The sequence below is a fragment of the Ammospiza nelsoni genome, chromosome 9 (assembly GCF_027579445.1).
Source record: "Ammospiza nelsoni isolate bAmmNel1 chromosome 9, bAmmNel1.pri, whole genome shotgun sequence".
In the NCBI taxonomy this organism is placed as follows: Eukaryota; Metazoa; Chordata; class Aves; order Passeriformes; family Passerellidae; genus Ammospiza; species Ammospiza nelsoni.
Window position 1 is genome coordinate 20,792,864 of NC_080641.1, and position 60,948 is coordinate 20,853,811.

At 42.7% G+C, this 60,948-nt stretch overlaps 1 protein-coding gene across 2 annotated transcripts; it reads right to left on the reverse strand.

Moving 5' to 3' along the window:
• Nucleotides 1-8,161: 8,161 nt before the first annotated feature.
• Nucleotides 8,162-60,236, reverse strand: LRRC8D (leucine rich repeat containing 8 VRAC subunit D). Of its 2 annotated transcripts, XM_059478071.1 has the most exons (3): nucleotides 60,005-60,236; nucleotides 48,690-48,814; nucleotides 8,162-13,808 (listed from the first exon to the last, which is right to left on the reverse strand). In XM_059478071.1, exon 3 carries the CDS (start codon nucleotides 13,804-13,806, stop codon nucleotides 11,245-11,247), a length of 2,562 nt encoding a protein of 853 aa, XP_059334054.1. In that variant the 5' UTR covers nucleotides 13,807-13,808; nucleotides 48,690-48,814; nucleotides 60,005-60,236; the 3' UTR covers nucleotides 8,162-11,244. The 2 variants fall into 2 exon arrangements, with proteins under 2 accessions (XP_059334054.1, XP_059334055.1); XM_059478072.1 differs by lacking the exon at nucleotides 48,690-48,814 and having other exon boundaries at nucleotides 60,005-60,121.
• Nucleotides 60,237-60,948: the final 712 nt, after the last annotated feature.

Genomic DNA, 60,948 nt, shown 5'->3' on the forward strand with positions numbered 1-60,948 from the left:
CTGTTCCAAATCAGCAGCAAAAAAAGAAGAAACCAAAATAAAACCCACAGGGAAGAGAAAAAACTGCAGATACTGTTGTCAAACTTTTAGCAGGTTGAAATCAGAGCTACCATGCACAATGGCTCAAGTCTGAAGTTTTCAAAAGAGTCATCTGGAAAAAAAACCAACTTCCAATTAATTTTGAATGTGAAGCTAAAGGAATTCAGAACAAACATTTTGGTAAAAGTTCTTTAAGAGGGGTTAGAGCAGGAACAGTTTACCTCTACCCCAGTTAGCGATGAAGCTCTGAGAAGCAACCCAGGTTTTTTAGGATTGTTTCACTGGAGTTCATTCAACCACATGCTTTGTATGACAGAGCTTCAGGAGGTGAGCAATGAAGAGGCAGAACAGCCTGGGAACAGTCAGCACACTGAACTGCAGGACTTCTTTGCTTTCTGTGATGTGTTAGGACCAGTTCCAAACTCCTCATAATCACTGCATTAATCTCACAAGCTGTGCCTCACTTCAACCCTGCAACATTAGAAACAGGAAATTTCCATCCCCCTGGCCTTTGACAGCCACTTTGCCACTGCCTTTGTGCAAAATCTCATAGAAGGAAACAAGAGCTGCATCTCCAAATGTGCCTGCTCCAGGAGACAGTAGGTCTCTGTCTGCTCAGTCTGAAAAAACCTTTGCATTTTTAAGTCAGCTCGAAAGAGCTCCGAAACTGTTGGCTCATTCTGCCCCAACATCAGCACACCCCTCAGCACCCCTCAGCATGCACGTGAGGTGGAGGAGCCCCATCTGGGCCCTTTTATGAATAGGGCTCTGCAGAGAGAAAATCAGCAAAAGCCAGACACCAGCCATCTATCCCTTCCTCTCCATGTGTCAGGCCAGAGGGACATGCCTGTCTTTAGCACAAATCAGGGACAATGGGAGTATCTGGCAGTCCCTTCTCCCCCTCTGTGACCAGGAGTAGAACTCAAATATCCTCTGCCATCCTTTGCAGTGACTGAAGTCCCATCCTTGTCTCCTGCACAGGAGCCCACACTGGAGCCAGTCCCAGAAGGCCACACAAGCTCAGAACACTCAGGAGCCAGCAAATGATGGAGCATCCTGCAAGCGGCAGGGAGGAGAGGGGTCCTGCCGGGTGTCCTGGGTTGACAAGGAAGTGACAAGTTTGCGCCATCGTTAAACCATGACACCAGGGAGGAGCCCCCAAACCGGGAGCACGTTTGGGTGCGTTTGTGTGACACAATCAAAGAAGTATCTATCAAAGGCTGTGGCTTACACCAAGGAGTAAAGCTTCTCCCCTCTGAGCAGATGGAGCCTGTGTGCCCAGATGACACCGCTGGCTGGTCTGGAAAAAGCAAAATAAGTACATGCTCTGAAGGATGGACAAAAACGAGACAGAGAAGGACAGGGAATTTAGCTTTCCTGTCACACAAAGTTATCCCAAGCAGCCTGTAATAAAGGTGTCACGATGGAGGAGTTGAAGCCATGCCTGAGGCTGGTGGCTATCCTGTGTGCCCTGCAGTGTGAGCACGTTGTAGTTGTGGTGCCTCCTGATGGGAAGATGCTCTGCACCACGACACTGTGGGAGAACCTCCCTTCCTGACAGGAGGTGCTGCAGATCATAGGGAAATCAGGGCACAAGCCAGGGCCTACCACAGCAGAGGTAGTTTCCATGTATTTGTTAATCTTCCCTTGAGTTCTCTCCCATGAATTTCCTTTGCATCCTCTTGAGACCAAGAAAACTCGTATCATCCCCAATATTCTGTTGCAAGGCATTTCACATTAAACCTCCTAAACAGCACCACAGCAAAATACTTTTGTACTAAAATGAGTTGTTTTTCTTCTCCAAAATGTGTTATTAACAGTTACTGACAGGAGGAGACACCCCTGCAGGCAGTGGGACTGCTGAGGGCCAATGATCTTGGGGCTCAGGGCATTTTTAACCCAAGTCCTTGTAAATGGCCCAGCCCCACTACACATCACAGCATGAGAAATCCATCCCAGGCACCCCACCTGCTCCACTCCCATACACAGAGGAGCAGCAGCTCACACTCAGGCCCATTTGCTGTTAAGCACTGGAAATGCTGTGGTCAGCAGGATAACAAATGGAGAACCAGCATCTACACACTTTTTTCCACATCACACAGGACTGACGTAGTTTTATAATATCCAATGCCTAGTCCAGTGTACATCTGTCCATCCTTTAAGCTTCTTTGAACTCAAGTCTTGCACAGAGCTAATCACACCATCGCCCCCATTTTGCTAATAATAGCAGCAGCCCTTCAGGCTGTCAGGAGCACTGACTGCTGCCTAACAAAACCACAGCAATGCTACATCTCTGAGGTCTCTTCCATTACCAGCCCCTTCTCACTCTGGTGAGGAGAGCAGCAGAATGTAAAGCTAAATTGTTATTTTTTGGACCCTCAGAGCCCCAACAAGGCTGTTCAGTGTTTCACAACCCATGCTGTCTGCTGCTAGCTCCTCTGGGGCACTCAGCACTTAGAAGCCCTGTTAAAGAATGTTAAAAACATTTAATTAAACAAATCTGTTCAGAGTTAAAGATGTTGCTGAGGCTGATCAATGCAAGAAGAAACACAAACAAAGCTCCACAGGCACAAGGACCTGTACATAGGGCAATAACCCTGCCTGCCTTCCTCTGAAATTACCTTTCACAGTGGGTGTAATTCTTCTGGGGGGCAACTCCTTTGGAGACAGCCTGGCTGGGAGCTGTTCTGGGATAGATGTGGCCAAGATTCACTTGAATTCCAGGCAGGGAGGAGAAAGGCAGGTTTCAAACTATGCTCTAGCTGCTGTCTACATGATTATTTTACATTTTTTTAATTACTTCAGAAAAATGTTTTAATTAAGCCCTCTTCTGCAGAGTTCTAGTTCAAAACTGCAGCCTGTCAGCTTTACTGGTCCTAAACTGAGAGGTCCCTGAGAGGGGAAGCTCCTATGTGCAATGCCTGTGTGGGCTCCTGGAGCTGACCTCTGCCTTGCAGACACTACACTGAATCCCTGGGGTTTCAGATCAGCAGCACCTGGGGAAAACACCACTGTGCTCTGGGTGAAGGCTGAAATCTGTGGTGAGAGGAACATGCACTCAGCCACAGACAGCTCTGAAGGTTTGAGGAACATTCCCAAGTATTCATCCACACGAGTGCTGACTCGCAGGGCCAGCGCCACCGCACACACACTCAACTCTAAAGCCAATTTACTTAACGAGATCTTAGTACAAAGACAGCTAGAAACCTATCTCATTCTCCTGGGTCAGATCATGCTGGCATTTTCATAGGTCTCAAATACACAAACTGATACTGACAGTGAGCAATTTACAACCCAGCCGGCCTTTGCTTTTTGTTAAGCACATTTTGCAGTTTCAGTAGCTTGAAACCTGAGGCCCTGCAAGGCACCTGGTTTCCAGCTCTGTTGTTCATTACAGCCCTACAGACTTGGATACACACTCTAGAGTCCCCACTTGCCAGCATTTTATATCCACAGGATATTCTTGCAGCTACAGTGTGGGAAGAGCTCCACAATAAAACTGTCATTACAGGTAATAGCCTGGAGGGCTTGGAGACCAACCACCACCTTCAGATGTATCCCTGGACCTCAGAGCAGCCAAACAGCAAACGAGGGCAGCAGACCCTGTGCAACATCCTGCCACTGCCCTGACCAGCCCCAGACCAAAGGCACCTTGAAAATGATCTCTGAATTCCCTTTCTGTGGAGGGCACCAGGAAGTCGTGGCCACATGGAGGGTGGGCAAACCAGACATTGGGTGACACTGTCACTCCTGGGGAGATTCCTTCTGGCTGTGTGTCCATCCTTAGGGTCAGGGCTCTACACTGGGAGGCCTCAGCCCGCGTCCCACATCCCAACACTGCTTTTATCAAACTTGGTAAACTGAGAGGATTGAGAGGAGAGAAACAGAAGTTACAAACTACTGAAGGAGGAGGTTTAACCCAGGGCAGAGAAAAATAAGGGTGGGGGAGAAGCACTCACTGCAGAACAGGCTGTGACAATCATCAGGTGTTCTCTGCATCCTCCCTGAACAGGGTTAGAAACACACAGCCCAATTTCCAACAGTGACATGGGAGGCTTTTGAGACACAAAACTGCAGGAGCCATGGGGATGGCTGTGGAAATGGCAATGTAAGGATGTCATGGCAGCCCCTTCCTTGGAGGGCAGCAAAAGAAGGTGGTTCTCCCGGCTGTGTGAGCTGGACACGGACAGAACCCCCTGCCCCAGCACTTCCATGGAGCAGCCCCGGGAGCTGGGGGAGGTTCCAGGCGGGCTTGCAGAGCTCTCCCCACCCGGTTCCGCCTGCCGGCCACAGGAGGACAATCCCTCTCGCGGGAAGCTGCAGCTCCCAGATTAGGCTCTGGCCCCGGCAGTGCCGGGGTTCCCTGCAGGGCAGGGCTGCAGCTCCGGGTAGGGCCCTGCTGGGAGAAGTGCCAGGATGGGCTTATCACGGACACTGGCACGGAGCAGGAGGGGACGGAGAGCATCTCAGCAGCCAGCTGCACAGGCACCCTGAGCCACTGCTCTGACAGCCAGAGGGGACAGATTCCAGGAAACAAAATAGAAAAAAATGGCAAAGTCATACAGCGCCATGAGAATTTGAACTTGGCTTTAGGCAGGAGCACTTGTAACTTACATTCCGGATTTTACACTTATCTTTCTGAAACTTCTGAAATTTCAAGCCAGAGGTGGGGGCTCTACCTCCTCTCAGGACCATTTATTCCCACTCATTCTGCATTTCCTCCTGTTATCACAGTCTTCATCTTTCAGAAACATTGCATGTTTCATTCAACAGTATTCCCTTTATTTTGTGGTTAAGGGCACACTCTTTCTTGTATGGCATCTCCCATAGATGTCTCAGGAGGAGTGAGGTAAATCTGGCTTCCCCAGAAGAGTGAACCCTCCATGGGGTGCTGGCAGCAGCCACAACACCCAGACCTTCTCCCACCTCAGCTCTGCCAGAGCACCTCCAGCAACACCCTCTGGGGTAAGCCTGCCTTCCCCAGGCCAACAAGGTTGGCTCCAGAGTTGCTGCAGCATGGTGTTAGGGAAAATGGTTTTAAAATCCATCTTCACAAACCACGTGAAGCAGCAGAAATACCCAGAACTGATTAGCAGAACAGCAACATGTCCATGCATTTTTCCTAATGGTCTACACAACCCAGCCCTAACTTGAAATTTTATTGTTTATGGGCACAGCATGTTCATTTTATGGGAACAGACCTGCTCTGTGCTGGAAGACTTCCTGCAAGCAACTGTGGTGTTAATTTAGAAGATGGCTTTCTTCCCAAATAGTCATCATTAAACCAATAACCCTGTGTTACCTCCAGCACCAAGGGGCAATGTGCTGTCGGAGGCAAGACAGAACAAAGGTCCCAGTGATAGTAATTGCAAAAGGGCTTAGGGGCTGTTCTCTTCAGGGAAGGGAGAGAGATGCAGCCTGGCCAAACTCCAGGGTGTGTGGTTTTAAAGATCCTCACTTGAGTTGTATTGTGTTGATGTGCAGCATTACAGAGCTGCCACTTCTGCACCCATGCCTGGCTCAGTTACAGGAACTATTTTTAGCATCTCAGCCAGAAATGACATCTCTCATGACTTTTGTCATGGAAAGAGTGCGTGTTTGCAATCAGCTTGGGAAATCTGTTTCTGAGCTTAATTCTACAGCCTCATCTTTGCTACAGAAACAACTGCACTCAGTGACACAGCCTACCCTCCTTTGAGCAGCAAGGGGAATGATTTGCTGTCCTGGGAAATTGGTAACAGCATGAACCCACAGGGTTTTGCAACCTCAGTGTTTGATGCCTTTGGTTTAAGTGCTGAACACGCTGTATAAGCACAAGCAGCCAGCCTGAACTGGGAACTCTGCTGTAGTGCTGAAATGCCAACCATTTGGGTAAATCATTAGTTTGTGCAGTAATTTCATCAATTCACAGAGGGAGGCAAGGGATTAGTGCCAGGGTCAAAATCACTACAGAACTAGTCTCAAATCTTTCAAATTTGGTAATCTTAAGGATCAATTTGCATGTTCCTACAGTAAACTTGCTCAATAAACTTTATTTAAACGCCTTCATAAAATGTCTTTCTGAAGAAACAAAGCACCCAGGCTTTGCAAGGGCAAGGATATCAGTTTCTAGGCTAAGACAAGGCAGACCAGTCATGGATGCACTGCATGGTGGTTGGCCCTGCTGTCACTGGAAAGCAGAACTGTTTGTGCTGTATTTGTAACTGAACTGATGCAAGCTGTCCCTCAGGGCTTTTCTCAAAGGAATCCTGAACTTCAGTCTGCCCAAACTGCTCAGGATGCAACATATCCACACAGCGTATCCACAGTCTGTTTGGCTGTACTTCTGCAAGCTAATAGGTCAATATATTTCTAACCATTTGGTTTGCCTTAATCAGAGCATTAGCAGTTCTCTTGCTGTGCTTCTTCAACACAGAGATGATTAAGTAAACAGCCTGCCTAGAGAAGGTGGAATTTCCATCACTGTCTAGCCCATTCTAATATTGACCAACATCTGGCAGTAATGAGTTAGGAAACCTTAGTTCTGCATGAGGCAGGGTGGCAGGCTTAAAGACATCCTGAGGTACCTTCTAGTCCTGCCCAGACTGATGGTGATTTGCTGTCTAAATCAAATTGTGCTGGGATCACACATTAGAAACATGTTGACATGGCTCTGCCATGCAGCTAACGATGAGACTGCCTCTCTGCCTCTTGAATCCTTCTACATGACGTAATTTCTGCATGATTTGTGTTTTTCATAATCATTCAGGCATTTTACCTCCTTTAACAAATCCACAGCTTACAGACAGGAAATGCTTAGCATCCCTCCTTGCTCTGGACTGAAAAGCAGTGCCATGGTCCATGATGGTTTGAGGCCAGCTGCTGCATAGAAAACAATACCATCACACTGGTGACAGCTGCCTAGATGAGCTCCCCTCAGCCCATTGTGCCACTGTGCCCATGGCTCTGCTGCCCTCAGCCCACTGTGCCACTGTGCCCATGGCTCTGCTGCCCTCAGCCCACTGTGCCCATGGCTCTGCTGCCCTCAGCCCACTGTGCCACTGTGCCCATGGCTCTGCTGCCCTCAGCCCAGTGCCACTGTGCCCATGGCTCTGCTGCCCTCAGCCCACTGTGCCCATGGCTCTGCTCCCCTCAGCCCACTGTGCCCATGGCTCTACTATCAATACTGAGATCCCTCAGCAAATCTGAGACTTCTGTTCTCATGTTTAGCACCCTTCACAGGGTCACAACCCAAAGACTCAACAGAAGCCCCATTCATTTGTCAAGTTCACAATAAGCTGCAGCAGTTACATGTGGGACTGTCAGGTTTCCTGCTCAACTCCCTGTCTTGTGAACTAAGAAGTCTGAAAGCCAGATCCTGTAAGAAATGACAATGACAGTCAACAGCACAGCTACAGAAGCACCTGCTTTGGTCAACCTAAGTAAAGGAATCACAATCTAATCCACTGCCTCCATGTAACCATACACCACTGATTTCTCTGCACATCCATGGAAACACAATATATGGCTATTTCTGTAAGATTTTTATTAAAAATGCAGCCCACAAATCAGAACCCCCATACTCAGACAAGATGTACAGCGCCTGGGCACCCTGCTTTGCTACCAGAGAGGGCAGCTCAGGACTGCAAAGCCATTTATGGCAGCAGCAGAGAGCCTTTCACGAGTGTCAGCATCTTCCCTTAAACCAAGAGGCTTGATGCCTGCACAGAAATGTCATTGTTCAGTTTGCATCACTGGAAGCAGTTTCCAAAAGGTCAATTGGAAAACTAAAGGGCCTTCACCAAAATGAGTTACAGTGGCAGAAGCAAACAGAATAGGCAATTTCCTACTTCCTCTCATTTGAACAAACACAGGTTTTTCTTCCAGGGCCATACACGTGTTCTGCAGAATTTGATTAGCCAAATAAAAACATTTAGGTCATTTAGATTGTGTACATGAAAAGAAAAAATCTGAAGTACTGCATTCTAGAGAGAAACATACCTACAGGATTTACTGGGAGCAGCAACTCATACCTCTTCATATTTCTTAGAGTACAGGCACCACAGAACAAGTTCAGAATGAGGTACTTGAAATCAGAGAGTTTACTATGCAAACACACTTTTCACCCATTGAAAAAAATAGATTAGAGGAAGATATAAACATCTTATTTATTAAATCAAATAGAAATGCAAAATATATTTCACATGCCTTACATGGAAAAGAGATGAACTTCCAAGACTTTAAAGCAAAACTGTGTCAGTTGACACGCAGGAAACAGGAACATTATAAACAGTCACAAAGAGGAGGAAGGACTGGGGGGAGGTGACATGAGGGTGCTGGGAAGGTCCTCCCCACTCTGAGAAAGATCTCTTAAAAACAAGAATGGAGCTTATGCTAAGCAAGCATTAGAAGTATGTTAATTTTAACATACATTTATTTTGGAGGAAATTATCTAAAGACATACAGTTGGCTACTAACTATTCAAAACAGTGGTCTAAGTTATGTATACCATACTCATTAAGTGGACATGGGTTTAATTTTTGAGTATAACCTAGTCATATGAATTAGACACGGGTTTATTTTTTGAACATCAGTAGGGCCAGCAGGAGAATCAGAAACACCAAAAACACCTTTTAAAAACTAGATCAATACACAGCCACGTTCTGTGCGACTCTGCTATTAAAAAATGGGGAAAAAGATTAAAAATATAACTATTTTTCTAAGTATTTTAATCATTTTGTCGTCCTCCAATTCTTCCTCCCTCCTACACACAATTTCTTGGAAACTGAAATGACACTCAACAGCAAATACAAAGCATACACCAATAGTATAGTCCACAGTTTTTCTAAAGAGTCAATAGTCCAGCAATTTTAAAGTGATCTATGTGCAAAAAATAAACAAATGAAAGAGTTTCTTAAAAAAAGAAAAGTCCGCTGCAGCCTTAACTTCTACTTAAAAAAAAAAGAATCTGAGGATTTGCACTAAGTTTCCCAGTGGAGAACAGATCAGTAACTCCAAGTACTCTGCCTAACCTGTGACTTGGTGTTGCAAAACTGTCAACATCCCAAGTTTACTACCTGCTGGCAAGTGGAAAACAGACTGTATCCCCATGAGAAATAGGAAAACCACTATTCATAAACTGGTCCTCTGAGATACATAAACATGTGGTGCAGGTATGTATTCAGAGACTGCTACCTACAGCTGAGAACAGTCCTCTCAGCATGACTAACAGTAAATTATTAACAATAAAATATTCAAAACTTCTAAGAGCAGTATTTGAAATGTTCCTGCCTGCTCAATGCCTCTAGGCCTAAGCTATCCGCTCGTTAATAGTGGTGTAAGTCAGGGCAGCTCTGGTGAAGTTACAGTGGAAATCACTGTGCATGAGGATTTGTGTGTGAGAAGAACAGTCCCCTGAACTACAGACTAGTTCAGTCCTGACCACACTACAATAGGGAATTGTGTTTAAACCATGAGTAATCATGCAGTCATCTCCCAGCATAGTAGTTCTTTTCTGCACACATAGAATGTAAATGACTGAGATTTACAACTGATGATTTTGCAGATTTAATGGATTATATTTCTCTAATGGTTCTGGCAATGCAAACTCAGTAAAAAAAAACACCACCAAAAAGGCCAAAAAAAACCAAAACCAAAAAGACCAAACCCAAGCTCACTGCTGTCTGCTTTTTTCTTTATTGGATGACTTATCTGGCACACAGTGAGGATTTCTAACAGTAAGTCTTCAAAGACATCAGATTAGTTGGGCTGGGTATGGTAAAGCCCAGGTGCGGAAGACACCACAACAGATGATAAAGCTTAATCACGGTTAAGTGAAAAAGCAGATCTTATGTCTGTTAGTAGTCTGGTAAATGGAGATGACGCCCCACATCCTAAGCCAGGGCGGTGAAACAGAACAATCACCAACTCATAAAACGCCTCGAGTTTTCCAGATAAAAACTCAGAAGAGCAAAACATGAGCAGTAAAGTCACTTGGTGTTTAATGGCTTTCAAAGTCACCTTCCAAAAGAGCACAAACATCAAAACTATCTCCAACTTGAAAGCCACACGGCAATATTCTGCCTTTTGCCACCCACTGCTGCATGGGACAGAGGAGCACTGTGGAGGCTGAGGGGGAGATCAGCTGCAGGAAGGTGACCAGCCTTGGCCAGGGTGAGGGACTTCCACAGAAGGAATCTCACCCAAAAACGTGAGGCTTTGAGAATGATGGCAAACATACCTGGACTGATGCAAAACACTGAAGTACTGCAGAGTGTCCAGAGAAGGGCAGTGGAGCTGGTGAAGGTGTGGAACACAAGTTCTGATAGGACTGGCTGAGGGAGCTGGGGGTGTTGAGCCCAGAGAAAATGAGGCCCAGGAGGGATCTTATTGCTCCCTACACCTACCTGAAAGGATGCTGTAGTGAGGTGGAGGCCAGTCTTTTCTCCCAGGTAACAAGCAGTAGCACAAAAAGACACAAGTTGTGCTAAGATAGATCATTAGGAAAATTTTTTTCACTGAAAGAGTGGTCAAACATTGGAATAGGCTGCCCAGGGAAGTGGTGGAATCACCATCCCCAGAAGCATTCGACAAAAACACAGACATAGTGATTAGGGACATGGAGGACCTGGCAGTGTTAGGTTAATGGTTGGACTCAATGATCTTACACGTCTTTGCCAACCTAAAGGATTCTATGAAACCACATACCTTAATGCAGGAAAATGGTGGCTCTGGTGCAGTTCAAATCACAGCCAAACTGGTTTTATTTGCCAAGGACAGGTAAACACTAACAACACAATTCAACCTGTGTTTCAAGTGCTGTTAGGCCCATACCACATACAACATTTAGCCTTGGTCTGTCTCCCCATAATGCACTAAAGTAAAACCAGACCTTAAGGAATAACTTGCATAGTAAGAAAAGGTCATCAATTTAATCATTTACTTTTAAGCAGGCAAGCAAATTTGTAAACATTCAAAAGCGGCAGCATCCAAGTTACAAACAATTTAAGGAAAAAAGAATTGAGATTATTAAGGTTCTTTATCCTCTCAAAAATTTTGGAAATGAACTTTTAAAACACTGCAAACATTGAACACTCAGTTGCACTTCTAAACCTGCTAGTAATTCTGCCTTCCAAGGAATTCTTTCTAAAACAGATGACCTCACAGTTGCCATACTTTTTATCATTTGCCATTTGGAAGTCAGCTACCAGAGCATTTCACCTCAGTCTAAATCCCATTAGCAAAGGGAATGCCTGTGTCTTGATTCAACACCTCTTTAACTTCTGAGGGTAAAGTGTCAAAGAGGTGATCTTCCACTACGAGCCCACTTTTCCTGAGAAGCTGACACTGCCCCAGTGTAGCTGGCAGACGGTCCAAGCAGTTTCCCTTCAGTTCCAGGTAAGTCAGCTGCAACAGCTGACTTACTTTATCTGGGATTGAGGTAATACAGTTTTGTCCCAGACTCAAAGTCCTCAATTTAACACATTTAAACAACTGTTTTGGCAAAACATCGACTTTGTTTCCTGTGATGTGAAAATGCTGAAGATTTTGAAGCAAACCTATTTCCACTGGAATCACCGCAATGGAGTTGTAGCTTACATCCAAACACCGAAGTTTCTGTAAACTGAACACTGCGGCAGGTAAGGTTTCAAGTTTGTTATTGGAGAGATAAAGAGACTCCAAATTCTTTATGTGAGTAATGGATGAAGGAATGCTGACTATTTTATTGTGCCACAGCTTTAAACAAGTCAATCTTTTTAAATGCTGGAAACTGATAATTTCTTCAATTGTGCGTATGCTATTTGACTTTAAATCCAGTTCTTGTAAGTTAGAGAGACTGAAGATGGCATGGGGAATTCTCTCCAGTTCACAGTTCTGCAGTTCCAACTCTGCAACATTTGTCATTTTCTTAAGGCTATTGAGTACCACAAGCTTAGTGCCATCGTTATGAATGACTAGTTTTGTCAGATGTGGTGCTACATCTGTGATATTGGGGGGAATTTTGGTCAAATTGCTCTTCACGTGGAGAATTTTAAGGTGTCTCAACTCTCTAAGAGATTCAAGCCCTATCATTTTATTATTTTCAGAGTTCAAGTTGCCTATCAAATACAATTCACGGAGGGTTTTGAGCAAATACACCCACGCAGGAATTTCTGCGACATCTGTGAATTTCACATGAAGGCATCTCAAGTGGTCCCGGAGGAAGCTGAAGGCAGTCTGCTCGACCTTCGCAGGGCAGTGGTACAGATGAAGCTCCTGAAGATTTGTCATCTGGGAAATTTTGGCTGTAATTTTCGCTTCAGGAATCAGCTCCAGTTTCAACACATCCAGATCTGTCAGATCAAACACTGCATCAGGGACCCCTGACAGCATGAAGAGATGCAGCTCCTGCTTGTCCTGGGCGTTGCGGGAGACATGCTGCCTAAGCTTTTCGTAAGTCCATTCATGGTTCAAACTAATCCCGCGCAGTTTGTTCTCGCTTACCTCCGACAAAAAGACACCAAATCGCTTCGAATACAGCTGGTCATACTGATCCACCATGTGCAAGAGAAATGCAAAATCATTTTTGACATCTGGGATATCGCTGAAGCTGCTCTCTTCCCTGACCTTTTCAAAGGAGTATTCCTTCAAAGGTATCCGGAACAGCCAGAAAAGCGTGTAGAGGCAGATAAAACCATAGACACAGATGAGGGAAATGTAGCTGATAAGCAGCTTCTTCAACATATAAGCCATATTGTGTGTACATTCAAACTGTGTGTAGCCAATCAGGTGCTCCACTTTTGGGTTGCAGGTGTGTTCAAAACTGATGGTGTTGACGAAGTTTGCAGTATAGCAGAGAATAAATATGAACTTGACAGTCTTGATGACAGTCTGGCCAACGTAGAGCTTGTAAATCAGATCGCTGTCTTCCACGTGAGCCCGGAACTTCCGGACTTTCTCAAACAGCGCCTTGGCCTGTTCTCCATCTTTCTTATCTAAAATCGTGACACTGGGAATCTCGATCATCGGCTTGTCGGCTGAAAATTTGAAGCCAGATTTGGTTATCATGGGAGTGCTGGCACTTGGGCTTCCTTCATCACTGCTAGTGGAAACATACTTGGGCAGGGACTGGGCACCAGTTAACCTCTGTTTGTTCTCCTCAGAGTCCTCACATGCCGTTTCAGACAATGCTTTTGTAGTCCAAGGAGACTCAAAGCACTTCCCCAGTATAGACACAAAATGCTCAATTTTTGAGCAAGTCTTGGGATACTTGAACCAAAAATTACTACTGACTATTAAAATGATAGTATGGATGAGAACAAGATAGGGAAAATACTTTGAGTACCAAGGAAGAGCCAAATGATAGCACATCTGGTTAATAAACACATACTGCTGAAAATCCAAATTTGTTTTACGGCCTGAGGAATCTTTCTGCTCCTTCTTCAGCTCCTGGTCTGATTCAGTGGGTTGATACTGAGAAGGGGTAGCTCTGCTCAGAAGAATGTCAGGTGTTACAGTGGGGGCAAAGGAAACAGTTCTCATTGACGCTTCTTCTTGACCAGTGGTTGTTTCAACAGTGGTGAAGTCAGCCTTCCCTGCTGTATCAGGCTGCACTCTTGAATTTACAGTAGACTGCAAAACTGGCAAGCAGACCACCTGGTCTTTTGTCAGCTGCATGGTTCCAGCAAAAATGGCGACCATTAACATAACAACAGCGAGATAATCCATAAATACATCCCACCATGGTTTCAAGATACGGTAAGTTGGCTGGATGTCACTGAGCGATGCAACTTCTGCAAGGGTAAACATTCCTACAAGAGAACAAAGAGAAAGTTACTGTTATTGACTGAGGGCATTAATTTTACCATTTAAAAACAATCCCAGCTTGACATACACAACCTCAGAAGGTTTCTCTTTTGTAATGTTTTGTTGCCTGTTGTATATTTTCCATCATGCCACTTAACAGTTTTTCCAAAACCAAAACAATGAAGTATTTTAGCAAAACAGAAGGCTTCTTACTTCAGGCCACACCATGTTTATGTATCTTTGCCACTTCACAGCACTGAAGCCTGCTCTGTGCAAGTGAAATATCTGAAAGGTATAATACTGTATCTGATATATATTAATAAAAGGAAGAGCAACAATAGACTACAGAGCACAACATCCAATTCTGTAAAAATGATTGCTTAAGTCTGAGCACAAAAAATCCAGCACTAACAGTATTTTGTAGTACCTTGCATTTAAACAAAATAGCATTTCTCTCAATACTTTGCACTCTGCTCATGACTTGGACAGCACATTTTAGGTCTCATTACATCATCAGCAAGGTCTCTCATTTGTTTTAATCTAGCACAACACGGTATCTTCCACTCCTTCCCCCTGAGCATCTGCATGTCTTATCAGATTGATTGGCTCCTTTCCCTTTTAAGTATCACTGCAGCACAAGTGAAAGCCTTCCAGTCTTTCCAAATGTGAACATTTGGCACAATCCTTTTTAATATACTTGGATATTTTAAAATAAAAAACTGTTGGATGGGGACTTGAGCAACCTAATCTAGTGAGTGGCATCCCTGCCCATGGCAGTATTGTTGGAAATAGATACTATGTTTAGGAACCTTCCCACCCAAACCATTTATTCTAAGATTGGACCAAATATTGGTACTGTATACATTTTTCTCCCCAGTTGATTTAACCCAGCTAACCAAGAACAAACTGCACAACTCTTTCTAATAGGGAAAACATTTTTTCAGATATTACCACATCTAGTGATCACAGGAAGCCAGTTAGTACAGTAGGACAGGAGCTGACTGCAAGGCTTTCACTTGGTCTTAAACATATGGACGTGAGACAAAGCAGCAAACTGACCATGGGGAATCCAAACCTCTCTGCAGCTTTAAGCAACTTGCTTTGCTTTTTGTTTTGACAAAAAATGGAGTAATCAACTTATCAGCTTAAAAAAAAATAAGCTTCCTGTGCAAGCAGGATGTGGTAAAATCATCATTTTGACTGCTGAATTTGTGACTCAAGTTGCCATTTCTAAAGAAAAATAGCTTGTGTGCACACATGCAGCTGGGAAGGAGATAGTATGTACACTATCCCACAGAATCTGTCTCCCTTGCTTGGGACATGAACAGCTTAGCAGAGCCCAAGGAGATCACAGCAGGCAGTAACAAGATGCATTTGATTTATTATTTTTAACTTGTAGCGTAACAATTCATACAGACCTGCACCTTACACATCATAAAGGACAGTGTCAGAGGCAACATATATACAGTGTGATAATTTAATTATTTCTGGATAACAGACATTTCTACGCACAGAATTCAAAACCAGCAATTGCCTATATGTTAAGAGCCATGCACTAGCACCCTGCTTCTCCACACCAGTACAAGCAGCTCCCACACCTCGGTCTGTGAGAAAGGCCAGCACTTGTCTTTACTACCACAGAGCTCACCATCAAAGTGTCTCCTCCAACACAGGGAGATACCCAGCCCCTGCCCTCCCACACTCCTCCCTGAAGCTTTTACCAGTCTTGCATACCAAGCCTGCGATCTGGTGGAGGCAACCAGAGAGGAAAGGACTTTATCTCACTGCAGCACTCATCTCAGTGCTCTTGGCACAGCTGCCAAAACTTAAAAGTTAGGGCTGAGTTTCTCAAGGAACCAGCAGAAGGAGCTTCCAGTCCTCACTTTCTTGGGCAAGTGAACGTCATATACTCCTCCCTCATTACAAGTTTTTGAGGTCTTACAATCCTCCCAGCTCCGCAAGGATCTCCTTCCTGAGAGGCTCCTGAGCCTGCCCCCACACACCTGCCCAGGGCTGCAGCTGCTGCACAAAGTGCTGAAGGACACCAACAAGTAACACACCCCAGCTATCAAAGCCTCACAGTGCCTGACTTGGAAGTCAGCTACAGACTCCCATCTTTAATGTCTCCCAGTGCTTCACCTGCACTGAGTCACAGCATGACTGCTTGCCCTGGAGTTGCTACCTATGACATTTAAACAGTAACAGTGTGCACTCGAACAGCATTAGCCATTTGTGCTAATGTAAACAGATTGATCAAAAGGACCCTCCTAATTCCTAGGGCCCAACTGTCTGTCACCTGCCCAGAAAAGGAGAACCACAAAGCAACAGCAGAGGTGACTTTTTCCCCCAAACAGATTTTTTTCTTTCTAGGACGCTCTCTGGAAGGCATACTCTCCATGTCCAGGCTGTTTTCACTGTGCTCTCACATATCCTGGCTGCCACAGAAGTTCTGCCCAGCAGGTGCGTTCAGCAGGAGAGCACCAAGCCAAGGCACACAAGGACGAGTCCTGTGGTGCAGGAGAGCAGGCTGGGAAGGAGGAACCAGCTCACTGCTGGAGCAAACATGGGCAGCTGCTCCTGCCTGCTCCTCTGGGGCCAGCCTTTCTCTCAACTCTGCACCAGCTAACTACGTGGGAAGTTCCTTCACTGCGGTTTGGGGCACAGCCCCCAGAATTCCTTTCACAGAAAGAAGGTGATTTTTTTGCTTCTGCCATGAGAACACGTGGACAAAGGATGGAAACCCAGGCACTGCAGACATGACTGCTCTGAACAACTGAAATAAGGGAAGAGAAATGACAGAGCACAAAGTGGTTCCAGCTGAAGACTTAGAAAGAACAGCAATAAAAGCAAAAGTTAACAATCACCTCTGCAGGACCTCTGCCTTGCAAACACAAAATCATTCCCAAAAAGGTTAGGAGGCACAACAGAGCCTGAGTAATCCTCTTTGTGAGGCTGTAGGAAGCATGGTGTAACAGGAGCTTTACACCAAGAAGCAGCACATTCAATGTTCTGAACACTTCTTTCAAGTTACTGATACTCAGAGAAGACCTCCTGTTTTGGCAGAGATTAGCAGTTATAAAACAAAAAACTCCTCTGTCGCATTACTAACGCTGTCTCATAAAAGACAGACCTTTTTCTAGCTAGTAAAAATCAGTTCCAAGAGCTGAAAACAGATTTGCCTCCTTACATGTCCAAAATGTTTAATGTTCTGAGTCTTAAAACCAAAATGAAAAACTATAAACCTACACACAATATAAGACACATTCTGACACGCTGCAAATAAATTTGGTCTTTTCTCTCTTAAATCCATCATAACATGTATTGGTGTTTGATTTTACTAAACTAATAACCATAGAAGTTAACTTTTATTATATTTCTGCACTCACTTAGAGATCAAACAATTAAGAGGCACTTAGAACAACAGGTCTGTACAGTATGGTAATGGGTTTGGATTTTCTTTATTCCTTTTGAATTTAAACTATTCAAAGCTTTTGAAACCTACTGTCTAGAATATTCCTTAGAGTAGGTGGAGAGTATTTTCACTACTAATTTTCAACTCCTTTTAAGAGTGACAAATTGGGCTTTGAGTTTCATTGTAAGTTAGAGTGATAACACTGTAACTGTAACACTGTTTGGAAGTAAGGAAAAAAGAAAGAAAAAAAGAAAGATGCAAATGACAGTCTGTGTCTGGCAGAGCCTGCAACCATAGATGGTCTCCCCTCAAAACCAGTCATGGCATGCTCTACCCACAACCCCAATGCAGAAAACATCTGTGAGCAGATGGTCAAACTGAAGAACAAAGTCCTGTGCAGCTGAAATGTGAAAGTACCTGATTTCTCATGTGAAAACATGCCCTTCTTTCAGCCCTTTTCAGGGCTTACAAGGCACCAAATGGACCTGGAGGGTCAGCAGAACGTGGGGCTTTGACATACCCAAATTCAAAAGAGATCCACACTAGAAAAGTAAGGTTCTTGAAGAGAAATTCTCATTCCTAATATGTAAAGTCAGGACAGACTCCTTTTTGAAATAGCACATTTTGTTTAGTTTTAATAAGCATAGATTTAAATTCAAAGATACTCCAGTATGATCCTTGAGGCTGCACAGCTACATAAAGCCTTTAATTTTAACAAATAACCTTTTTTCCTCCCAAACCCTGTCTCCAGTCCCAGGATAGTACCCTAGGATAGTATCAACTTCTTTCAGCTCCATCTATCACTTCTAAGCTGTCTACTGGGTGTATTCTTTCTCCTGAAACAAAAATTTTTAGCCCAAATAAATGCAACTGTTTTAAACAGAGCTGTTTCTTGCTACCTTCTAATACTTTAAGGTGGAAAAACTTGAAGTTCTGAAAGTAGTGCAGTAGTGTGATTTAGAGCTCTAGAATTAAACCTACTTAGTTTATTTTGCAGTTATACAAGTTACAGTGAAACAGGAATATAAAGAGGAAAAATATAAACAATGACAATGGAATTGTCATAGGTCCACAGTAAATCAGGAAGGGTAGCAACTAATTTAATAAATCAGTATTCTTAACATATCATTACACTTAATTATAATAATTTCATTAGTCTTAAATAAAAGCTGTAATAGAAAGAGATCAGAATGTGATTAACCTGGTGAATTTTGGACACATTTCAGACTATAACTGCTGAAATACAAAATGGACATATTTGGGATAAGAAACTGCTCTAGCTTAAACACAGAAGTTAGCAGAAAAGGAAGCAGCAGATTGGTATGTCACTAATGTTTATTTACATCCTACTTCTTCCTGTACTTACAGATAAAAACTGTCTGTCCTGTAACTCCCTGGCCCTCCTGTCTTAAAAGCATATTTAAAGTTAAAGCAAATTCAAAGTCAGAACAAACAAATAAAAGGAGAATTGTAGCACATGATACACTCATTCACTCTCAGGTTCCCAAGACTCCAAACAAGTCCACTTTGTTTCAGGAAACAAAAAGATTCTTGAATCCGCCTTGTTACTGCATCTGGTAAAGAATTTCCTAAAAAAACCCTCAACATTTCTAGCTAAAAAGTGCTGCTACTAACAAAATTGTTCTCTCCCTTCCCACAGGAAATTAAGGAGAAGAAAATTTTTCCCATAACTAAAAGGCATTGCTAGCTTGTTTTTGATCAAGTGACCATAAGTTTAAATTTAATTTCCATTGTATATTTTGTTGTCTCTTTCCATCAACCATTTCTACTTCTGCAATATCCTATTAAAGCAGACCATTTGACCATAATGTGATAAGAATATGAGATTCCTGCTAGCCAGGACCCTGCCAGTATCAATTGTTCCACGGACAATCTGCCATCAAAATGATGGCACTATCCTTTTTTTCCTACCTCCTTTTCTTTTCCACAGAACCAAATATAAGAAGCCCCAAGACCCTTGTGAAATGATGCACAAAGACATACAGGAAGGTCTAAAAATCAGGTTAGGCATTCTGAGCACATCCAGATCCATGCCTGCATTGGTTATTCAGTTTCTGAGATGACAAGTCTGAAACAAACTGAAGGTTTAACCACCAGTAGGCTTTGGGATCGAGTAACAGAGGATAAGTGCCCTGCTGAACTAGGTGGGAATATTACAACTGTCCGTAGCCTGTCCTAACAGGTTGGCTAAGAAGACATTTTATTTCACAAGGGATTATTGTGCTTTACTTTACCTCAGCCCACTCAAGCTACAAAAGCAGCTGAAGGTACAACTGTGACTACAGCTCCTCCTCTCAGCCAGCCTGCAAACAAACCCCCAAAATTCAGCTAAGCACGGATTTGTGCACTGAATGTCTCTAATGCCTGAGAAGTCCAGGAAACATTTCACAGGAAAACACAACACGGGTGCTTTTATAGTATTTCTCTATTATAGGAAATGTTTTGGTGCTACTTCAGTGATGGAAGGCACTGCAGAACATTAACACCAGGATGGGGCTTATGTTATCACATATGTCCTGATCAGTGCTTTTATCTCTGGAAAATCAAAACCAGATTTAATATAAAAAACTGCATAGAAAAAGACTTCCATCATTTCTTTCTACCAATAAGCATGACAAGAATTTCCACTTACTGTTTCTTCCCTAAACACCTGACAGCAACCAAATCTACCCATTTGAAATTAATCTGCAAGATCTAGTTTGGATTATTTTTGTATGGCTGCCCTGTAATGGATGATGAGGAAAAGGAAAGCATTGAACACAAAGCTGGAAGGATATTTCCTATAGAGGAAAACATTTCAACTAAGGAACAAGAGTTCTACAATAGCTTTTAATGAAATAATAGTTCATACACTCACTGTTTGAGAAACAAAAGCAACCAAACAAAATCCCCCACATCTAGCCCATCTCCCCCATCCCACTGCCCAAACTGCACAGCTATATTTTGGACTTTCTCTTAAAGCAGATATATAATACCTCTCTATATATATGCCTTTATATTTATATACATAATATATATAATCTCTGACATAGTCTGCAAATACATTCTCCAGTTAAGGAAGCATCACCTTTATGAACAGCATGAACCTCACTGACAGTAACTTGCAAAATAAAAAATTATCAAAATCCTATTTCTCTTGGATTGCATAAAGAAATATTAGGCTGCAGTAAGCTGGAGACAAAAATAAGATTCTTTACATAATCAATGTCAAATTAGTACCACTTACAAAAATTAAGTCTATAAAAACCACTTTTTTCTTTTTTTAAAATCTTCAAAATTGCTGCCCTTCAAAGCTGGGCTTTTTCAGGTTGTGTAACACTCTAACCTACTTTCGGATGCTGCTATTTAAGTGTTTACACTGAATCTTCCTTGTTTACCAGTTCTTTGAAGGTCTAGTGCCATACACCACTTCTGCACAAATGGTTTTGTAATCAATGTGATATTTAAAAAGCAGTATTAGCAGCCATTCTTTCCCTAACCATAAACTGTCAAATCTTACCTCATTCTTGCCTTGCTGCAAATGACTGGAAAGGTCTATTTAAAGATGACTTTCAAAACAGGAGCCCATTTTTACATTTTGGAGTAGTTCCACAAAGCATCCAAAGATTATTAACATAATTAAAGCTCCCCAAAAAACCACCAAAATTATTAATCCCAAAATTATTTAAAAACCCCAAAATTAATTATTATTATTAATTACCTCTGTATTTGCTGCATGCAAATTCTGTGTCTATAGAGCACATAAAATGAGTAACTTCTCACTTTGCCTAGTGCAGTAATCCTCAGCATGCTCTTATAAAAGAGCTGCTTGGACAAAAAGTGCTAGCTTTTATTGACATTTATCCCCAGGCTACAGAGTGCAGATCAGGTGCCCAGTACACTTCAGAAAGCTCAGGGAGACCCAAGCAGCAACACCACTCCATCCTTACTTCTCACAGGTTAGCAGGGTCAGGGACCATGAAGGGCAGCAGAGAAGAGATGGGAGAAGCAAACAAGACTGGAGAGAGTGGTCTTCTCTGGTAAAGAGATCAGGATTAGATGTGCTCCACTTGAAGTCAGTTAACCATGTGTGATTTTACAGTTACAAAACAAACCACCTAGCAAGGCAATGTGCAAGAAACCAGAAGAGGTGGCTAATGAGCAGGGTAAATCCTCAAATTAAGATGCTCTTCATACCTGTAAGCAACAGTCCATGAATGCACAGGCATTTCAGGGGCACAGCTGCCAGAACAGAAATGCTGCAGCAGAGTGGCAAGGACCTGGCACAGGAAGGCAGAGAATACACCTTGGATGTACCCTGCACATGCACTCCCACCTTACACTGCTGCTGCAGCCCCTCTTATTTATGCAATGCCAATTCATCCTCCTTTTATCTGAGGCAGCACATTCCCAGCGATCAAAGTCACAGAGCCAGGGCTGAGTAACCAAATCTGCAACAGCATTTTCTGTTTCACCTAGCCAGAGAGAAACGACAGTGAGCAGACACTTAGGATTTCATTTCACAGAATTCCCAAAACAGCCAGAGCAGCAATCTTGAAACGACACCCAGCTTGTGTGTGCAGGAAGTTTAACACCAAGCACTTTTACTCAAGTGCAGACACAACTGAAGCACATTTAACCTGCAATGGCATGGATGTAAAATGCAATCAGAAGTTACACCACACAATAAACCAACAGCTGCTTGCTCTCAACTGTAAATATTTAATCCTTTTGTCATTTCTAAATCTGCTGTTCCCCTATCTTTTAGGCCATGAGGTTTCTGCAGTGTTTTCATGACCACTACCAGAAGTAGAGGAACACACAGTAAACATCTGGCACTTCTACTAACCAGAGCACTTTGGGAATTTATCAAGTTGCAAAAGCAAGCTGCACCAAAATAAAGCACATCTGGTAACTCTTGTCCCTAGAGGCTGTTTTTTATCACTAAAAACAACCCAGCAATACAATTAAAAATAAATTTAAAGGATTGGGAGAGAAAAAAAGTAAAAAATGTAACAAACTTTTATTTCCTTTTCAGTTTAGAAATCTGAAAAACAGAACAGTAAAAAATGGTTTACATCCAAGTTATTCAGATTTCCTTTTACATAAATAAGTCCACATGGCTACAAAGCTTGTTACACAAAATTGCTTTATCTCAGATAGAGACATCACTCAAACTCATGCAATTCCTCTGAAAAATACTCTTCTCCGATGCACAGCCACACACACTGCCAGTCTCTCTGTCTCCTCCTTCCAAACCCACTTGGAACTAGGGCAACTTCAAAGTGGTAAGAAATTGAACCTGGCATACATGGAGCTGATAGTTTGGTGATTTTAAGCCACAGAATGTAAAGATACAAATCTTATTACAGAATGTATTAGTAGCTCTAACTGCACACCCTAAACATACCATAGGAATAAGGAGGAATGCCTACCAAAGAGAAGGAAATGTGTTGCTGAAGTTCACTCTGCTGCAGATTTTAATAGCCCCTCTTCAGGGCAAAATTAACTCTCTCTAGTACCTTAGCTCATGGTACTAAAGTCTTATTTTACTTAATTTCTAAACTGCATTCCCATCCATATGGAAGCAGGTTTACTGAGTAACTGAAGTAAATGATTTTCAATGAATACTTTCTCCTTCCTTTTATTTCAATGGACATGTGAGCAACCTTGAATTGGAACATTTACAGCATCCTCATGGAGATCTAGAGCCAAGAACAGACAAAAAGTTCCTTTAACTAAAGAACAGGCTCCATTGTTCCCTATCTTAGCTGGTTCATCTCTTCAGCCTGCAAACGCAGTGACTCTCTCTGGGTTACATGTTGAACAGAAGTTTCATAAAGATTTGCACACATACAAGCTACTGTGTTTCAAATATCTGCAGTGGCACTTTCATTATACCCATTAGCTAAAAGCAAACCAGGAAAGGTCACACGTATATTAAAAACTTAAAATAACAAAAGCAAATTACACATATGCAAACACACAAAAAAGTGCCCAGTGACACAAGAAGCTACATGTAAACACAAGCCTCCTACTCACACATCAGAGTTCCTCTGTTTCTGCTAAGAGCTTTTCTCTAGCAAGAGCAGTAGGAAGGTGCATTAAATCCAGCTGAGAATCAGGATATGGAAAAACACACTCCAAGTCCACCTTTCCTTTTACTCACTCTGCTGCTTTGATTAAAAAATTAAAATGCTAGTTTACAGCTCAATAAATAGGCTGCACCCTCAATTTTCAAACACAGTCTCTCCACTCTTTATGGGACAACTGTCTAACTTTGCTTCAACTTAAATGTCACACAGCTTCTTTTATCCCCAGGGAGAAGGGGATACTTCCTTGCTCAAGCCAAGGTCCAGCTGTAAACCATGTCTCAGAAACCACTCGAGGTAGCAGCCCCTGACACCCTGAGCACGATGTGTGCCCCGAGCCAGGGCAGGCAGCACACACAGCTGCCAGCCTGCTGCCAACCCTACCTGCTCTTTATCAAGCACAGAGATCTCCTACACCTCACACATCCTGCCAGATGGGTAACAATGATGATTCTCACATAAAACTCTGATCAGCAGATGAAGGATGAGTTATTAATGTTGCCACATTCCTGCCAAGCTTCCAATAGCTGAACCTCCAGTGGTTTCATGCCAGGAAAAATGCCTGCAGCTGAAGCAGCATTTATCCTCAAAGGGATTTATTTAAGTTTACTATAATTCTTTTTCCTCTTCTAAACTTAAGCTGCTTTCTGTAAGAGATAAGCTATTTGCTTAGTCCATCTAGTCCATAATTGTTTGGTTCAGGGTGTGTACTTCAGTACTTTGACATAAAAAGAAATTGCGCTTCAACACATTTTTGGGAGCTCTTTTGAAATTTTGCTGATGAGTTCAGATCACCTCCTTCCTTTTTAAGCTTTATTTTCTCAAAACACCATTCAAAACACTGCCTTAAGAACAAAAAGAATGTTCCAAGACTTGCTGTCCTACCAGTGATTACAGCATTCCTTCTCTAACAAGAAGCAAGTTTTCAGCTCTGCCAAAACGTTCAGTAAGGTTCCATTGTATTGCTTGATGCGATTCACCAGCACTAACAGATCCATACAACCTGCAATTTAAATATTTACTATTGCTAAATTTGTATTATGATTTGACTCAAATGCTCCAGCTGGAACAGTAACCTCTGCACTGAGGGCCCTCCAGCAGGGAGTGGGCAGACAACCCTTGCCCCTGAAGGCTCACAATCTAAAAGTGATTATTTGTTAGGCAATGATAAGCATTTGTGGCTGTAACATTCAAAGCAAAAAACCAAACTCCCTCAGGCTTCCAGAAAAAGATAAAAAAAGTGGAATAACAGCCTGATTAAAGTATAATCAAATTTAACGTTTTAATGCGCTGCAATCTTTGAGAAGGCTTAACATTATGTGCCAATAAATCCCTTTACAATTACAGCATTCCTATATACTTAGCAGTACTCCTTCACACTGGTTTGAAGATGATGCTATCTAAAAAGTAAGGCACTAAATGTAACAGCTCTTGAGACCTACCTTTCCATTGAAATTGACAATGAAGCTTTCTTTTCCAGTCAAATTTGTCTTAAAATAGATAATGAAGCTGAGTGTACACTTCAAGTAAAATAAAAATACAGAAAAGAGACACTTTACTCAATCCCATTTACAGACAACACCACTCTTGCTCCAGCACTTAGGACTTTTCCATGATTACTCCAGGCTTCCACACGCACTTGCAATGAAGTTTTTGGCAGCCAACTTCACTCATGTACCATGCCACTGTCTGACTTTTACAGCCAACATCTGCTTGGATGGTGACATCAGAAAATCAGTGCAGAGGCAGCTTTTTTATTTGGCGGGCAGCTTCCCCTTACCCCAGGTGCTCTCCTTTTGAACTCATTTTAGCAAGTTTCACATCACTTAACGGTAGCACAATAGCTGCTCCCCAGCTGCTACAGAAGTAAAAGCAGAGTGCCTTCTAACTGGAGGAAAACACAACAATCAGGTCCTGTTGTTGCCGCTGTAAGCAATTTTCACATCCTTCAGCAGGGCCCAGCCAGGTCCCCAGGAGATTCTGTGCAAGCATGAATAACCAGCAAGGCAAGTTCAGGACACAGCACTACATCATACTGACCTGGCAGAGGAAGGGTCCTTACCTTCTAAATCACCTTCTAGCCCTTCCACCAACATGCCAAGATCTCACAAAAAATGGAAACGGAAAGTCTGAGCTTGTGCAAGTACATCAGTGATTTCAGCATCCTGGCTCTCACTGTGACTTCCATCAAGCATAATGCAAGGCTTTCAGAAAGAGGTGCAGTCCAGCCCCTTGACTGCCCTGAGCAGAACAAGAACTTGTCCCAAGCAAACTCTTAACATCACATGAAGCAGTATTTCTACAGGCACGTGTGATGGACTAGGCATCACCTACACACGAAGCAGGACCAACAGAGCAAATGAGTTTCTATCTGGTAACAACACCAGAAAACACCAGTTTGGTGCAGTGGTGATGGTGAGAGAGTGAACAACTACAGGGTTCTCCTCCCAGGCATGCAGAGATCTTCAGGCACTCTCAGTGATCAGGTGGCAAACACCCTTCCCAGGACAGGGGAGCCTGGAGACATCCTGCAACTACCAGGGACAGCAGGGATTATCTGAGCTCTTGGTTTGCATTTCAGGTTGTTGACTCAACACAAAATAAAACACAAAATGGCCACAATTTCCCACACAGTGACCTGTATCACGTCATAGCTGAACACAAGTCATCTTCCATACAGACCTATTTGTAAGTCTGACTGGCATTATTTTCACAAGGATCTACTCAAGAACATTAGGACAACTAGCCAACCACTTTATTTACATTTTCCCGTTATCTCATCACACACTTGGACAACTGCCCATGCATGTGGGTGTACAATAATAACATACACATGACTACATACCCATCAGCCATCAGTCAAGAGTTTAGGATTTGTCATGGCCAGACTGAAACCATCCATTTAAGATAAAGTTTTGTAACAGCCTGTCTTTGACCAAGAGTTCTGCCTGCCAAATCATGCCTGAGGTACGTTTTTTTTTTTTAAATAACAGAAATTTTATCAAGGCCCAGAACTCAGCTATAGTTTTTGTTCTCCTTTTAGACTAAACAGCAATTCTAATCTCAGTTTCAAGTTCCTCAAAGGCTAAAAGAAAAACCCTCTCTCAAGATATAAAACCACCAAGCAACTTTGGATTAATGAAAATTTAAATTATTCTTTTAAGCCTGCACTGGTTTCAATTTCCCAAGAACAGATTTGCTTTAGGAAGGCAGATGAAGTACTTCTCTCTCATCACTAAGCTTGGGACACCCACACATAGCACCAACTGACCTAGAAGGTAAGACCCAAAATGGTGACTCTGAAAAGGCAGGTGATGTGCTACTGCTGTGAGCTCTAAATTCTTGCATATGGACACAGCCATGTCCACATTCACTGTGACAGAGCCCTGGATCACAATACCAAAGCTGGATCCTTGCTCACCACTCATAAGCAGGCACTGCTGTTGCAGCCTACTCTTGAAACATGGCTAATAGCTTACTGTGCTGCCTGTTGGGTTAAAGCATTCTGTATGAGACAGAGCACTGACAATCCTGCTCCTGACTCAGCAGGGACACACTGTCTGTCTCACAGATGCCACTCACTACCTTCCACAACACCTGAATTGGATGTTCTGTGTGCCTTGCATCTCCAGCTCCTGTGCCTTGGTCAATTTCTTCAAATTGACACAAACAAACAAAAAAAAAAAGTGATTTTTTTGACTTAGACTCTGCTAGGACTTGATATTTATAGTGCATAAAAGGATCAATTCCCTAATCTACCCCAAAGCCCTACTGCATTATACAGTGTGTCATCCTGTTTCAAAAGGATTATGGCCCAAAAATTCAGTTGAATTGCATCAGATTTCATACAGCAGAGTGTTTGAGGAAGGCAGAGTTTCAAGACTGACCAGTTATGATGAGGAAGAATCTTTAAGTTTCTGCCATGGGCTAGAAATTGGAATAAATCTTTTATTCTCTACATTAGCAGCACTTTGACCTCATGATAATCACAAAGTAAAGTCATCCTAAAAAAAGTTTTCAAGTATTGGCAGTGTGTTGGAATTACTCCTTACCACACAACTCTACTATGAAAAGTGACTGAACAAATGTATTATTGAAAGATACAAAGTATCAGGGAATTTTGGTATTTCCATGCAGGTGTGCAATTCACAAGCAAAACCATTTCTCTGCACTTACTGGAATTCTTCTTTTGAGAGTTTAGCCAAGTTTCCCACACACAGTTGATCTGTGTATAGTGCTCCTTAATGCTCTGCATAGACTCACTTGCTGAAGCCGGCCCTATTCATTGATCTTTGTTTTGTCAAATTACGAGAAGCAAGATGTAAATAAAGTTTTACTTCTACCCCTGAAGGGGGGAGAAACAACCGACTGTATGAAATGAGTAATCATGAACTGGTTTAAAACAGAAACAAAATCCCCATCAGAAATTAAAACAGTCATGGATGGAGGTAAAGGCCAACAGGATTAGACTACAAGATCTCAAGTTATATAAATAAAAGCAATAATGCTATTATGACTCATTTATTAGAGAATCTTTATTGCCTTCAATTAACAAAAAAAATAATGTGAGGATGGCACCACTTGAAATTAAGTTACATAAAATGATTTCTTGCCTCTAAGTTGCTGTTTGTGAATAGCTGCAATTTGAACAGAGATCTCAATAAATCTTCACTATAACATAGACCCAAAATTGGAAGTTTTTTAGCAATGAGCAAAATCATAATCATTTTAACATAAAATATTCAACTTTTCCCAATGAGACTTGCACTTGAGCTTTTTAATTACAAGGTCTACACCTCTATCATCCACGGCAAGGATCAGCAAGGAACAATCAACCACGTTGCAACACCACAGCCAGCTCCTGTAGTTTTCTCCAGTCCTCCTCTGTGACATCTGTCACTGTCAAAGCCACAACACACTACAGGGTCTGATCCTCCAACTCCTAGAGGAGGTCTCCCTGCCAACTGTAACACCATCTCACCAACCACTTCCGGGCAAACTACTTCTTCTTAGTAATTCTAAGTCACTGAAAACCCACAGGACATAAAATTATAAATTACCATAACCCTGCCAAAACACAACATGGCCAAACACAGCAGCAAAGTATAGCTATTTCTCTGTGGATGAAAGCCAAGGGATTTCTAGTGTTTTATTTCCTCTAATGCACAAAACCTAAATGCCAGCAGCATGCTCCTTGGTAGAAGCCCAAAGACCACTTAAAAGTCTCCATTTTCAAGATGTCTTAGAGGACATAACTTATTTCATTACCTTCCCCCCCTTAAAATACAAAAGCAGCTTCAGTTTCCTCTATGATCCCCTCTGACTCTTGGAACTCCTGTGGGTAGACAAGAACAGCAAGAGTTATGAATACAGCTCGTATTTGGCATTAACTGAACATCTTTAATTTATGATTACTATTACATTACAAAATGCACATATACACAAATGTGCCTTACAGATCAAGCCATCTTTCCACAGTCAGCAAATGATGCAATTTATTCAGTCATCACAGTCCAGATCAGACTAGTGACACTCTAAGACATCACACAAACAATACAATAGCATGTACTGAGGAACTACTGAAAACTCATTTAACAAATAAAAGCCATCTCGTAAAAACATCCCATGAGAGTCTTTTGCTGCAGTATATCATCTGTGTTTCAGACTCAGCATTCAAAAATATTTAGCTTTTCTACAACAAAGAATTTTACTTGTGTTGGAATGACTGCATGCAGGGAAAAATATGGCAGTCATACAAAAGCCACAAAATATCACAATTCACTGTGTTTCTTGATGCAGCTCTTAAGAGCCAATTCATAGCATTTATGACTTCAACATCGTGTTCTCCTCTGTTCACAGTCCAGTATCCTTACTTGATTCTTTGCCAGACTAGTGCTACATTAAGCTAGAAAGGCAGCCTGTAAAGGTAGGGCTGATGTATTCCTTTATCCTTGCAAAGAAATTCAAAGCAAGTCTGCTCACTGGTCCCCATCTTTGGGCCACAAATGGTGTGACAACAAAATAACGTTCCCATCTACAAGGACAGCAAAGCTAAAATGCTTCATCTTTTGAACCTGCTCTAGTTTTATAACTTTAACTACATCACCATTTTTCTCATGTTCTTGTTCTGTAATCCTGCAGATTGCTTTCCACCAAGACCTGGGTGATGGACAGACGTGGGTTACAAGACCCATGCAGAGTTTACCTTCTTTCTTTGATCATGTACATGTGTTTCTGTGTGGACACAGTGACAAACACAGAGGAGCTCTCTGCTCTTCAAGTGACAACTCAAGAGCACACTGAGGCATACACTGCTAACAGTGCTGAGCAGCTACCCCGGGGCCTGGAAACCATGAAAGGGAAGCAACAGTGGAACAGCCCTCACAGTCATTATGCCTGTACCTTCACCTTCCCATCAACACCTTCTGCCCACTTGTATTTACCAGATGCAACTGTCACACCAAATAAAGTTCTGGGTGTGCCTGTCTCACCTACATGTAACCTTGGGAAGGGAAAAAGGGAAAAGAAAAAAGTAATGAAGATTACAGCATCTGTAACTCTTCATTTAAGAACAGAGAGAAGCTTTCTCCAAAACAAGTGTCAAGAGGTAATTAAAAAGGAATACTTCTGCCTGACAAAAATACAGCTAAACCTTCTTTCCATAACTTAAATCTCCTGGCTCTATTTCTCTCTCCGCTTCTGATAGTATCAATCCTCACAGATGCTTCATTTTCCCTGCAGATCAATTACTTTAATACAACAGAGAAATACTGTACAAGTATTGTCACTGAAAAGCTGAGTGTTCAAAAAGCAGTTTGCTACTCTGATCCATGCATATTCTGTTTGTGTATCAGCATGTATGCCCTGCAATCAGAGGCACAATGACACATTTTAGCACACAGGGTGCGTTCTCCCTTTATCACCACCTCCCCATCATACACACACCCTCAGTGTTCCTTCAGCCTGAATTATGCTCCTTCTCATATTAAATTTAGAAACAGAACTGAATCACCAGTTCCTGTTGTGAAAGTAGCTAGAAACAGATACAGCAAAAGGAGCTTCCTAGTAAACTGCTATACAATAATCAGTCCACTACATTAGACCCCACTGTTACCAATTGCTTTTTAAGTCCAGAACAGAATCATATAGATTTATGTGAAACTAAAGAAATAATTTCCTGGGTGTCTAATCCTTCCCAGAATCCTATCAATTCTTATCCGTAACGGTATCGTGTAGCAGTGAGTTTCAGAAATTAACTGTCCACTTTAAAAAAGAAAAAAAAACAAACCACACCCAACTCCCCAACCCCCCCAAACATTACTCATAAACTCATTGCTAGTGAGCCTGCTGCTGCACTTACTCCATTTCATTCTACTTTTCCTCAACAGTCTTTTAGATGCACCTTGAAGAAGAGGAACAGAAAGATCTAAGCTGCTGCTTTGCAAGAGAAGAGCAGCACAAAGACTCTAAAACTGGTTATATGCAAGAAAGGTCAGTTCCAGAGTGAGAAGAGTTCAGACAGCATTACACACAAGTTAGTCTGCCCTGCAGACAGCAATTATTTCCTAGCATAAGCAGAGTGGAAATGCACTCATGTCTCCCAGTTAGAGTCCATGAAGAACCACATGCGTGGTTAGGAAACTCTTGGTCACCACTTGTGGATTCCAGTTCCTTCAGTTGCCCTTGAAATATTTAACAAAGGAGCTACGTATCTCATGCCAAGAGGCACCACCCATGTACATGCCTCTCCTGAAGTATACACACACACACGATATATATATATATATATATGTATATATATACACACACACACACTTTCTAGCAGAGAGGCCAGCTCAACTATGCAGCACATGCGAAGAAGAGTTTGGTTTGCAGGTTTGGTTTGCAGGTTTGTATAGTCCCATCTATGACTTACTGAAGTCATACCACTACCCTCAATAATTCCTGTATTTAGCACAGAGGACACTTCCAGAAAATCTTTCAGCTCTGGGAACATTTTGGGTGGAGTTCACCACTTTCCTCTGTTATTTATTTGTTCTAACACTCATGCTCTCTCACCATTACAAATGCACTTATTTCCAACTGCCTGATTGCAGCTCCCAGCCATCAGTTCTGTGTCATGCCTGTTTCTGTTTGCATTTTAGCCTTCAGTGCGCTCTCCTTCAGAAGGTGTTTCCCACCAATTATTAAGTTCCTCCACTTATCTATCAAGAAACAACAAACCCAGCAACAGAATGAGCCTTTCAGGCTCGCCTTGTGGAACACCAGTCAGCCTTCAAATACGTTCCGATTTATGTGAACTCACTGCCATTCTCAACAGGCTCCTCTTGATATCAGAACTGTACACAATTCACCTTCCTTCTCCCATTGCCCCTCGTACCCCCAGCTATGCCCCTTTGCTGCCCTGCAGGACAGCAGTCATGTCCAGCAGTTGACTCACTGTACCCCAAGCAGTTGTCTCTCCAAGCTCCTATTCTGTCACTATACTGAAGCGCAACACCTGCAAGCTCCATGATATTACAAGATTATATCAAATTGCACCTTTGATTGTTACAGTTCACCAGGCTGTGTGAATTCTGGTGTCCAAGCTGCTTTGTCCTTGTTTACCACACTGCCTGGAGTGATATGGCCTGCCAATTCTACCAGTACAGATCCTGCCCCCTGTCTCTAGCTACTTGATGAAAAGGTTCAATGGAATATGCCCTCACCTCAATCCTTAAAACAATATTTCTAGAAGCATTCCTGTTTGACAGTGATTCACCACAAGTGACTAACTTTCAAACATCAGTTAGTTCTTAATTCGTTTACTTTTGCAGTATCACAGAGCAGTAACATGTCAGGACAGGAGTCCCCAAGGGGCACAGCAGTCCTCACTGACTACTGTGCAGCTGCTGAGAGAGGGAACGGGAGACAGCACTTGGAAGGAGCTGTGGAGTAGCAGAGGACCATAATGGGTTGAACTGTCTCCATCCCCCTTGCAGCAGATGCCTTTGAAGATATAGCTTTACTACATCTCAGAGTGCTTTAATTTTTTTCAGTATTTTGGTGACTGATAATTTCAAGCCAGCTGGATTATGATTAAATCAGTCTCCCACTCTTTCCTTGTCTATTCCAGCACAGTTGGTTTTAAGACCCCCAAGACCAACAGTTATTGAAAACTGTCTGCATGCCTACAGACTTTTAAATCAGACTTAATTCTCTGTTGGAATTGCACTGATGGTATCACATTCTACACCTTCCCAAATATGGAAGAGTATTAACAAATATTTATACTTTTTTTGCATGAGCTACTTTAGTATCTCTGTCTAGTAATTTGAATGATTTCTAACACAGATGAGCTGTAGAAAATATTCAGTTAATTCTTTAACTTACTTCCTTAACTTCTAACTTCACATATCCACTTTCCCCTTAATTACTGGCTTTTCTTTTAAATCTCTAGATGTGTCCTGAAATCAGAGGGCTGTTAGTGTAGATGTCTTCTTTCTTAAAACCAGAATTTCAGATTTTGGACTATTTAGTAGCTTCTTACAAAGATCTGTTTTCCATTCACCTTTTTTTTTTCCCTACAAGGACATTGAGTTCTCTGTGATGACAAATATGCTCTTTTGCAGCATTAAGTGCAATTTCTTTGGGGCTGTTTGCTGTTTGCCTATCCTTTACATAAATGGGTCACACTCAATGGTCCCATGGCAACCAACCAACTTCTGTGTGATAACAAAGTCCACAGTAGCTTTGTCAGCTGAAGACCTGAAACAAGAATTGACCTGCAGTGGGCTAAATTTCCATGAACATCTTTCCATGATGCCAACAGGATGTTCAGCACTCTGGAGGCAACAAAACTAACCAGAGTGCACAAAGGGAAACAAACCTACCATTTACTGATCAGCCATTTCAGACATCTCTAAAAAGCACCTCAAAATCTAGTCCTTGACTGTAAAGATGAGGAATTTACCAAGTAACCAAACTGGTAAGTCAAGCAGACTGGATAGTGTACAGATTCAGACTCCCACCACCAGCCTGACCCTCACTCAGGTTCACAGCTTCTGCACAGCCCAGCCACCTGCTGCTTGTTTGATGAACAAGGCAAAATGAGCTCACCTCAGTCTGGCCCCAGTGGGACACTGCACAGAAACTGCTCCTCAGCCAAGAAAGGCAGCGCAAAGCATGTGCACTCAAGAGTGCAGAAACAACATCCCTCATCTGCCCAAGGTGAAGGCATCTGTGCTCTGCCTGGATTTGCCCATCCTGTCAATTAAAACTTCATGCAGAATCAGTCCTTAGTCTCTAGAACCAAGTCTTTCAGAGGGCAATAAAAGTATTCAGCAAGGAAGTAACAACATTCGACTTTATAATTGCCTCAACAGTAAGAAAAACATTCAGAACCTTCAATTTTCACAACCTTATTTAAATAATATGCTAACTATCCCCACACGGTGATCTATTCTGTGTTCTGAAAGCATGGCAGTAGCAGTCTACAGATGGAATTCTGCAGTTCAACATACATTATGGACCTTTCTACTTAATCTCACATGGCGGCTGAAACACATACTTGCATGAATTTAATTAAATTAGAAATTCCCTACTCTGTTTCACAAGTCTGCATTCAGTAACTGAAAAGGCAATAATCTGTGTTCTTGCTGTACATCAGCCACTGCAACTTATTTTGCACAACTGAAAATGACGAAGGAAAAATAGCTACAGTAATTCAGACATTCCTCTTGTTATTAAAAAAGGAAGAGAAGTAAAGAAGGAAGAAAAAAAGACTGTAGCAATACATTGAAATGCTAAATAGAAAGCTCTGTCCATAACTTCTCTAACAAATTCTTCCTGAATTAAGCAGCAAATATTCAAAACTGCCAGTCTGCACACACAGTTCAGTCCGAAGTGCACAACCCCTGTGCCAGATTCCTCCGTCCCTTTCTCTCAGGCTTGAGGTAAACACAACTATGCAGACTGCCAAAAGCCTCAGATAATAACAGAACATTCAGCCTTTTTCTACTACCCAGATTTTGGTAAAGGTCCCTGTTGCATACACACATCTGAAAAAACAACTTTGTATGGGATGGGAAGAATTTCAGTTTGGGGTGGAACTCCAAGATTTGCTCAGAGAGCTTGTACTCCTCTAACTTCCTTCACCCTCCTCCCATCAGCTTAAAAAAATTCAGAAGAAATCAGCAGCTTTATCCACTAAAGGGCATTTCACTTACTATAAAAGATTAAATATGTGAACTAGAAGTTTCAACTGAAATTTTCAGTCATTACATGGCTAGTGACAGCTTTAAGGATGCCATGAGCAGCATTTTAAAGGTCTATTGCAAAGACTAAAGTCAGTTCACATCCTCTCATAATTTCTGCTTAAGGTTAGCAGAGTCAGAAGGTTGAAAAATGAATTCAGATGAAAGTACAAGGTGACTTTAAAATACAAGTGCTATTCCTGACTAGTAATACATCTACATCAACCCTCCCAAATCCTTAAGAAGAGCCTTCCCATATAATATAATCCACTTTGAGGCTTTGTCTGCATAAGGCACTTTGGATTAACTCTTAAGACAAAAACCATGCAAATTAAAAAACTGATTTGATTAAACTCTTTGAGACCTTCTTCAGATGCTCTTCTTCAGAATCAGAGCAACTCTCAATTATTCTGCCTCAAAGATGTAGAACAGTTGAAGCAGTTCACTTTAAATTCACACCTTCAGCTGACTTGAAGGATTTCCTAATGGCATGTGAAGACAAGCCCTTAACTCCAGAATGACACACAGAATTTACTTGGGAGTAACTGTCCAAAATACCTCCCTTGGGAGGCAGGCTCAGACAACACAACATATCAGGACACTGGTTCAACACCAAACCATTCTAAGAATGCAAGAAGCCACACAATCAGAAAAGCTTGATTTCTGGCAAATGAAATTCCTGACTGTGTATTTGCAAGGTTTTAGAATAGCATTTCTAGCAGGCACCTAGCCCAGGCTTGAAAAGCCTTTTATTCTGACACAATTATCCCTGACTCCTCTCCAGCCCTTCCCTCCCCATCCCTACCCTTTCTCCCCAAGCTGCATTCCCCAGCTGCTCTTCCAGACCACAGCCTGTTGCCCTAACAGCTTGACACATGGGGCATCATCTAAGACAAAATGTGATAGCCCCTTCCTGACAAATTTTAAGCATCACCTGCCTACAATGCAAAGCAGCTTGGAACAGAAACTGCAGGTGCAGAACCAGCAGAGAAGTGCTTTGACTTCAGATGCTCCCACCCCCGCAGCTTAAGCTCTCATTGTTTTTTCCTGGGGATACATCTTCAGATCAGAGCCACAGCCTGCTGCAGATATAGATCAGCTTTGCTCATCCCACCATTCTCTGTCACTGGCAAAAAATAGCTCTGGAGGGAGAGGAGGAGGTTTTCAGCTGTTTTCTTCTCCACTTCTCTCTATCCTCCCTTGCAATGAGGGAGAAGCCATTTTCTCATGTTCATGGCTTGATGTCAGAGTAACTGTTTTCTTACTCTATAGAGCAGTAAATCCCCAGATGTGCCTGTAGAAGAAATTTAATAGCAACCACAATGTTCCACCAGCATCCTCAGCAACACGATCACCAGGCTTTCCATGCAAGAGCTGAAAGAAGCTGGCTGGCATATTACTTGTTTCCTTACCAAAGGCAGCCCAGAGGAGTGGCTGGAGCCAAAAGGAGAGATCTGCACAGATCCTTCTCCTAGGCATCACTGATACTCTCACAGGGTTCAAGAGAACCACAGGAGAAGGACATTTTCCTAGACAGGGTCAAAAATAGATGGAGAAAAAGCATGTAATATACTATTCTTTAATTTTCTCATAAACAGTAACTTTATTCTTCTTGAAACACTGATTGACATTTGATCCTGTTATGAACAATTCTGAGGCCTCCCCCACAGAGCATCTAAGCTGCATCACATTAAAGCTGTTCCTTTCTCCTTGCCTCTAGCATATTCCTAACATGTAAACAACTCTGCTGTGCACACAAGCAAAGGCACAGCTAGCTAGTGAAAGCTGCAGCACTAAGGGCACCATAGAAACCCATCCAACCCTAATAACCCATTAATTTCACAGGGCACTGTATTTATTAACTAGAAGCCAGCTGCTATTAATGCAAATGTACATGTGAAAAATTAGCCCACTGGAAAAGCTGAAGGAACATTACAGACCTATTTTTCACAGACTGCCATGTTTCACAAGCTTTGTTACGGGGGTAACCCATAACCCAAACACACAAGAAATGCCAGCGTGAATGGTGGAAGAATTGTGACAGACTAGGAGAAAGGCAAGTGTCGGGAAACCCAGCAGCCTTACTGTCTGAGGATTTCAGCTGATGTGACACCACATGATAAGTAATGTTCTTGTGTCCAAGCCTCAAAACCCATAGGGACTATTTCTAGTTCAGCTTAATAGAAAGAGAAAACATCCCAATCTTACTTTTCACGTATTCAACAGCGAGGTAATTAACAGGAGATACCTTACAAAAGTTACCAAAATTAATGCACAAGGATTGCCCAGCCACATACTTTGTGTATGTTAACTCCACAGGCTCTGGACCAAGACACCCAGGCACGCTGCCCTGGTGAGTCTGGCTCCTTAGGACAAGTTCCAGTAGCCAGATTCACCCGCTCTGCCTTGGAATCCTCTTACAGCACCATTGCTCAACTCACAAATCTCTCTCCGCAGGCAAATCTGATAAGGCCTGGAGGAAACACCAATCCATCTCTGACCCCTGTCTCACTCATCCAGGGGTCCCCACAGTGATCCCAGAGAAAAAGCCAATGGAACTGCAACTGCTTCTCTTCAGGGACTTCTCTGCCTTAGGATGTTCCCAATGGCAGTAATTCAGAGCAAAGTGGCTCTCAAGTTGTGAGCTGGAAACAGCTGCACTGCCAGGCTCCAGCATCAGTACCTAGAGCAGCTCAGGGTGCCTTGGGTGACCATTCCATTGGCTGTTTTTTGCCCCTTCAGCTAAAACAAATCATGGTGATTTCTTGCTGTCCTTCTGATTTCTGCTGTCCACACCTACTTTGTAAACTGGAGCAAATCAGTCATGTCCCGACACCCACTAGCTTCCTTTGGCTTCTTTCCCACAATCAAAAATGTCAAACTATGAATTCCAGACCCTGCTTCTTCCTTCCAGAACACAAAGTATCACCCTAGTCACACACACACTTCTCCCCTCCCACTTCTTGTCAAATTCCACTGCCCATACTGACACCAGAGCAAGTTTTATATACCTCAGGCTGTGAAATCATCCACTTCTTCCCAGCACCCCTCAAGAGCAAACTGCTTTCCTGTCCTCCTCTCCCGACAAACCAGCAGGTGAACACCCACTCAATCCTGCACATGACGTTTACCAAAGAAGGCTTTGCTGGAGTAAAACAAGCATTCAAGAAGATCTAGTTTTATAAATCAGATTACATATTCTTCCCTGCAGCTAAAATCTCATCTCCACATTTCCTACTTTCAGTGCTTTTAACACAAATTAAATAGGTAGTGGGAGGGAGAGCTTTCTCGTTCCATATTCTGTGCACAGGCAAATGGTGATTTTATCACAAAGGCCAAGAAACAACCTCTTTTTACAAAACTTCCTGAAGTCTAACCCAAATGCTATCCTTGCAAAGGCCAAAATCCCTACTCATAGTAACTCTGCAATATGCAGTAACAATTATACAGCATTTGTAAAGCAGTGCAACTAAATCTTAGCTTTTGACTACAGTAAAATAATGTAGGCCAAAGTATTTCATTATCTGCAGGCTGGAAAATTTAGGCAGATCTTCAAAGACTGAGGCTTTGTAAAGTGCAAGGTGTCAGCTGCTGCACCTTACATATCTGACAAAATGCAATGTCAGAAACACCAGCACCAGAAGGTTGTAGCTACATCTTGGTACCAAATATCTGGCAGCCTTCTTCTTTTTACAGAAGCCTGATCAGAAGACTACAGCCAAGCCAAGTTCAGAATTTAATGATTAAGAGGATCATTACACTGAAAATGTGAAGCATTTCAGGTTTAAATTATGAGTGATAGCAACAGCTCAAGGTAAGATTATTGCACATTTTCATTCACCTTTCACTTAACAAATAAGTAAATAACAAATAAGTAAAAATGAAAGTTTCAACAGTGGCTTTTTGTACACTGTCAGCAAACAGATGTCTTGATGTATGTTCACCATGCACTAAATATTCAAGATTCAGTACCTAAATTGCCCAGGATTGCACATAGCATGCTTTTAGTTAACCAAAAAGACAAAACACAGGTTATCACCTCTTCTAACATCAGAGTCACAAGACCTATCTTGTATCAAAGATCTGCCCCAGATAGGAGCACTCAAGAGGGTATCAATTCACCTTAAAGGATCCAAAAGGTTGCCGAAGCTTCTGTGCCTTTCATGGATTGGTTTTGATTGACCCCATATCTCTGACCTACTGCTGTTGAACCCCTCTCAAATAGACATTATTTATGCTAATTTAACTGAACTCAAAGGGCTAATTTTGAGGGTTACATCCTTCCAGGGTTACACTGCAGTCAGCAGCATCTTTACTTTTATCACTATCCCAGCATAAAGGCAGAAAGCACCCTGAATCCATTATCCTATTAGAAACCCATAGGTTTCTAGGTACATGCAGCACAAATGCAAACCTATAGAAATACAAATCCTTGACTGACAAACGTTTACTGAGGAATAGCAAAGAACGTGTATGTGAAAATTCCTGAAAATCAGGAATGCCATTACCCATGAAGTACCTGGTATACCAGTGTATCTCAGAAGGTCACGAGGCAAGTATAACCCTAGCCCACCAAATGGGAACATTTGGCTCCTTCCAAGTGCAGTAACCTCATCAGAGCACTTGAATCAAATTTGACATTTATATCTCCATAAATAATGTGTGAGCAAAAGCAAAGACAAAGCAACATTTTCAGTTCAGGGAAAGACAAAGTAAACATGTCCCTAGTACTCAAATGTTAAACTACATGTGGGAATCTGATGATCTTTTGAATGGCTGAAAGCGAGGACACAGAGGAAAGGGCATCTTGTTTTTAAATTAATTATTAATCAACCTTTTCAGCCATCAAATCCGTGCAATGACTCATCCACTTGCTTTACCAAAGTCTAAACTGTTATGGGGAGACTGCAATTCCATTGGAACATTACCCTCCTGAGTAATACTTAACCCTGTACATATGAGAAAGGATTTTAGTAGTTTCATTCCTCTCCCACAAGATCATCAAGCCCTCATTATACCTTGAAAGAAAAATTCCTCCCCCAACAAAAAAAAAAAAAAAAAAAAGCCCACAAAAAAACCCCAAGCCACAAAGAAAAAAAGGGAAAAGGTATTTAGAATTTTACATTGAGAGAAACAAGAGAAGATAAAGTCCACTGAAGTCCACCTCAGTTATTCATTGCAAAGCCAGTATTCTTGCAGTGACGGTATACACTGTAAATAATAAGAGGCTTCACATAATGAGAAATCCTCAGTTATCATGTCATTGAATTATACCATTCTTCTGTACTCATTCAGACAGTTTCTACTCTCTGTGAAGGAATTTAGAGAACTGTGGATTGATAGAAGCTACTTTTTAAGTTTACAAAATTCCAAACTTGATCCTGCACCCCACATCCATGCAAATCTCTTTTCAAAGTTTGACAGCTCTACTAAATAACTCAGCTGCAAGACTGCAGCTCAGTTAGTGATACCTATGTACAGAGCTTGCTCTTTTCCTGTGCTAAAATTATATCAGAACACTACAACACATTTGCATATCTCCCACACATGTAACTTTTTGTCAGCAGTGAGAAGACGACATCAAGGCTTGGAAAACGTACCAGAGATAGAAGGAGAGGGTGGAGTTTCCTGCAGGAACACCCAGGCTGAAGTCCAGCAGCTCCCAGGGAAGGTGCTGCGTTCTACCCGCCCGGTGCCTTCGATCAGGCTCCCTCTGACCAGTGTCAGATGTGAAACCCCACCCAGGAAACAAAAGCTTCCTATTGCTTCTCCCCTCTCTGCAGCCTCCTGGCTACTGCCAGGAAAACCAGCATCACTTCACCCTTTTCCCCTAAGAATGATTTACATCTTCCCCTTTTACTATACTCAGCCTTAGAGCTACCAGAGAATATGAGGAAAAGGAAAAAAGTCTCTGCTGGGTTACCTCCCCTAGTCTCTCCTGTATGGCTTTTCTGAAGTATTTCTAGCAGCAGCCCAGAGTGCTGCTGTTGATTTTAACCATGCAGAAGTAATACGAAATTCACATGACTACTGTCAGTTTTCCAGCCACACAAGTTTTTCAAAAACATCAATTAAAACAATCTGATCTTCCAACTTTTACCTAGGAAAGCTATAAAAAAAAATTACAAAGGCAGCAGTACCTGGGAGAAGTTTCATTTACACATTGGTGGACAGTTATTTTCAGAAAAGCTTTTCATTAAAAAAATAAAAATCATGACAGCACTGAAGATTTCTGGCACTTTACTTCCTCCAAAGATGCTAATGTGGAAAAAAATAATCTAACTGAGCCAAGTAAAAGCAAACAATAAAAAGTCACAAGAAAATACCTGACTTGCCATGAATAAAGTGTTACTAAGGTGTGAGAGTGAGTTTAAATGATTCTGGAAGTCAATAATGGAATCCAGTGTTATTCAAGGTATGCTACACACTAGAAATTCTAACTTGAATGCTCAAGTTGTAGGGAACCTTTAAGGCCTTCCTTCAGTATCTTTCCAGTGGCCCATTTTTACCAGTCCCACCCTACCACGACATCCCAATAACAAAACTCAGTGAAAATGCAAGTAGAACAAGACAAATAATCTGAAACTCAAGTCAAGTATTGTGCAGGAAAATTTGAAAACAAGCCCCTACAAGTGTGACACTGTAACAATAACTAACAGACCAAATACAATTCGCCCCAAATCATTAATACTTGTTTGTTAATGATCATGTACGTTAGCTGCAGGGGAACTGCTTTTGTAACATAACACGATTACGACACAACTAGAAAAAAGTGAAATAATCAAAAATTACTTTTGTTAGTATCAAATTAGGCCAAGTACACATCACATACATAGAGATAAGATCTACTCCAGGAAGCGGGCTTTTTAACACCAGCACACTTAAGATCTAAATTGCCATGGACTGTGGAATGGAAAAATGCAGAATTGCATAAAAGGCAGAGGGGCAAACCCTGCTTACAAAATAGCAGTGAGTCAGCTCCTGAGGACTGCTCTATGACTGCTGTGAAAACAAGATGCACATTCCTTATGAGCAATCTGATTGTACAGAACCAAAACAAGTCCATCCCCTAAATATGCTGTTAATGGGGTAGATGGCATTGCAGAAAAGGTGTCAAGAAATGTCAGTAATGCTGTTTAACTCGTGCAAACTTCAGAAACATTTTCAGCCAGTGCTGATCCACAAAGCCTTTTATTCATACACATATCTATTCACATTTGGGTCATTTAATAAGCAAGAAACACTCATATCCGTGGCCTCAGATCAGTAACAGTTTATCTTGGGGACACCTCTAAGTCTAGAAAGTCCTTGAGATATTCATTTAGAGAATCATTTCCTAAAATGCCATGACCCTTTAGCTTGTCTAGTTCCATCATCTGTAATCAGACTATCTAGAAAACCAAGAATAAACACCAAGGCCTTTTGTGACAAGCTGTAAAACTATTAATATTAACAGGGCATTTAATACCATAAGGAACAAAACATAACATAACTACTGCACTCATTTATTGAGAGAACACAATTACATTTTTCCTCATCCAAAAATCCAAGATAAAGGTGAGCTTTCATAATCTGTCCCCCTCTTAGCAAGTGCCCTTGGCTACAAGCAGCTCTCCCCTCGACCACATTATTGCTCATATTTTTGTTGCTGTCTAGGGATATCTGGGGGCTTTCTGGTCTTCTGCTCTTTTTACTGTTTTCAGATGCTATTGGTGAATGGGGCTTCTCCTGGCATATTGATTACTTATGAGAAAAAAATACATTCAAAGAATTAACGTGGCACACACGCGGGGGAAAAAAAAAATCCAGTAAGTCAGCTCCATCAATATTACTTTGTTGACAACTATTAAAACAAGGTGCTGACCACGGAATATCATGACAGCACACACTGAATAGAAGCACCCTGTCCAACCCCTCTGAAAAAATAGAAACCTGGAAACCAGCTCATTTCAGGGAAAGGATTAAAGGTTGTTTTTTCAGGTGTCCTTGCACACCAAATCCCTCTGCCAGACACTGCAGTTTATCACTGCTACACACTTACACTGCAAAAGTACCTAGAGACCTCAAGTAGGTCAGGACCTCAGCATGTAAAGTACAAAATTGATGCATAATACTTGACAGCCCTTGCCTCATCATATTTTTCAATTTTAAGTGTTTGTCTTCCCAGTAGCACAGCTATTTTAACAACCCACACAAGGAAAAGAAACTCAACAGCACTGCAAAAAACCCACCCAAGTTCCACCACCAATGTATGAAAGTGCTATCCAACACATAAGGAAAACAGAAGTAGCTCTGGCCCTCATTAGGACATGACACAAAGACCTGGGTGAAAGTTAAATCAAAGCAGGTTTAGGGCTTTTTAAGTTGGCATACCTCCAACTATTCTAACAAAGACAGAAGAGGCTGTTGAAATAAGCTTTGTTGAATGTTTATAGATGAGAGCTCTAATTCTCATTTTCCCATCTCCTACAACCTAGACTTACCCTCTCAGTGAAGGGAATAGTTTCTCACTAGATGCCTTCAGACTGAACCCTGGTTGAGACAGAGCAGGGGGGCAAAAGCAAATGAAAAGAAAATTTAAATGAACTGCAGGGAGTGGAACTAGTGTGCTAAACCTCACATTTGCATCCCCTGAATTAGTCCCATTAAAGGTGAAAAAAAATGCAATAAATCTGAAATGAAGCTTAACAAAATGATAGAGTTCTTGGCAACGTGATTATTTTAACAAGTTGACAGCCAGTAATTTCAGATTGTCTCAGTTTAAATACACATACCAGGACAGCACAATCCAGAGGAGTGGGCCAATACACTCCTGCAAAATTAGCTGAGCTTTATGTTCCATGTTCTCCCTTCTGATACCTCCCAGCTCTGTCACCACCCACATCTGCCTTCACAAACACTCACACAGATCCTGCACAGGTTACCTGCAGCTCTCCATCCCGTTCCCTGAGCTGAAAAGGAAAATCTAGTACTGCTGTGAACTTCACTGCAAGTTACCACCAATCAGAGACTGCCCAAGGACTAGAGAGCACAGACACTCAGGAAAAAACAGCCATCAGCCTTCAGCCAAAAGGTGGTGACTTGAGACGTGGCTGTCTGGTTCTATCACAGCCCACTGCTTCTTGCACCTCAAGAAAAACCCCATGCAGCATCTCTGTTTCCAGTCCTTCCCATCTCACCCATGGCACAGGGATGTCTGCTGCTCCAGCCTCCAGCAGCACTACCAGCATCTCAGCCTGCTGGCATGGCAGGCAGCAAGTCACCAAAACACACCACCTGCCAAAAAGCAAAGCACGTGGGACTGCCAGATCCAGCTGCCAACAGGACAGCTGGACACCAGAGAGCAGCTCTGCTCCAAGCAACTCTCTGGTGGGGTTTTGGAGGAAATAGTGGAGTGGCATTTGAGCTCTGCCTCTAAAGCCTTAAATTACAATGCTTCCTCCATAGTAAAGATTGGAAAAAACAAACCAAACCCAAACCTGGTCAGTGCTCCCCTTAACTAGCACAGAACTTCAAAACAGCACATGGCAGGGCCAGGGGGAAGGGGCTGTATGGTGTTTTCCTTTCTCAAAAATGTCTTTTCATGTAATTGTTTCTCCCCCTATGTTTCAAATATCAGTAATGTCAACAATTACTATATTCCTTAAATAATTACTTGAACTCCCCAAGAAAATTGTTTTGCAGTCTGCCTGGAAAAACATTTTACCTCAAAAAGTAGCAGATTCAATTTATGAGCAGGGAAAAAAAAAAAATCACTTTTTTTGCCCAGCTCCTGCAGAATGTAAGAGTTAATGGAATGGAAAAGAGACTGATGCTTTATTGATCAAAACAATTCCAATTATGCAGAGAAGACTTTTCCATGTTTCCAGTAATACACTGAGCAAAACCCACTTCACGAAATGCAGTCAGATAAGCAGAGAGGGAGCTCATTGCTCAGCAACAAAGGCCAGATTTTATATATCCAATCACCAAAGGCAGTGGAATGTTTTAATTGAAATAATAAATAGAACTAGAGAAACATATTTATGTAAATTTTAAATTTTTCTAAAAGAGGCCCATAAAAAGCTGTGGACAGAGTAACACAATATAACAGCTAAACCACAGAAGCACTAAAATAATTGAGCAACAAAGAGCTGTTTGTTCATTTTTTCCTTGCAAATCTCTGTCTCTTCCCCCATCTTTACTATCTGAGATGCAAGGCAATAATGTCACCAACATCTAAAGGTAGTCCTCTTTACCATCATCTGCAAATACAGCACGACAAGTCTTGTTGGGTCCATGTAGACAAGGAAAACCTGGTGTTGAAGAGGTCAGCTTCTCCCCAGTCCAGTCTCTCCTGTGATTTCTCAATTGCTGGGAGTGTTTCATCTCTCCTGAAACCAAATCAGGTATGGACAAGGACAGGCAGACCTTACTGTTTGATGCTGCACCTCACTACACCAATTTAGTGCTCCAGTGTTCACTCAAGCTCTGAGAGAAGAAGAACTGTGATGCTGCTGCCTTCTTCAAAACAGCATCACCTACCAAAGACAACAGATAAAGCTTAAGGGAATGACATATTGAGAATCACTTCCATCTATCCAAAAGGCACCTCCTGAGATTCCAGTCAAGAACTGAGAGCAGGTAGGTATTTCAAAACAACATCATAATATGTCAAAACACACAGCTAAGAATACTGCAGCCCACTGAATTTGATACATATCCAGTACAAAGCAGATCTGTGAACACAAAACCATGCAACAAGACATTACTCCAGGGAAGGCTGAAAGAGAGCAGTGCTGCATTTTGACCCTGCTCAGATTTTTCCCTGCTATACAAGCTGGCCACAAGCCCTGCCAGGCCATCCCCTTCCTCCCCCGTGCTGTGTCGGTGCCACCGCCCGCAGCCAGGCTGGGTCAGGCTCCAGAAGGACAAGCTGGAAGCAACTCAGCTCACTGACCCATCACTGTGAGGACTGCTTTTTCCTATCAGTAATAGACAAGTCTCCTGTCTAGGCAAAGAAATACGAGAGCAAAACAGTGAAAAAAACACCAAAGTGGGGCTGTTCTCCAGATATTTTCCAGTTATTTTTCAGTTTCTGTCTCTAATGATAACATTGAAAATTCTGCTGGAAGGACAGGAAGAAAGAAAAGATAAACCAACATGAAACTTGTAACACTGGAGCGAGATATACAGCAGTTATTTTCATTGCAAAGAATTACTCAAAATGACATCTATATCTGTACTAAGGAAAACATTGCTTCTGCCTTGAGGTAGCCTTGGCAATAACACTAATGCAAGCAAAAACCAGTTCGCCATTTTGGAGGGAATTCCAATCAATTTAATTAATTAGTCAGTTAATAAGCTTCTAATTACTGCTTCTGGTATTGAAACACATGCAGAGGAAACAGCCCTTGCTCTCTAATGCCCTCTCCATACCTGCTCCTGGCAGTGGGGCAGCAGGACCTGCAGTCATTCTGGTTTCTAGTTGAAGGTCAGCATTGCTGCTTATTATGTGCGTATAGTAAACAAATAGCTTATACAGATAAGTTGTTCTTAAAACAAATCAAAAGCACATCAAGTGAAATGTGAGCTAAAATAAGCCAGCAGTGTTTCAGAATATCACTATTTTTTCCCCTGGCACTTCAGGATGCTGCAGTTGCAGAAATTCTTCTAAAACAATTCAAGACTTAAAGCTTATGCCGCCACAAAAAGGTTTCCAGACAGAAATGTTTTATAAATACACACACACTCCATCACAGTAACCAGACCAGAACACTTGCACAGCAAAGCCCCTAGCCACACTTTAACATTTTGTTCATTGAACTGTATCAGCCAATATTTTTTTTCTTGCTTCCCAACCATGCCAGTAAAAATCTTACCGCAAAAGTCCTTCTAGTGATTGCAAAATTTTTCTGCCTGCATAAACAGTTCCTTTCACAGGACATGGTATAAGCAGTACTAGCAAAAAAAATTCCTCTCATACCAGTAGAGGAATCTGAGAAGGAAGCAGTGAGACCAGGTAACCAAAGTGAGCAAGCAGGAAGGGTGAAAGCCAAGAAGAGCATTGCATCAGTCTAGCTTATGTGTACAGAAAAAGGCAGGAAGCAGTAACTGCCCTCACACCTCATTTGTGCCAGCAGAAACTAAACTGCAAAGTCACATCACTACTACAAGAAGTAACAGCACAAAAACACTGCATGCAGGTCAGACTGACCAACTTGACTGTGACAGACCCGGCATTTTGTTTTCTATTTAGATTTTTGTGTCATGTTTTGTGTAATTATAATCTTGAGAAACAAACATCACCTAGAAACCCAAGCATAAGCCATTCCATTTATGTCAAGTGGATACTAATCCTATTTTCCTGAAGAGTTCAAGTGTCAGTTGCGTTAACTGTTTCACTACTGGGAAGATACTTAGCAGTTTCTTTACTAAAACCTATCTCAGAACTCCAAGCCTCTTATGAGCAAATCCATCCACATATTCCTCATCCAGGAGTAAACAACATCTCTCCACTTTTCCTAATGAGCATCCTTATAATACAGACCCATCCTGGCTATGTGAAAAATACTCAATACTAAGAATAGAGAAGTGAGGGTTAGAAAACAATAAAAAAAAATTTAAGATCAATTCAGTACACTCTTAAAGACTTGCCTGTCTGTGTTTCCACTCAAACATAAATCTTCTCTGTATCCCCTCTGCTTATTTTTTTTTAAACCCCAGATCTGCTGCAGGTTATCCAGCCTGCCACATCACATCAACACAGAAACCAGTTAGGCTTGGCTGCAGAATTTAGGTCAGCTCGTCTGTGGAGTACATAAGGTCTTCCACACAGCCATGAATTTCCTAGTAATGCTTCAATAATCCCTCTTCATCCTGCTATGCAGCTATTTCACTAGGAACTGCTAGCTTTCCTCTAACTCCCCAACAAAGACTCTCCACAGGAGGGATGTTTGCAAGCAAATGAGCCGCTATCTCTTCCTTGGGAAGCAGGAAGCTGGTTGTTCAATCAAATAAATGCTGATTCTTATTTCCCAAGACAAAAAAAAAAAAAAGTGAAGTATTCACAATGGATGCTAGAAAAAGTCTCTATCTTTCAATCACACCAGGAAAGACATAATCAGAGCTGAAAACTACCTCTAGAACATTACGAATTATTTTCTTAACAGATTTTAAGCTACCCTCAACTGCTTCCACCTGGCTCAATTAATACAAAAATAACAAAAATGTGACTAATAAATTTAGACAGGCTAAGCTACAGAGGCTGGTATTTCTGGAGAGAAAGCATCACTTGAGGTGAAAAAACATTGTGCCTATTTATAGAATGCTCCCTCTAACAGTGAATTGCATGCCACTGCCATCTCAAGCATTGTACAAGCCCACCTAGCCCTGTTCATAAAGGATCTCTAATGGTACACAAAAATATGGAAAGTCTTTTCAAATCATGGTCCTCAGAGCAGGAGTTCCACATAAACTACAGTTACATAAGACAAAAACCCCAAATCAAATACAATAAATCAAAATCTTGAACTTCTCTGTCTTCACACTAGATGAACCTGACTAAATCTTCAAGTATGACAATATTAAAGATGTGAATGCAAGAATAAATACCAGTTTCCAGGAATGGTTATGGACATCTCAGCAAATAAAAACATAACAAGAAAAGTGAGAATTTGTTGTGTCTTAAAACCCATCAGTCTGCTACCTCTGTGCTCTGCAGTTCCTACATAATATACTGCTCATCAAAAGCTAGCACTGAAGTCTCCCTACTAGAACAAAGAATAAAGCTGAGGAAAAACCTTTCCTCAAGACATCAAACTGCTCTTCAACATCCAGACATTTGTGAAGAGTATTCCTAGCCCATTCTTCACAACTTACATGAAGCTTGAAAACGGTATTTGCAAACATGTACTGCACATTAGATGTGCAAATCAAATACCCCTGAAAATGTGTTGCATTTGTTTATGTTCACCTCAGCTCTGTCAGAGAACTCAGACACCCATAACACCCACCCCTGCCAGGCCCACAGATGTGGCTGCCTTTACTGGGCCTCCATTGAGCCACCCACGTTAACAAGAACTTCCAAAGAATGTAACTTTTTATAACTAATGATCATCCATAACTTAACTCTGCATGAAAGACCCCTTCCCACTCCTGGCTCAGTACCTGATCAGGCTGTGCTCCTCTGGCTTCAGCAGGGCTGAGCGCTGGCTCCTGAAGGCTCCAGCAGCAGGAATACCAAGCCACACTGATGATCACTTGCTCATTTTGACAAGCTCCACAGACTCCTCCTATATAAAAACAAACTCCTGTGAATCAAACTGGCCAAATAAAGTGGGCATGGTAGTGGGGGTCAGAGGAATGCCACTCTGCAACACAGAAGACAAAGGTTACTCATCCTTTTGCTGACTGTGCTTCATCTTTAGGGAAGACTGAGCACAAATTTGTTTTAATTTAGAGTAGAGGAACTACTCTAAATGAGTTGTCCTATTCTTGAAGAGCATAGATTTCAAATGAGCAATTTGTCATTTCCCACATATTTTCTTAAACATATTGGCTCATCCTAACTTAACCAAGAGCACTGTAGCTGCACAGTGCACGTGTTTTACACAAACACTTTGATGACACTTCAACTACTGCATTACAGCCCTATGCCAGGCAAGCAGACCACTTTAATGAGCTGCTTGAAAAAATCTCAGGAAAACACCTCTGTCCTCTGGGATGAATAAAATAGAGAAAAAGTGGGATTGTCTCCCTCCTTCTTCAGCCCAAAACTTCCACCAGCTAAGATCCAGCAGAGCTGCCTTCAGTCCCAGAGACCCAGAGGTTCCAGACCTATGCAGAGTACACAGACAGAAAGCAACGACTCAGCAAAAAGAACAGACTCCAGCAGGTAATTCATGAATATTTATTTTACTTTGCTGCTTATTAAGTATGCCTTGTTATAAATCAAGTATTTTACAGTAATTACCTCCAATCAACAAACACAGGGAAAGCTGCTCTATAAACCAGTGTTGCTGCATATGCAAAAGGAGTCCCTTAGCAACAGGCAGGATTCTACAGGACTCTCAGTGCACAGCCTGCCACTGCCCTGCGGTGTGCCCAGGGCATTCCCAGCACTGCCAACCACAGCACCCTGTGCCAGGCTGCCAACACCAGTGCAGCAGGTGCTCACTGCAAGCGTGGCAAGCCCCAGGTACACGGGCAGCCCTCCAGAGCAGAGGATGCTCCACAGGCAGGGACAAGCAGCTGCATCCCCTGCTCCAGCCCAGCAGTGCCTGCAGCAGGACTGTTCTGCTGTAGGGGTCTGCACCCAGCACTGAGAGCACTGCATTCACCCACTTGAGCTGCTCAAACCACTGCAGAAAAAAATGCAAACACATCCTCCGCCCCAAATCTCCCTTTAATTTTCTTCTGAGGCTTTTTCAGGGGTGGTACCCACTGGCACTCAGAAGCACACAGGAACGAGCCCTGTGTCAGGCTTTCCACTGAGATAATTTTAAAGGTCAGCAGGAACCTGCTGTTCCAGGTTTCTTCTTAGCAGTAGAGACCTAGGATAAGGAGATGGGGAAAACACTGTCAAATCCTCAAATAAAATATGCCTCATAGACTTTTCTTCTTGAAAGGGCTTGGAGTAGTCAACTGGTCTCAGGAGAAGCAAATCCTTTTATGCAGAACTGGAGTCTTCAGAGACTCTAGGTTTTTAAATAGATGGAGGAAAAAACCCGTGACTAGATACTTTCCAAGGGTCTAGAGCAAGCAGGCTTCAGAACAGACCTTTGGATCATACTTGAGGTCTAACAGAAAACGCTCACAGCCATGGGGCCATTCACCTTGGCTGCTTCTGTAACCCTTGTTTTTCAGGAGGTCAGGAAGCCATGTAAAAAGGGCCTGAACCGAGCTCACCATGCCCTCCAATCCCTCCTCAGCAGCGCTCCCAAAGGCAACCCACCACTTCTGAAAGCAGCAGGCAAAGGCAGCTCCCACCTTCCAAGTAGGACTGTGCTTTTTGAGAGTGTATCAGCATTTAGGGGGGCAGGAGAGGCTGAACAATAGCACCACCACACTTGGCAAGGCATGGGAAGAACAGGACAGCTTGTCTTCAAGAACTGAATCACAATCTGAAACACTGCTGAGGTCCATCACCACCACCCTCCCCTTCCCACAACAGGCTGAGCACACGGACTGGATCACACCTGAGGAAATGTAAAGGATAACAAATGACAAAACACAAATTTCTGGTTTAAAACAAACAAAAGAAAACAAAAACCCCCCAAAACCAATCTAAAAGCAGAAAAAGCAGAATTTCTTATATAAATCATAACAGTGCATAAGTAGATGTTTGGGCAATGCCAAGACCAGTGAAGGATTCTTCCCTGCAGTTCTTACCACAAAAATCCTCATGGATTTTGTTCCAAATCCCAATTGCCAAATTCTCACTTTATGCTACTTCCTTCACCTCCCTCTCCCACTTTTGAAGTGACAACCTCAATTTATTAAAACAAAGCAACATCTTTTTTACAGAAACATCTGCTTTGATACAAGAACACACACCCACTGGTACAGTCAGTATGTGGCACTGTGGCTACGAAGGAGATTAAATAAGGAGCACATGCACCACTTCTCTCTTAACGTCGTCCCCTCTGGCACTCATTCACTTCAATACTTTTCTTTCAGGGCCCTACAGCATAGGGAAAGACACCACATTTACATTGGGGTGTTGGCATCAGCCAGTGCCAATTTCATCTGAATCACAGCCAAGCACTTGGCACTTCAGGCATAACACATGCAACCTCCAAATGCCACGTCCTATATACAGTGGCTGCCTCCATTTGTACAGTCACTTGATCAAACATCTTTTCCATTAAGGAAAACAATACTTCTGATGCTTTTAACAGGGAAATAATCATTGTTAACAGACTGAAAAAAACCCTGAACAATTCACTTAGAACAAATCATTATGAATTCTGTAAAGAAATGAAAAGGAGGGAAGTCACAGTATTTTGGGGAAGAAGTAGATATTTTGGAATAAAAAACCCCAAACCCCAGCTAATTAAATAAGTAAGCAGTTCCAGTCATTAGAGGTTTAATTTCGGCACAGCTGAATAATTCTCAGTTCTACATATATCTCAAAGTACCCAGACAACAGCAGACATTTGACAATCTCTTCAGTTAAAATGCCATCTTCCTCCTTTGCTGCTGCCTAAGAAAAACAGCAAACCAGCACACAGGAGAAGTGTCATGCCATCAAGAGAAAAGAAAAATCCCCAGCAGAGATACCTCCTGTAGAAATACTGCCAAAAGTAGCATGTAACCTAACCAGATAAGTACCAGATTTTGTTGCTATCTCTGAGTAAGTTTTGCAATTAGCTGAAGCTCATTAGTGGCCACCCTGCTACTTAACATTCCTGCTCTCTCCACGGTATGTGCCTGGGAAAGGCATCTTGCCCACAGCAGAGGGTGGGCTGGAAGGCAGGACTTCCCCTTTCAACAGCAGTGCAAGCTCAAATTTGCTCCAGCTGGTCTTGAAACCACACTCCCCTTGGAAAGCACCTTAGGCACTGCTCCTGCTACATGGGAGCCTACAGGATCCCACTGCCACTCCCTGCAGAGCTCATTGTCCATTCTAGGCCCTGCTTTTCACATGACACCCAACACCCAGCTTAATTTGGGAGCTCCTTGTAATTCCTCCCTTCTCTTGGTGGCCACCCCCTCTTCTCCCATCCATGAGCCAGAGGCTGTGTGCAACTCCTCCCCACATCCTCTCTTGCGCTGCAGACAGCAGGAATAGAGCAAAGACATCAACAAACCAAACCTTGCTGGTGAAGCAGGCAAACCTCCTCACTGCTGCAGCTCACTCGTTGTTTCACACAGGCAGCAGAGAGGGAGCTGATGCTGCAAGCTCTGGCATCACACTCTTCAGCAGAGAGCAAACCAGAGCTAAGATTTTACAAGTTCAAACAGCAAAGGGGTAAATAATCAGACACTGACGAAGCCTCATCATGAACGAGATGACAGAAATCAGCAGCTGTGGGAGTGTGGAGGGCCACCTTCCTCTCTTCACGCACAGAAGGAACAGCAGAGAGGGGCACTCTGCGGCTCACACTGACCAGCTGCACACCCACTGCCTGTTTCCAGGCTGCCCTGGGCCACTGGGCACATGGACACACTGCAATCCTAAAATACAAATGAGGCACGTGCAAACCATTAGGCTTGTGCTAATTCAGCCCATGAGCTTTAGACACCCATTACATTTCATGCAATGAATTTTTTTCAAATACTTTGCTTCAAGCTAGCTCCAAACAGGGAAAACTTGGCCATTCCACTGTGAGCACAAAAGCCTTGTTTCTGGAATGAGGCACCCTCAAACAAACAGAATTCATACACTTTCCACTTGCAGGACAGCATATATAACCACACATTTTTTAATTTTATGTTCTATTTACTCACACTTCTCTCCATAGTTTTGTTATCTCCTTTTCTTTGTCTCAGTATTACTATTTTCTTTTGTATTTTTGCATGTTTCTCATGTTTTTATTTTCAGGCTTTACTATCTTTTTTCTCCTGTAACTCAGGCCTCAGTGGTTTCTTTCTTTAAAATCTGTTTGGGTTAAACTGATCAATGCTAAGAAAGACATTCTTAAACTCACCTTTCAATCTAAGCACATACGACATTAACTTTCAGTAAAAATAAACATAGGGTAAATACAAGTTTTAAACATTGGAAAAATATTCTTGTCCAAACCTGTGCATTTTTCACTTTTCTGAATGATTATCAGCACAATTTTGTTCCTCTCAGTCCACTTCTTTTTTTTTTTCCTACCTACTTTTCATTGGGACACCAACACTGGTTAAGCTCACAATTTCTGCAGCACCAACAAGCCTTTATGTATCTGCATTCCTTCACTTCCTTGTTTCCAGAGCCAATATATTTGTTGTCAGAAGGATAAAAAAGGAGTGGAGCAAAACCATCAAACCAGTTTTTCCTTCCTCTCTATTATCAAGGCCAACAAGGCAAAACTGTGAATAAATTTAGTATGGCTTATAAACCATCAAACATTACTTAACTCAAGTGCATGAAAAAATTCACTTCCCTTTTGTCAGTTCCTCGGCTAAACTAGGCAAGTTAGGCTTTGTTTCTTCATTTAATTAGTCAGAAAGTACATAAAAGTTTCTGTATGGCAGCCACTGAGAGGAGCCCTGTATGTGGACTCCTCAGTTTGTATTTGGAAGCACAGTCAGATTAACCGTGCAGTCTGGTGCTCCGTGCATCCTTGATGAAGGCAATTGCTAATGCATGTGGAAAGCCTGTGTAACCACAGTGGTGCCTGGAAACAAAGCAAGCCAGGGCACTACCTCTAACACTGCTCCCTCAAGTTTTAATGCACAGACTGTCAGGCCAAAGCAATTCCTATCCTCCCTTTCCATGATCTGTACACAAACCACCATTTACAAATATGCAATATGGACCTTTTTTCCCCCTTATTCATTGATATTTGCATTGGTTTAGTGGACAAATTTATACAGAACAACCCAAACTACATCAGCCTAACACCACGTTCCTCTGTGCAGGACTGCAAAGGCAACAAAATGTCTATTACATAACACTTCTGTATAAAATATTAATTCTCACAGAGGAAGCTCTTGAACCGAAAGGTTATTTTCAATGATTAACAAATCGGTGTTGTATAAGCTCGGTTATTTAATCAGTGTATTTGAGACAGACAACAAACCATACCTTTTACTGACAGAACATGAAAAAAATCTACTTTTTATGTGCACACATCAAATATATCCATCCCTAGCACACACAGATTCAGCAAGCCTGCACTGGGGTAATTGCAGCCATCTGCATTTTTTATACAAGTTCTCACAGCAGCTGAAAGCATGTAAGCTTCCTTTCCTTGCTATCCTGCAACAGATGAAAAACAGGTAAATATTCAGACATCATATTCATGTACACATCCTGTGCACTGGTTCTGTCCTTAAAGCTATAATCTCAGGTTGGAAAATCACTGCAGCAAGAGTAAAGTGCTTCAATTTTTTTTTCCACACAGCTTTTAACAGGCATGTTGGTATCCGTGCAATTGGCCAGACTTGAAAACATTATAGGTGTGGCAGCCCAGGCTTCTGTAGGACCCAAGGGCAATCAGGAATACCTTTTATAAAGAAACTATCTCAATGCTGACTTGCAAAGAATGAAGTTCAAGAGAGGGAAAAAAAGACAACCTGTATCTTGGCTGTGACTTTGTAGCCATTAGGTTGCACGAGGACAGGCAGGAGCCTGTCTCACTGCTTCATCAGGACTATGAAGAACCTTCATGTAAGGGGTTTTTTCCTTTCTCTGTGGATCTTTACATAATGAATGCAGGGAGGGGGCTCATCCTGAGCACCACTGTATCCAGCAGATAGTCTCATCATATTTACCCGCTCCATGTCAGTGTCACAGGTAAGAAGACATCTAAAACAGCAACAGACACTTTAGTCTGCTTTATCCATGGTCTAACCATGCAGGGAAATTCATCAGGAGATACAACTCAGAAAAATCCTGATCAAATGAATAGAGAGCTTTTGAAACTCCAGTTTGAGAACTGTGCATTTTTTTCCCAGAATTTATAAACACAGCAAACAGTTTGAAGAGATATCTGATAGGAAAAGGTAACAACAGCCTTTAATTATGTGTAGTGGCCATTCCTTAGGTCTGAGAAATCTTCCACTGCGATTCTCTGGTCTTCAAAGTAGATCATCATAAGACAGAACACCTGAGATGCCTAACTTTTGACAAAAGACCATATACAGAGGGTTTTTGGGTTTTTTTTAAACACTAACAAAGAGTAAGGCAAATCACAAGAATCAGATATTTCTTCTTTTACTGATCACACAATACAAAAAGCAAGACTATGATGAGTAAACACAAATGCTATCCTCACTCACTGCTGGATGCCACACGCTTTCAGCCTTGTTATTTCTTACTACTTCTTAATCAGAGTTACCTTTAACAAAGAAGGGCCTCCAAAAAGAAAAAATATCTGAGCAACAACCATCCTTCCTCCTCCCTAAGGGTGGCTGTATTTTACACCACGACTGCTTCTCAAGTCTTGAATGTCGCAATTACTTCGGTCTCAGAACAAATCACTTCTGAGGAAAGAGCTCAAGTGGAAAGAAGGAAAATTAGTTTTGAGGCTACATGAACAATACAGTTTTGTATCCTGATTTATACTTGAAGAGAGAGAGGAAAACTAAGGTATTTCTTTTAAAACAGTTATAACAAACGAGTCCTTGGTGCAGCCATACTCACTTCCCATACTACAGCCTGCCTCCAAGTGTTGGGCAAAAGTGGCATTTTGCTGGCTTGATTTCTAGAAAACAAGCTTTCTCCTTCCAAGGATATCTCCTTCAATATTCTGGCAGCTGCTACATGAATGTCTTTTAACTTCTCTTCCTATCCATTTCCTGAAGGGGGACAAGAACCTGTTCTCACTACCGCTGAAGAGAATAGAAAAACAAATGAAAGGAGTTTCAAGAGTTTAAATAAATTTGTGGTAAGAGAAAGATTGAAGCAGTGTCAGTTAAAATTAATGATGTTGAAATTAGTATTACTGACGGCATTAGGTGCCAACTTGACTTGTGACGCACTTTTCCTTTTCACATGCCAAAACCAAGATGATTCTCAAGAAGTTAAACACTAGAAATCCTGGCTTTGTTCTTTCCTAAATTTGTTTGTAATCTCTGAGGGGAGAAACTGTTTGGCAAGCAATTGGTACCTATTCTTTGTTATATGGTTAAAAGAAAATTGTACTCAATTTGCTCCAACCAAAAGGTCTTGAGCCAAACCCATCCCCAACACAAGCAGTCAAAAAATGTAGCTCAAAGTGTTCAAGGTTAGAAGCACAGGACAGCCTTTAAACACTAATTACAACTGCTTTCACAAAACATAATGCTGGTAACTGCTAGAGAACTGCATTTCACAAACACCTTTCTTCATATCTCAGTCTTGTGTGGACCCACAGCAGCTCATCATCACAGCCAAGAACAAAGCAGATAGATTCCAAGATCAAGCAGCACTAGCGTGACCCCAGAGAGCCTCATGCATGCATGTGGACTCATGAAACCATACATAGGTGGAAAATTAGTCATGGACACAAGTCTTTGCATGGTGAAGTCCACAGACTTTTCATTGCTTGTTTAAAAAACATGCTTAAAACGTCAGTTATGCAAAAGCACAGGCAAGTCTTTACCTAAATGTAAAGTTTCTGGGGAAAAATATTTCCATTTTTCTTAACACAGCAATAGGTTTTTCTTTTTAGGTTGGTTAGGATATAATCTCCCCAGCGCCAAGAGACAACAAATAAATAAATAAAACAGAAAGGAAAAAAAAACCACAAAAGGAGAACTGTACAGCCCTATTTCAATGCTAGCAAGAAATGGAAGAATTTAAGTAGCAGAAACTGAAATACCAAATTTTGTTCTTTCCACTTAATGTTACTGTGCTATTATATGTAACATCTAAGTATAAAAATTGCTAATTGTGTTTTATGATATTTAGGGACCTACAGCAACTTCGTGAATTGGAAGATAAAAACTGCTTTTTTGAAAGGAAATGAAAACCTTCGGAGTTCATTATTTTGTAAAATACTTACACTGGAACTCCCTTTTTTTTTAATCCAGTTGAGAAACTTGTTTACTGAGTTCCTTATATTCCCCCACTTGTGACTCAGGGTACTTCTCAGGAAATCAGCCTTCAGCAGCCCCACAGAGATGAAGTGCTGTAAGCCTCAGGACACTAACTCAGCGATCACAGTGCCCCTGCACCCAAGCTCCCCTCTGGCTCTGAGGGGTGCAGCAGAAGGCACAGGGAGAGGCTGGGCTGAGGTGCTGAGCCAGCACTCTGCCAACCCTCGGGAACGCAGCACAAGCAGGAGCTGACACAGCCACTGTGCCATCAGAGAACACGGAGAAGGTAAGAAACTCAGCTTGCCTATGGGGCCTGATTCAAAACCCACTCACTGCCACTGGCTTTAACACACTCTGAATGGGACCTCAATACACAGAAGAAATGGGAAAACCTAGAGAATTTAAAAGAACCAACTTCAACGCAGGAAACTTCCCTTATAAAATTGCACCAAGCCACAACATGCATAACTGCAAGTGATTTTGACCACAGGGATGGACGTACCCTTTTCTCCACTAGCCTTTATTCTCTTATCCTTTTGTCACTGGCAGGACTTATTGCAAGTCCAGCACAAACAGCATTAGCTTTTTTCCTCCCTATCCAGGCACATAGTCAAGAAAAGTGTCCATAAACAGGAGGCAGAGCTGTGGTATCTCTGTACCACCACTTATGTATTGCCACACAAGAGACTGAGGCAACAGGCACAAAGGGCTAAGAAAGAACTGGAGTATAAGAGCTACATTTCAGGTGTACAGCTATGTGTTAGTACAATGTTCACTAGTTAATCTTTCCAGGGCAAGCACCCAGGTGCTTTCACTCTCTCTGCATTGTTATTATAGAGGTTGGCTCCTATTAATAATTACCTTCCTCTGACAGCTGCACAAAGTCTTTCTTCATTGCTGGTACTGCTGGTTAGAATTCCTTTTCCAGATCTCAACACACTGGACAGATTACCATGCCCTCAAGGATGTCAAGACTGGTAGATATATCTGTTGTGCATACCTGGATCTTACAAAACAAATGACAGCTTAATGCTGCTTCCTTCCCTGCATAACATCACACAGCTGTTGTAAAGTTTTAATATTTTGTGTTGAAGTCATCACAATTACAAATAACAGAATCTATTTAGTATCCCCTGCTATTATGTGCAAGGAAACAGACAGAGCAAACAGACAAGCGTTTCTGACACTAAGCAAGGTACAGGCAAAGCACCAAGTGAGTTTACTATAAAGGCAATGCCTGCCTAGAATAGCCACAGAAGCATATTCCTAGGTCAGGACCTTATAAATCAGTTTCAACTAACAATAAAAGGTTTACAGGGCATTTGTAATGCACAAAGAATGAATAGGATCCTGGCTCCAAGTAAGGCTTGGTGAATTGATTTAAAGATGGCAATCAAGAGCAAATAACACAACACTAACCTTACCCTAAGTTTGAAGAAAGATGGTTTCCTTTGTCTCCAGGAAGAGGTGAGGGGAAAAAACAAAACAAAACACCACCACAAAAAACAAGAAACAAGTCAGAAATAAAAGAAAAAAAAAAAAAAAAAAAAACAAAACAGAGAAAGGGACTTAGCTACCCCATCTGGCATGAGAGTGCTTTTTTGATAGCTCAGAGCTGCGGGTTTAAAATCTCAGCCCTGTTCATGCAAATTTCTCCCATCCTAAAGCCCTCTCTCCCAAACAAGCAGGCATTGCCACTCCCCACCTTCAGTTTTACAGGCAGAAAACACTATCCTGTCCTATCACGGTGACAGACATAATGCTGAAAAAACACCAGATACTTCCCTGTAGTGTTAGGGGATTGTTTTAAAGCTGTAAGTGGCAAAGCTTACGAGCAGCAGGTACCCTAAAGAGCTCTCTGCACCAGCAGCAAAGTCAAGTAAAACATCACTTTCAGCACCACCATTACAGGAAGTACTGCTAAGACTTATCCACCAAACAACACCACCACCACTACCGTCCTCCATTTTCAAGTCTGAGTAACCGATCTCATGGCTCCTACACACTGGGAACATGCAGAGGAGAAAGTGCCACGGGCTGCAGGCGTGCTGGAAACGCAGAGCCTGAATCCCCCCAGTGACCGCAGACCAGCTCTCCTAAAGGATGCTGGGCAAGTCACAAGCCTTCTGCGCCTGAATTCGTATTTGTTTGAGAGCAGCAGCAGCACTTGTGACGGGGAGGGGAATGCAGGTTGCAATACAGGAGCTGCTGTGCCAAGCTCGGGGATCCTAAAGGAGCGGTAGTCGGTATTGCCACGTACTGGGGAGCCGGGGAAGGGAGGAGACGCGCCTCGAAAAAACAGAGATGGTTATCTGACAAGGGCTGGTTCTGCCCTGAAGATGTGCTTTACTGACTGGCTTGGGCCCCTTTAATCTGCGTGCGCTGGAACACGACGCACAGCTGACCCCATACAAAACCCGCACAGCTGGCGGCCCCCAGAGGGGCCGGATCCAACCCCACTGGCCTCAAAAGGGGCTCGCAGTTCCAGCCGCATTCCCCAGCACCACGCCGCACTCCCAGCCCCGCTCTCGCCGCTGGCCCCCCGCTCATGCGGGCCCATCCTGCGTGGATGCGCATCCCGCGGGAGAGCAGCGCGACGAGCGCAGCCGGCCCCGGGGTCCCGCCGAGGCACACCGGGCTGGCAGCAGCACCGGCGAACCGGCCCAGGCCGGTCTGCGCGCAGAAAAAGATAAAGAGGAGCGCGAGGGAAGGCGCGGGGAGGGGGTGCCGGTGAGGATGCCGCCCCCTCCCCGCGGCCCCTCCGCCGCCTGCCCGACCGCCTCCCGCCGGCCCCGCGCACGCCTCACCTCAGGGACGGCTCTGCGGGCTGCGGACCCCGAGAGCCGCCCGGCCGAGCCGAGCCGAGCCGTGCGTGCGGCGGGAGCGCAGAGCTTCTCGGCGGCGGTCAGTCCCACGGAGCTGCCATGCGGGCGGGCAGAGGCGGGGCGGGCTCGGCTCCTAGCAGCGTCCTGCAGCGCGCACCCGCATGGCTCGGCGTGCGGACAGCACCGGCTGCCGGCGGCGGCGGGGCCGGCGGGGCGGCGGCCAATGGCTCCCGCGGCGCCGCGCATGTGAGGGCCGGGCCGGGCCGGCCCCGCCCGCTCGCCCCCCGCGCAGCCGCCGCGCTCAGGTGCCGCGGGCCGGGACCACCGGGGCTGAGCGGGGGCGCTGGAAGTGTCCGCGGGGCGCGGCAAAGCCCGAGGGGTGTTCGCGGTGCGTAGGTAAATGGAACGTCGTGCGTGAGCCAAATAAAGCAGCGACAAGTTCACATTGCGTGGCTTCATTATTAAAATATTATCATGGGGAAGGAGGGAAGTTATTTCATTTGTCTGTCTTGAGCCGTTGAGGGAACCAAAAAGTCGAAGGCAGCTTTAGCTGGGGCGGGGGCTGCACCGCTGGGATCGCACGCACGGATTCTTCCACGGCGGCTCCAGAGGCTGAACACAGGACACCGAGGAAGAAGCCGAACTGACCCCGATCCTCACCCGAAATCCCCTAGAACATTTTTTTCCTCCTTTAACTGAAAAGCCACCGATATCCTTAAATATTTCTTAAACACTGAACTGACACGTGACCAGACATGCGGGTCTTTTTAACTAAATGTAATCTCTTGCCTTTGAAAGTATATTGGCCATGATGAAGAATGGAATTAAAAATAAAAACAAAAAAAACGAGCTTATCTTTTCCATATTTTATTTCCTCCCCATGTTTTCAAGGACTGGAGGAGATGGGAAGTGATTTTTGGTGCTTG

Bases quoted from the DNA above. Each gene is read 5' to 3' on its own strand.
- LRRC8D (XM_059478071.1), bottom strand. From the start codon at position 13,806: ATGTTTACCCTTGCAGAAGTTGCATCGCTCAGTGACATCCAGCCAACT.